We start from the raw sequence: 72,089 nt of genomic DNA, 5'->3' as shown, positions 1-72,089 counted from the left end.
TATGTCAAAGCAGAATATCTGTTTTATTATCTATATAGATAATAAAACAAATACAAAGTGCAGATTAGTCTTTTTTAGACAATAACAACAATGTTAACCATAATCTTGAATCTTTTTACTCCGTCATCTACACGGCTATCAATAAATACACACCTTCAACTCAAATCAATCTTTTCAAATGGTTTAATAATTACACTTAGGACGGGTTGTTTAATTTTTAATTTTTATTATCAAGTTCTTTTCAACTTTTGTTATTATTTCAGTTCTGTCAAGCAACTGGCCTATAATGATATAATAACAGAACTTTAATAGGACTTTCACAGAACCCGAAAATGAACGTTGAAATTTGATGAATTATCAAATTCTTTGAAACAGACCATCTATAAAAAAAAAGTGGAAAAAATCTGGCACAAAAATTTCAAGGACAGCAACTTTATCTCAGACTACAAAATATTTCACTACTATAGAATTGACTCAAAAATGCTTGTCATCAAACACACATACTTCAGATGTCACAAAACTTTATAAACGCATAAATTCAGTAAGAAAAAGTAATTGTTATTAGGTACACACTTGTTTACTTCTTTACTGATTTCTTCAAAAATGTGTTCACGAAGAGGAAAACACAAATAATCAAATTACTTCCTCCCACCCAAAGGAATGGGTTCATATTCCTGCTTTTCATATTAATGTTTCTGATGTTATACGCAAAATAAAATCACTTGACATACAGAAAAAAGTAGGGCTATTCATTAACTGTGTATATATAGAAAACATAGAGTTGATCAACTCTGTTGAAAGGGTATTCACACTTGTCGATTAGCTATCAAGTGTCATTCAACAGAGAGTTGATCAACTCTGTTGAAAGGTTGTTCACACTTGTCGATTAGCTATCAAGTGTCATTCAACAGAGAGTTGATCAACTCTGTTGAAAGGGTGTTCACACTTGTCGATTAACTATCAAGTGTAATTCAACAGAGAGTTGATCAACTCTGTTGAAAGGGTGTTCACACTTGTCGATTAGCTATCAAGTTTCATTCAACAGAGAGTTGATTAACTCTGTTGAAAGGGTGTTCACACTTGTCGATTAGCTATCAAGTGTCATTCAACAGAGAGTTGATCAACTCTGTTGAAAGGGTGTTCACACTTGTCGATTAGCTATCAAGTGTCATTCAACAGAGAGTTGATCAACTCTGTTGAAAGGGTGTTCACACTTGTCGATTAGCTATCAAGTGTCATTCAAAAGAGAGTTGATCAACTCTGTTCAAAGGGTGTTCACACTTGTCGATAAGCTATCAAGTGTCATTCAACAGAGAGTTGATCAACTCTGTTGAAAGGGTGTTCACACTTGTCGATTAGCTATCAAGTGTCATTCAACAGAGAGTTGATCAACTCTGTTGAAAGGGTGTTCACACTTGTCGATTAGCTATCAAGTGTCATTCAACAGAGAGTTGATCAACTCTGTTGAAAGGGTGTTCACACTTGTCGATTAGCTATCAAGTGTCATTGGATCAACAGGGAGTTGATCAACTCTGTTGAAAGGGTGTTCACACTTGAGAATAAGCTATCAAGTGTCATTCAACGGAGAGTTGATCTACTCTGTTGAAAGGGTGTTCACACTTGTCGATTAGCTATCAAGTTTCATTCAACAGAGAGTTGATAAACTCTGTTGAAAGGGTGTTCACACTTGTCGATTAGCTATCAAGTGTCATTCAAAAGAGAGTTGATCAACTCTGTTGAAAGGGTGTTCACTATTGTCGATTAGCTATCAAGTGTCATTTAACAGAGAGTTGATCAACTCTGTTGAAAGGGTGTTCACACTTGTCGATTAGCTATCAAGTGTCATTGGATCAACAGGGAGTTGATCAACTCTGTTGAAAGGGTGTTCACACTTGAGAATAAGCTATCAAGTGTCAATCAACAGAGAGTTGATCAACTCTGTTGAAAGGGTGTTCACACTTGTCGATTAGCTATCAAGTGTCATTCAACAGAGAGTTGATCAACTCTGTTGAAAGGGTGTTCACACTTGTCGATTAGCTATCAAGTGTCATTCAACAGAGAGTTGATCAACTCTGTTGAAAGGGTGTTCACACTTGTCGATTAGCTATCAAGTGTCATTGGATCAACAGGGAGTTGATCAACTCTGTTGAAAGGGTGTTCACACTTGAGAATAAGCTATCAAGTGTCATTCAACAGAGAGTTGATCAACTCTGTTGAAAGGGTGTTCACACTTGTCGATAAGCTATCAAGTGTCATTCAACAGAGAGTTGATCAACTCTGTTGAAAGGGTGTTCACACTTGTCGATTAGCTATCAAGTGTCATTCAACAGAGAGTTGATCAACTCTGTTGAAAGGGTGTTTACACTTGTCGATAAGCTATCAAGTGTCATTCAACAGAGAGTTGATCAACTCTGTTGAAAGGGTGTTCACACTTGTCGATTAGCTATCAAGTTTCATTCAACATAGAGTTGATTAACTCTGTTGAAAGGGTGTTCACACTTGTCTATAGGCTATCAAGTGTCATTCAACAGAGAGTTGATCAACTCAGTTGAAAGGGTGTTCACACTTGTCGATTAGCTATCAAGTGTCATTCAACAGAGAGTTGATCAACTCAGTTGAAAGGGTGTTCACACTTGTCGATTAGCTATCAAGTGTCATTTAACAGAGAGTTGATCAACTCTGTTGAAAGGGTGTTCACACTTGTCGATTAACTATCAAGTGTCATTCAACAGAGAGTTGATCAACTCTGTTGAAAGGGTGTTCACACTTGTCGATTAGCTATCAAGTGTCATTCAACAGAGAATTTATCAACTCTGTTGAAAGGGTGTTCACACTTGTCGATTAGCTATCAAGTGCCATTCAACAGAGAGTTGATAAACTCTTTTGAAAGGGTGTTCACACTTGTCGATAAGCTATCAAGTGTCATTCAAAAGAGAGTTGATCAACTCTGTTGAAAGGGTGTTCACACTTGTCGATTAGCTATCAAGTGTCATTCAACAGAGAGTTGATCAATTCTGTTGAAAGGGTGTTCACACTTGTCGATTAGCTATCAAGTGTCATTCAACAGAGAGTTGATCAACTCTGTTGAAAGGGTGTTCACACTTGTCGATTAGCTATCAAGTGTCATTCAACAGAGAGTTGATCAACTCTGTTGAAAGGGTGTTCACACTTGTCGATTAGCTATCAAGTGTCATTCAACAGAGTGTTGATCAACTAAAATCGCCTTGTCTGAACGGAGTATACATAAATAGGTAAACTTTTAATTGCAACCGTTTTTAACGCACTTTTTTACAAACCAAACCTTACATTCAACTTAATGACAATAATATGCGATTATTTTCATTTGCGATTACGAAAAATAGTGGTATTTAATTTTATTTTCGTAAACATTTTGGAAGTTGATGGATTTGGGGTTCGATAGGTAGGTACTGCCAATCTAAAAATCAGGGGCTATAAACGCAGGGTCCCCCTAGTTCGGAATTAGGTGCAAAATGATTAATAATAATAATAATTGTAAAAATAGCAAATAAACCTCTAATCAGAATCTCAAATCATGAAAATACATTAAACATATTCCTAGAGAAAAATATTTTCCCTCAGGGCCTATGTCATATTTGGGGATGCTGTGTGGAGGGTCATTTTAACAAAAGGAAGGAGTCGAAGATCTGGGAAGGAAAAAGGTATCCTTCTCTCCCACTGTGGTGCAAGGCGATGGGTCGAGAGAGTCCTGCTGCAAAAAGGTATCCCTCAACCAGTCTCTCCAGAAGGGCAGAAGCATCCGATGACAAGACCTAGACAATCCTCACCCCATGAACCCGGGCACCAGGCTAAGTCACCAAACGTAGCCAACAACTTGTGGTGGTGTATATAAATACATTATAATATGTATTGCGCTCTTTGAAAAACACATGGAATTTATTCATTTTAAAAGTCAGGGGTAATTCATTATAACAATATGTATAACTAATTTATATCTCCTGGTTTTTATTTATTTACATAATTTGAGTGATTTTGATTAGAGGTTTGTTTGCTATTATTACAATCCATTTTTATTCTTTATTAATTTACATTTTTGTACCTAATTTCTAAAGAGGAAGATCCTGCGTTGTAACCTCTGGTTAAGTTATTTTCTAGATTGGCAGTACCTGCCTATCGAATTTCACATCGATCAGGTTCCGCAAACATATGTCAAATATAAAAGATTTTACGTGTGCATTAATTAACAGTAATCATATTAAATAGCATTATTTTCCATAATCGTTAATGCAAAAAATCGTTTGAAATTGTCATTAAATGTAAGCGTAAGTTTGTTTTTTAAATATGTACTGCTATTATCTGCACTTTGGTTATTATTATTATGTTTGAATGTTTCTCGAATTACGTTTGTTGTTATTTGATAAGATATTTAATATTGTTGACGTACTGTTGTTACTAAGAACTATTTTCTGTTATGTTTATAATACTGTACCCACAACCACAAGCTATTTGACCTCAATTTACGGAGAGATAAATAATAATGAAAAAACATAATATTTTAAATTTCATCATCCTTTATTAATATGAATTAAATTCAGACAATTTCTGCAATAAATATATTATCATGTAAATACGTAATAATATTTTATGTCTCAAATGGATTTTAAATTGAAGCAGCTAAATTCTACAGGGTGTCCGGGGGTAAAGTGCACTAAATTCGGGAAGTGATTCTACCTACATGTGGTAAAAGTATAAAAGATAAATACTTAACTTTTTTCGAGATTCCATTGTTCCTTTTTATCGAAGAATATTTATTTTTCCATAAAAAAAGTCATCATATTCACCTGAAAACTACCTTAAAACGTTGGAATTTCGAAAAAAATTAGTTATCTTTTTTACTTTCACTTTGAGCTAGAATCACCTCCTGAAGCTGGCGCACTTTACCCCCGTACACCCTGTATAACAAGTTACATTAGAATTACCTGCCGAAGCTGGTGCACTTTACCCCCGTACACCTTGTAAAACAAGTTGCACTAGAATCACCTCCCGAAGCTGGTGCACTTTACCCCCGTACTCCCTGTATAACAAGTTACACTAGAATCACCTGCCGAAGCTAGTGCACTTTACCCCCTTACACCCTGTATAACCCGTTACACAAGATAACAATACGTTTTGTTACAAAATGTTATATCCACTTTAAGGGGATTTACAAATAACGCTTCGATAGTGACAGAGCCGGTCCTGGGCAGGCGCGATAGGAGCAACCCGCTCAAGGTCAAGGCGCCAAGGAGGCAAGGAACCAAGGCGCTGATACTACCGAGCACCTAACCCAACGCTATTGAGGTTTTTACTAGCGCCAGGCGTCATTAGGCTCGGGACCGGCCCTGCATATAGCCCAGTCAATGAAGGGAAAAAAAGACCCAATGTCGGAACTAATTCCCCGGAAGCTGAATTTTTCACAGATATTAGAAAATCTTTAGACATGTATTTTTACAAAAGTCCCCGACTTTCCCCCTTGTGCTTCCTTCCCCACCCCCTCTTGAATATATTTTCCAAAGCCTTTCGGAATACGCTAATATCTCCTTAATGGTTTTATAAAATCATATTATTTATTTTTTGTTTAGTTTCTGATTAGTTATTCTAAAAAATAGTATTCCTTCATTTTTGCGAGAAAAGTTATACAATCTCTACAATTTATTAGTAAAGGAAAAATATCAGTTTTTAAAATAGTATTTCAGAATATATTTGCACATAACTTTCTGAGCCTCTTAACGAAAAAAAATAAATCAACAAAACTTGTAGACGATATTTTTAGCTATAAAATAATGTATATAATGATGGGTTTTAATTTATAATAAGGCACGTAGGCTGTTAATAAGGAGCACGGTGCGCGGCGGCTCGAATACGCAGCGGTTCGCGGCGCAGCGAGAAATTACAAAAACCTAAGGAAAGTAATGACTAATTCATGGGTTTGCTTTTTTTATAACAAATTCATTTAACGTTGAAGAGTTTTATTGTTATTTACCAGTTTTAGTTCGGAGGGGAGGGGGGTAATATAAATATTTCCCCCTGCCCAATGAAGGGCTTTCATTATCCACCAACCGCCGTGCCCCGGTCTGGCTAAACAGTCATATTATGTTGTATGATTGTTTGTTACTTATTATTTAAATAAAGTTATGTGAAATAAGCCAAAAATACCTACAACAGCGTGGGACTACCCTTTAACAACATTAAAATATTGCAGACCTTATGTTATGGCGAAGTTCTAAAAAATCTTTTGTGGAAATTCTCACTTGTTTTATTATGTTTTTTTTTTTTTTTTTTACAGTATTACCGCACAAGAGTCCCAACTGCTCCCGTCTGGAGCCAGTGAGACTATGGCATCCCCAATTGGGGTATGTTGTGAGGCTGAGGGTATTGGGGAGGGGAGGGAGATGGGGAAGAGGAAGGTGGGGAAGTACCTGGCTATTCAGATCTGGTCACCAAACACGGCTAAAGCCATTTCAAGCAACGTTTCAATTCTGAATGGTGGTCTTACACCAGGGCGATACTGAGAGTATCTTCCACTCTGGAACGTGCCGCAAATATACTATATATTATTTTTAAATTAATTAATTGTGAAATAACACAAATTAATCAAACAAAATTTATTTGCGCACGCCGGGTTCGAACCCGCGACCTTCGGATCTGTAGTCAAAAGCGTATACCACTAGACCACGCCGGCCGTCAAACATGTGTGCACCTATCAACAATAAAATACCGACACAACAAATCACTTAAAATAGTGCATAGATCTAAAATGGTTTACTTTCAAAAAAGCTTCTTAAAATACACCTAAAAAAATTATAATGACAAAACGGTTTGTAAATTATATTATATACTTATCAATATTATCTATGACAAAATTAGGCAAATATTCAAATAATTTTCTAGTCAAGAGAGTCTTCCATTTATTCATCATACTGGGGTGTGTTCAGACATGATAATCCGTTACGGTTGTAGCACATGGCAGAGCAGGTAAATCCAGATTTTCTGCAGCCACAGTAAGGTCATCAGGAGCAAATGATTTTAAAAATTTCTTCTTTCCACCATTTTCATACCTCCATCCCCAGTTTATAGGGTTTAGTTTGTTTCCTAACCAAAACTGTACTTGCAAATAAACTCTCAACAAATGTTGATGACACGATTCTGAAGTCGGTGGTAGTTTTGCTAAGTCAAATTTAGATTTAAAAGCTGATTTTGTCGTTAGTCTGGTAAACTTATAGTATCGAGCTTCGTTTCAATTAGAGCAGCTACCAGTCTTACTACATTAGTAAGACCATACATGGCGAGAGCGAATTTTTCTCCATTTTGCAACAAGTTCTCTTCAGTTGCATCTTTTTCCAGAAATGCCTCAGCTGCGCGTTTTGCTTCGGGATTGTTTTTCATCATGTCAACAGCTTTTATCTTTCCTAACCCATATAAAGATGGGGTCGTATCACAGCCCGTAATGGCATGGGTAAATAGCACGTGTTTTCGAATATCTTTATGTAACATTATAGGTTTCTCTATGATGTAGAAAGTTCTTGAATAGGCCTTTCCACCAACATCTATACAGAAAAAATAGATTTTCCTTCAGGAGCAAGACTTACAAGTAATACCAAAAGATTACTATCCGTGCCAACAACAATCACTTTTGAGAAGATGTTGAGTTGTTCGATGCCGGTTAGTACAATGTCAATATCGGCATCACCTGCGGCCGTGACTGTTTTCAAACCAGACTCACTAAATTCATGACACAGTGCTTCAATCATTATTTTTGTTGTTTTTCTTATTAGATAAGAAAGCTTCCTTCTTAGTCAAACAACGTGTAGTGAAGTTTAAATGAATATCGCACGATGAGTTGTTAGCCGACCTTCGTTTTTGCTCTTCATATTTTACAGTTGGTTCTTCAGGGTATCCATCGAAAACGACAATAGAATGTTTGCCAAATTTTGTATGGACGAAACGTGAGTATGATTTAATGATGTCTCCGTAAGCAGTTTCAGTTTGCCAAACAACAGAGTGTAGTAGGTATCCCCCATCGATGACTATTGCAGCATTTTCCAAATCAACTTCGTCATGAATACTTTCGCTAAATACTTTCGCCATACATGATTTTGTTCCTTTACAAAGGGAGACTTCATCAAAAATAGAAGGGGTCATGAAGCCAATTCATATCCTAAGTAGGTCTAAAGCTTGCTAGGACTATCACTAATGCACAGTATTCTGTTAAATAGCTGCTGGGGGTTTACTGCAGATTGTCTCGTCCTAACAGTTGCGGATTTGAATCTTGCTGGGTAGTCACCATGTCTTTCCTTTTCAGTCGTATATCTCCAAAATTACATCCTTTCATTTTTTGCATAGCTGCCAGGCTCACCTCATAAGCGTTATCACAATTGACACTATTATCTGAAATAAACCCTGAAGATAAAGACACCAGCTCCCCCGAGAGCTTGGTGAACGGGCTGTGCTGTCTTAGCCATGATGTATATTTTTCTATATCTAGCTCATCCCTTTTCTTCCGTGATTCGCGCAGCTCAACATGCTGTTCAGTAAAATTAAATTCTATACCGATGAATTCTTCAATGCTCTCTTGCACTTTCACGCAGTAAGTGGTTCCAAGTTTCCACTTTGACAAAGCGCTGTCAGTGATTCCGCGCCAAAGTGTCAAACCTCCTACTGATTTCATTGGTCGCATGAGACACTGCTCGATGATCATGTCCGTCCACGTACCGTACCAATATCTGTCGCTTCTTCTTATTGTAAAGTACCCATTTTCAGTGAATAGTAAATATTCTTCTTTAGTTATTCTTGATTCGAGTTGCAACATACTTTGAACGTACATATGTGCTGATTTTCCGTATGGTAAATGTCCTGCCGGGTGGAAAAATGGAAGCATATCAACAATAGTATTTAGGTGCATTTTCCGATTCCCGGACTTCTCTGCAAATATAAATCTAAGCATGAGGTCGATGCAATGTCGAAGGTAAAGCCATAACTTGGCAGTCCTACTCGATGATTCCTTAATCCTGTCTTCACTTGCTTCAGTATATGAAATCGTCTCTTTTAGATTGTCATCATTATTAACCTCCTCCATATCTTTTTTCCACGTAACTAAATCTTGATACATTTTTTCTATTTGTCTTAATTTACCATCAATATCTTGGTATTCTTCTCTCATTACGTGGACAAGAGACGCTGCTGTTAAAGTGTAGGCTCTGTTTGCCCGAGAATATTCATGTCCCTGGAGCATGTGGGTTACTGTTGAGGACGCGTAAACTGATTCCCATAAATTTCCCACATACCTTTATTTAAATAATAAGTAACAAACAATCATACAAAATAATATGACTGTTTAGCCAGACCGGGGCACGGCGTTTGGTGGATAATGAAAGCGCTTCATTGGGCAGGGGAAAATATTTATATTACCCCCCTCCCCTCCGAACTAAAACTGGTAAATAACAATAAAACTCTTCAACGTTAAATGAATTTGTTATAAAAAAAGCAAACCCATGAATTAGTCATTACTTTCCTTAGGTTTTTGTAATTTTTCGCTGCGCCGCGAACCGCTGCGTATTCGAGCCGCCGCGCACCGTGCTTCTTATTAACAGCCTACGTGCCTTATTATAAATTAAAACCCATCATTATATACATTATTTTATAGTTAAAAATATTGTCTACAAGTTTTGTGGATTTATTTTTTTTCGTTAACGGGCTCAGAAAAAAGTTATGTGCAAATATATTCTGAAATACTATTTTAAAAACTGATATTTTTCCTTTACTAATAAATTGTAGAGATTGTATAACTTTTCTCGCAAAAATGAAGGAATACTATTTTTTAGAATAACTAATCAGAAACTAAACAAAAAATAAATAATATGATTTTATAAAACCATTAAGGAGATATTAGCGTATTCCGAAAGGCTTTGAAAAATATATTCAAGAGGGGGTGGGGAAGGAAGCACAAGGGGGAAAGTCGGGGACTTTTGTAAAAATACATGTCTAAAGGTCTTCTAACATCTGTGAAAAATTCAGCTTCCGGGGAATTAGTTCCGACACAAAACCTTTATTGACTGGGCTAATAGTGAAATAGACCCTAAAGCTTTGAAAATTATAATGGTATTAATTCTATTGTTTTCATTATATTGCAAACACATTATCATCAGCAGCTCGAGTCCGCTCGAGAGTGACAGATAACCCCATCGATAGGTCATTTAAAAATATCATCGATATCACATGCAAAATGGTAAGTCTATTTGCCGATGAGACATTCATATTTATTATTGGAGAATTAAACAATATTATAAATAATGAACTTGAAACGCATTAAAATCACTTACTGATAATTGGCCATAAGAAGTCATACGATGAGAGGAATTTAAAATTGGTGGTGACATCACTGAAAATGTTACTGACATGAAATACTTAGATAACGGAATTATATTCGTTTCCAAATGCGAAATAACTTTTAAGGCGAAGCTTAGTGCTAAATCACTATTTTGATTAATCTTTATAACGAATTGGTGTACATTATAAATACCAAAAAATATGTTTTAGATAAATTGAAAGTTTTCCTATCGTTTCGCTTGAGTAGAATACAAATAAAAAACAAACTGCTGAATAAAAAATATAAATGTAAACTACTAAATTTTTTTTTTGCAATAGAACTGTACGAACGCGTAAAGGAAATAACATTTTAAAAATACAGTATTATAGCTTAGATTATTTGTGACAGTCTCGCTTGACTAACTTTTTTGCTTTCTTATGAAATTATTTACAAATTACATAAAAACTAGTTTTGTGCTTGAAATCGAATGTTTCTAGACCATGTTTGTCAAGCGATTTAATACCTATTACCCACAACATATGGTATACCAAGAATTCATACATTTGGCTTGTAGCTTCCTCTTAACAAGCAAACTGAGAACACACAACAGGTAATTGGGAAGAAGATTTCTTTTTTGGAAAGAATTCGTCAAAATAATTCGAGATCAACTACAATTATTATACTACTCCATTCTTGCTCCACATTGTAACTACTGCTCCACGACTCGTTTCTTGTGTTATGACGGAGAACAAAATAACTTACAAATTCTTCAAAATAGATTTAAAAAAATAACTTAAGGTAACATAAAACTCTAATAATGGGGGTTGATTATTTCTGATGAACGCATTACTTAAATCTCAATTGTTTCAAGAGAGATCCCTATGGATGCAAATTATTTATATTAAATATTATTAAAAACAGGTACTTACCATTAAAATATTTACCGTAAAACTGATTGAAAATTTTATAAAACGTTTTTCTATCGATGAAATAGTAACGTCCCGAGGGATCCCTCCAGAAAAAAATGATATTTTAGTAAAACGTTAATCAGAAATAATTAAAATAAATCCCACGAAAAGATCGATTTCCTAGATCTGGTATGGCAAAGTCGATCGTACGAATCCAATATATTATTTCTACAGCAGCACGTACAATACGTAATTCAAACTCTCCAAATGTACCTTTATATTTATATCCTTTTCTATGTATTTGTACCAGTCATCTAGTATCTTATAACTTAGTGATAGTTTTTAGAAAATAACTCTGTTAACACAAGATAAACATATAAGAACGTATAATTTATACATTTATCCTGACGAACAAAGCATTGGTTTTGAAACATGTCAGTCCTTATTAACAAAGTTATTTATGGTTTATTAATTTATTAATGGCGGCTTCTGACTTTTCAGTGTGATAGAGTGGAAAAGTTTCAAAAATTCTACATTACTGATGTTGCTGTAGCTGAAAATGATTATTACTTTTTATAGAAAATTCTTTTTTTTTTATGAAGATTTTCAGGAAATTTCAATTTGGCCGTGCGCCGAACGGATTTCCTGAAAATCTTCATACAAATAATGAAGATTTTCGAAAAATTAAAAAGAAAGAATTTTCTAAAAAAAATAACAAATCTTTTCCAGTTACAACAAAATCAGTAATGCTATTTTTAGTAATATTAGCACTCTAGTACACCCAAAAGTCACGAGCCGCCACTGTTTCTTAGTGGTAGGCGATTCATCGGTTATCATTATGTCAGGAGTACATTTTCAGGATGAGTGAAGTAAGAATTTTTCTTTTTCACAGAATTAATTATTATTTTGAATTCGTCCAGACGATAGCGATAATAGTTTATCATATTAAAAATATGCCTCGTGTAGTTTTATATCAAACCACACAGAAACGTACGCTCTTATGATAAATGTCGTTAATATGACCAAAAATTATGGAAATTTTTAAATTGTACCAAACGATACCAAAGTCTAATCCTTTCGACCATCACAAATAATTCACTTACTTTATTCCAAGTCTTTGTTTCATGAACTTAGATCTGGTATGTAGATGTGCACCATTCAGTTTATTATTTATCTATTTCATTATTCCTATTATTCTTCTAATATAGAAAAAAAACCGTCCACCCTACTATAAGTAGGAAAAAAATCGGCCCACCCTATTGTAGATAGTGGCATTGTCACTGAACTAATAATATTATCACGAGAGAGTTCATGTTGTTGTAGTTTTACATAATTTTGTTAAACTTAGTTAATATTATATTACTCTAAATATTATTAAATAATATTTCATACAGATGTGTGTGCGCTTAGTTCTTCTAAACTACGCAATGGATTTTGATAGGAAAATTTTTCCCGGAATGTTTATATGTATAATAGAAAAGTCGATGTTTTGTAATCATGTCGAAACAAATATGTTTGGGAGCTTACATTACTAACACTGGATTAACATTATGGGATACATACAATAAGTATGTGGAATAGTATATGTTAAAAAGGCCTACAGAAAAGTCCTTGACGCTATATGTCTATCTCATAAGGATAACGATAAGGACAACGTAAAGTCTATTTAAGAGAATAAACCTCTTGAAGTCTACAAGTGTCGAAATGTGATGCGTCTCGAATTAATTAAAGACTATAACAAAAGTGGCATAACTTCATTTACACAATCGCATTTCAATATAAAATAAAGGTGACCCTGACACGAATCCCTGACAATGTAGAAACGTGCAGTCACTAGATAAAATACTGCATTCACTTCACACACAAAACTATGACATCTTTGGGGATGCCGTATGGAGAGGAAACACAAGAGTTGTGTTATGAGACGATGTGTTCTCTGCCTACCCCCGCGGGAAACAGCGTGATGGTTTCATACATTTGTTTTATATCCACAGAAAGAAAGGCTCGTAAATATAATTATTTTATTTACATGCAGTCACGCATTACATAAGTCATAAGATAGTAGGCTCTTTGGTAAGTAAGATACTTTCAGAATCTCCCTGGTGAAAAATCAGATGCTATTAGTAATAATAATAATGATCGGATTATTTTTATAGTGCCGTTTTCGCAAGAAAATCATTTCAAGGGCGCTAAAAAACTCAATATATTCCTATTACTTTATCAAAACACACAAAAACCTTTTGTTATCAACAAAAATACAACACTCATATTGAAACAACACTAATTTACTGATGTGTACCCGGCGTTGGTCGGACACTCTTCACTACTTTCTATAAATGTGTTAACCTGTAGGAAGAAATTCTCTAAATGATAGTGAAAACCCCTTTCAAAATACAACACTTATATTGAAACAACACTAATTTACTGATGTGTACCCGGCGTTGGTCGGACACTCTTCACTACTTTCTATAAATGTGTTAACCTGTAGGAAGAAATTCTCTAAATGATAGTGAAAACCCCTTTCAAAATACAACACTTATATTGAAACAACACTAATTTACTGATGTGTACCCGGCGTTGGTCGGACACTCTTCACTACTTTCTATAAATGTGTTAACCTGTAGGAAGAAATTCTCTAAATGATAGTGAAAACCCCTTTCAAAATACAACACTTATATTGAAACAACACTAATTTACTGATGTGTACCCGGCGTTGGTCGGACTCTTCACTACTTTCTATAAATGTGTTAACCTGTAGGAAGAAATTCTCTAAATGATAGTGAAAACCCCTTTCAAAATACAACACTAATTTACTGATGTGTACCCGGCGTTGGTCGGACTCTTCACTACTTTCTATAAATGTGTTAACCTGTAGGAAGAAATTCTCTAAATGATAGTGAAAACCCCTTTCAAAATACAACACTTATATTGAAACAACACTAATTTACTGATGTGTACCCGGCGTTGGTCGGTCACTCTTCACTACTTTCTATAAATGTGTTAACCTGTAGGAAGAAATTCTCTAAATGATAGTGAAAACCCCTTTCAAAATACAACACTTATATTGAAACAACACTAATTTACTGATGTGTACCCGGCGTTGGTCGGACACTCTTCACTACTTTCTATAAATGTGTTAACCTGTAGGAAGAAATTCTCTAAATGATAGTGAAAACCCCTTTCAAAATACAACACTTATATTGAAACAACACTAATTTACTGATGTGTACCCGGCGTTGGTCGGACACTCTTCACTACTTTCGATAAATGTGTTAACCTGTAGGAAGAAATTCTCTAAATGATAGTGATAACCCCTTTCAAAATCCGTTGAGTAGTTGAGAAGAACTAAGCGCACAAACAGACTGATTTTATATTATCGATTCCCTAACGCAAAGAGAGAATGATTCAATAAGATATACACCACCACCATTTGGTGACTACATCTGAATATCCAGGTACTTCCCGATTTTGTCTTTATTTTAACATTAGCTAACACCAACACTCCTGCCTTTTGTGACTTAGCAGTAACCCCTGCTGCGTGGCCTCTCCAGCCGGACTCCCTCGACCAATCGCCTTGCACCGCAGTGGGAGGGATTTATTGATGACATTAATATTATATTATCAATTATTGTTTCCGCGTTTTTTTAAACAACGTTTTATTTACTATTAAACATCTATTTTTATTAATTGGATGAATTTAAAAATATCCAATAATAATGTAATTTCCTCCACAGGGACTGGACTCAACCGCGCTAACAACTGAGCCAAATCCCGATTGGGTATGACCGACATTTATTTCGAATATTAACTGCTGTTATTTCATTCAAATTCAAAGTAAAGCGTATATTTCCGCGGGTGTATGTGCGATTGCAACCAAAGTTAATAATATGCATTGTCATCGACAACGAGTATATCTGCCGAGTTTCAGCTCGGTCGGATGTCGGGAAGTGGGTTAAAATCCACTTGCAAGATTTTCATTCATTCGTAGACGTATTTAAAATAGATTGATGACTTGTTGACGGCATCTCACAATTTATTCATTTAAAGTAATACATAGTTACTTGCGGCACGTTCCAGAGTGGAAATCAGAATTGAAACGTTGCTTGAAATGGCTTTAGCCGTGTTTGGTGACCAAATCTGAACAGCCAGGTACTATCCAACCTCCCTCTCCCCCATCTCCTTTACCTCGCCACTACCTTCGGCCTCACAACATATCCCAATGCGGATACTATTGTCTCACTTGCTTCAAATAATTATATATAGTTTTAGTCGTGTTCTATGACCAGATGTGAATAGCCATCTCTTTCACCTCCTTAATCCTTTCACTCGCACAGCATACCTCAATTAGTGATGCCAGAGTTCCACTAGGTCCGGTAAAACAATGAGCAATTGGGACTCTTACAACAATCTGCAGTTTTATTCTGAAATTGATGAAATTTTGCACACTTAACGTTTAAAACAGGAGGAAGTTCACCAAACTGCTCCCAACCGTCAGCAACCGAAGCCAGTGATACTATGGCATTCTGAAGGTAGTGGAGAGGGGAAGATGAAGGTCACCAAACTGCTCCCAACCGTCAGCAACCGAAGCCAGTGATACTATGGCATTCTGAAGGTAGTGGAGAGGGGAAGATGAAGGTCACCAAACTGCTCCCAACCGTCAGCAACCGAAGCCAGTGATACTATGGCATTCTGAAGGTAGTGGAGATGGGAAGATGAAGGTGGGCAATTACCTGGCTATTCAGATCTGGTCAACAAACACGGCTAAAGCCATTTTAAGCAACGTGTCATTTCTAAATGGTGGTCTTGCACCAGGGCGATGCTGAGAGTAAACCTGCCGCAAATATACATTGCATCTGCATGAGATTTCGGAAAACCACGCCACCCCATTTATAACTGAGAATTCAATAGTATGATATGGTAGAATGCACATACGCCTCAGGGATCTCATTTCCCCACAACATACCCCAATTGGGGATTCAGTTGGGCAGTTGGAACACTTGCTCGGTAATCACAAAACTGTTTTTTTTAAAACCACATATTGAAAAAAAAATTTAAGTATCTTAAATAAATTACGTTGGTACCTATTTTATCTCCATATTTATTTTACTTATTATCAGTTCCAAGTTTGAAAATTAAAAGTCCAATGAACTTAAATAATGTAAAGCATTACGCAGGAATATATCACATTACCCATGCACCGGAAACGGGATGTTTAATTATTCACAAATTAGCGTTAAAAGAAAGGATTGGTTCGTTTTTCTTTGGGCAGCTCGTCACTGTATACCACTAAAGCAGGGGTAGGGAACCTTTTTACCGTCGGGGGCATTTGAACGTTTGTAGGATCACCCGCGGGCTGCACCTAGTTACTTGCACTAGAGGGGTGGGGGGGGGGGAATCCTAAACATATTATTATGACTCATTTTACTATCATATCTGAAAAATGGTTAAATGGTGACCAGATGTCATGTTCATAAACTCCGCATCTAGCAATTTATAATTGCACTCGGAAAGAGAGAGTTGTTTCCCTTGAATTGCGACCAGAGAACCAGAGAAGTTTGATTCCAGTATGTTTATATGCGTTTAGTATACAATACTGGTTTTAACTTAAAAGTAATTCTGCATAAGAGTCCACAAGCTTAAGTAAAAGTCATACGGAATATAACAACGGTTTCCTTCGAAAAGAAACCGAAACGAGAATTTGAACTGTGCATTCGGAATTCAACATTGGATTAAACTTGTTTGAATCTTTATGCTAGTCACCAGCTTTAACTATAAATGCACCCATTTACATTCTCAACACAGAACTGGTTTTAACTGACTGTTTAGTTTTGTGTAAAATACAATATACCTACAATAAACATATGATTCCGCAATTGGATATTTTTGATGCATTTTGAACCCAAGACTGGTTTTAAATAATAAATATGCGTTGGAGTCCTTCAGCTTAAATTATAATTGTACTTTCATTTTATAATGAACACGAATTTAATTAATTAACGTATCTGACATACTGCGAAAGAAGTAGATTGAAAGAAGGGTAAATGCAGGTAATTCCGTTAATGGAGGACTGAACGCGCTAAGAAGCGAAGTTAGCAGTCCACATCGGAGTGCTGGTACCTACCCTGATGTATGGAAGTGAGGCATGGAACTGCCAAAGAAAGGATGAAAGTAGACTGAATGCTGTTGAAATGAGATCCCTGAGGCGTGTGTGTGGTAGAACCATGTTTGATCGTGTGAGGAATCTGGAGATCCCAAAGAGTCGGGGACGCCCGAGGAAGACATGGCACGATCAAGTGAATCAGATACTCGAGTCGGGCCATGTCAAGAGTCAGAATAATAGAAGATTATGTATGAATGTGAATAAGGCAAGAAGTGTGTATCAAGACCGAGTTGTTTGGCAGTCCGTCCTCTCTGCCTACCCCTGCGGGGAAACGGCATGATGGTTAGTTAGTTAGTATACTGCGAAAGAAAACCGTTCTGAATGTTTTTTTTGTTTTTACTTTGCGGTTTGTTTCAGCACGACCCGAAGAACGCACCAAAAGTGTTCGCGGGCCGCACCAAAAAAGGCCACGAGGGCCGCAGTTTCCCCACCCCTGCACTAAAGAGTGCGAACACATCATCAGCAATTCATTTATTTATGGATCTTTCCATGTATTTTAATTTATCTCGTTTACTGATATCGTAACCATCAAAGCGTTGGTTTTCCCGCAACTCGCTCTGTACAAACACATTACTGATAAAGGAAGCGGTTACAGAACACAAATATTATTTTTCGTATTTCTCTCCTTTTTTGGAATATTAGTGTTTGATTTTATGTTATTTAAATGTGACTCCTTATCTCGGGCCCAGAGGTCAGAGAGGTCGCTGATATAAAACTGTACACTGTAAAACTGTAATATTTGTTAATAAATTATAATCGAAATTTCCCCTGAAACGTTTCGTAAGTAAGTACTTAAATATATATTTTAAATTTCAAATAAGGAATTATACAATTGGTCCATAGAAACAACATCTCTCAGACAGGTAGGTATCATAATAATTTAAAAAAGTGCGAATAAGAAAGTCATAATGAAACGAAACGTCACATTAAAAAAATATATTTACCGTTCAAACCGCTACCATCTCGATACGGAAACGGAACGTACAAAAAAATTTACAGAAAGACTGTCCAGTTAAAACAGGACTGTAGTATTTGATATAATATATAGATTTGTCGGTAAGCACTTACAGTCCATTAACCATGTACATCAGACAGATCCGGAGCTGTTTATGATGTTGGTTCAATGAATAATCCAAGATTCCGACTTCGAGCGTCGAACGCAACATTATCAAAAATCCAACAAACTTCGACACTTTCTACCTTTCTTCATTTTAGGCAATTTTCACCCTAAAGGACTAGTTTTCTACTATAACTATGTTGAAAATTAGTCCTTCGACATAGTTATAACCGAAAACGTATATCCTGCTTTGTGCATGACAAGCAATAAAATAATCTTTCAGCGTTGCCATATTCGCCCATTTATCCTGTCCTAATTGTTGGAATTTTCTGTATTAACACATGAACATGGCAACGTTGGAATGTTTTTCTTGCTTGTCATGCACAAAGAGCACGCTCACTATTTGGGGACATTTCGCTATACGAAATTAATATCGACAACAGTTCTAAACAAAACAAAAATTTCCAAAAGAAGTTATTCATCAAGGAATCAATACTGACACAGAAAAAAACCCAAAACTTTGGGGTGAAATCTTTAACAATTATTTTGTTAATGTCGGCACTAATCTTGCTAGTAATATTATCCTAGACAAAAAACACACTCAACAACCAGAGCTAAACCCAACTTTTGAAGAAGGTTTCCACACATTTGCTTCAGTAACTGAAAAAGAAGTAGAAAACGCTATAATAAGTTTACGAGGATCAGCAAGCCCTGGCTACGACAACATAACTGTAAAAACATTAAAAACTGTACGTGAGATAATCAGCAAACCAATTGGTTATATAATAAATGTTAGTCTGAAGAAGGGCATATTCCCGAACAACTATAAGAAGACTATTGTGACCCCTGTTTTTAAATCTGGTGACGAAAAAAATACTTTTAACTATCGTCCGATAGCACTCACATCAAATATAGCAAAAATCTATGAAAAAATTGTTAAAAAACAACTCGACAACTACTTAAAAGATAAGAAGTTAATGATCCCAAACCAGTTTGGATTAGGGACAATCTCAGCACACAGGATGCGATTGATAAATTGACATCAACAATAATGCAAAAATTAGATAATAGAGAAAAGTGTCTTGGAATCTTCATTGATCTCCGCAAAGCATTTGATAGCATATCACACTCAAAACTCACTGAGAAAATAAAACAAATTGGATTGGACGGAATAGTGCCATCATGGTTCCAAAGTTACCTATAAGAGAGATTTCAATATATCAAAATCAATAATACCCTTTGTGAACCCAAAACCTCATCTTTTGGCATACCGCAAGGAACTGTCATCGGTCCAATCCTTTTTATTATATATGTAAATCAAATGTTCACTCTTTCCTTTGTTGGAGATATCATATCTTACGCAGACGACACTGTAGTTATCACAAAAGTAAAATCATGGGAGGAAACAATGAGGATAGCCAATATCAATATAAACATACTCAAAACATGGTTCGACCTAAATTGTCTCTCACTAAAATACCGAGAAAACATATTTCATCCTATTCTCTTTGCAGGAAAAAAATTTCGAAAACAATATTACCATTAAAATCCATTCATCACAGTGTGAAAATAAAAAAAGAATGCGGCAATGTAAATTGTTTACCAATAACATGCAAAAATAGTATAAAGTATCTGGGTATCATAGTAGATAGACACTTAAAATGGAACGAACAAGTCCAAAATACAGCAACCAGAGTAAGAATACTTATTCATTAGATTGAGAAACATCCTATCATATAATATGATTAAAACTATTTATTTCTCTCTTGCCCAATCTATTCTCCAATATGGTATAATTGGGTGGGTGGGACTTTCAAAACTAACCTCTTACCTGTAGAAAAGGCACAGAGGTTGATTCTAAAAGTCATCCTACGTAAACCATCTATATTTCCAACAACACAGTTATTTAACTCTTTTAGGGTTCTCAGTCTAAATAATATATTCAAAAAGAACTCATTGTTACAAACTCATAAAGATCATTTCAATCCTACAATAACATTTCCAAAAATAAGTAACCGATCAAGATCACGTGGCATTCTTAGAAATCCCTAAATTTAAAATGAGCGCTTCTCGACACCATTATACTTATCAAGGTATAAAATGTTTTAATGCACTCCCATATAAAATCAAATCTGAAAAAAATTATAAAGCCTTTAAATTACAAATAAAACAACTTCTTAATCAATCAAATAATAATTATAAGTTTTAATTTGATTTTTTACATATCTTCTGATTACAGGTACATATTAGTAGTAATTGATCAAATTCAAATTTTAATGGTACATACTCAGTATATAATTAACTATTTAATTTCATAAAATTAATTAACAAAAAAAAATCTTCTTTTACAATATCCTCTTAAAATATTATATCAGCATTCGAGCCACCAATAGATTATTGTCGCAATTTATTATGTACCTCCGCTTGCAATATTATCAGCTTTGTTTACTCCAAATGAATAAAATAACTCCATGTACTTATACCACCTACTACCTACTTATTATTCGAAATGTAATAATATTATTTTTATTCTTAAATTAATGATCAATGTTAATAAATATATTCTTATATTTATTTACATTTACTATGTATCTAATTTAGTAACAGCTATTGTAGTCTATTTTCATTATCTATACTTTTGCTATCATGCTTTATACATTTTGTTTATTTCTTACTTTGTAAATAAAAAACTTTCTTTCTTTTCTTTACCCAATATAATATAATATATTGTAATGGTACTACTCCCCAAATCAAACACGAGAAACGTTTTTTTATATTTAATTAGGTAGTTACGTTAAAAAGACAACATTTTTATTGTAATTAGTTTTTTTTAGTTTAACATATTTATGTTTTTATATAAAAGAAATATATTTTTAAATAAAAAAAAATCTTTAGCTCCGTACGTTGTAATCCTTCCTTGCCGGTGCCGTTAACTGATTTAGTGAATTGACAAATACAGGGTGTCTGGGGGTAAAGTGCACTAACTTCGGGAGGTGATTCTACATGTTGATAGAACTAAAAAAGGCACAATTTTATTTTTAAATTCCGTTGTTTTTTCCCATACTAAAATATTTTCCATAGAATTTTTTTTTCCATATGAACGATTTAAATTTTATACCTACCTGAAATCTTTTTATTTTTTAATGTGAATATCGTCAAATATCCTATAATATTAATAATGCCTACAACTTCTGACGTTTCCCATAAATTCTGGTGGCAACCTGCGACACTAGCGCCTTCTAGCGGCATGAGTTGTGCGCCTTGGTTTTCACTAATACATTTTTTTATGGATTTAATGTGAAATGATATTATTTATTTTACATTAATTAACTATATTTATCTATTTTATTTAAATAGATATCTCACAAACTACCTTTTTTTATTACATTAAAAATATATCAAACTGCTATTGACTATCTTTAATGGTTTAGAAAGGTAATAAAATACTTATATAATTGTGAGAAATTATACAAAAAAATATCAATGAATTTAATAATATGAATGTATATATTTTTTTAATATCTGTATTAATATTATATATTGAATATATTCGAAAATTCAAAAATCAGACAAAATTCTGTTTTTCCTCCTTCATATAATCCGGGCATCTTCGAGACCCGCATTAATGAATCCTTTCCTACAGCCACCACCTTAACCCGCCTCACAAGGCTGCCCAACGGAGTGGTGACATACCTCCCCCACCTTTACAGTGTACAGACAGAGGCGCTCTTGTGAGGTGTCACTTAAAACAAATGTGTTTTGAACATCAACATGACGATGATTTATAACATCAACTTGAACACAGAATGCTACATGGAACTAACACAGTTTTGCTGAATTCAATCGACGTTTTACTTAATCAAGAACATTTTATGTGTTAGGATTTAATGAAATCATTTCACCAACTTTACTTATAACCTGTAGACATTTGTTGACATCTTGAAAAACGACATGGGAGTGTTTTTGCAGTTTGTTCGTAAAATGAACCACGGACCCCACTTTTTTAAACATTTTTATATTTCTTTTAATCAAAATTGTCAAAATACAAATTAGAAAGTGCAAAAAACCGCCACCAAATACTAAATAAATTTAATTTGCAGCCGCCATTGAAAGAAATGTCAAAGTCAACATGCTATACTAGCTCCCTCTTGCGGATAGAGTTGTTGATATTGCCACTATTTCTCTGGAGTTGGACGTATTATTAATATTATATGGTATTTGATATCGCACAAGAGTCCCAACTGCTCCCAACCATCTGGAGCCAGTGAGACTATGGTATTCACAATCGGCTGAAGGTAGTGGGCAGGGGATCAAGATGGGGAAGAGGTAGGTTGGGAAGTAGTTGACTATTCAGATATGGTCACCAAAGCCATTTCAAGCAACGTCTCAATTCTGAATGGTGATCTTGCATCAGGGCGATACTGAGAGTATCTTCTACTCTGGAACATGCCGCAAATATACAATATATTATTATCATCAAATCAAATTGACTTGCGCACGCCGGTTTTCAAGTCGCGACTTCCGACTTGCTACTCGAGAGCTTAACTCCTCTACAACGGAAGCCGTCGTAATTACATAATTCTGTTATAAATCAAACGTATACACAATATATACACTCTGTCTTCTTATTATGGTTTATAGTTTCATATTAAGTTAAATAGCATGCCGCGTGGTTTGTTTCATATTAAGTTAAAGAGCATGCCGCGTGGTTTGTTTCATATTACGTTAAAGAGCATGCCGCGTGGTTTGTTTCATATTACGTTAAAGAGCATGCCGCATGGTTTGTTTCATATTACGTTAAAGAGCATGCCGCGTGGTTTGTTTCATATTACGTTAAAGAGCATGCCGCGTGGTTTGTTTCATATTACGTTAAAGAGCATGCCGCATGGTTTGTTTCATATTACGTTAAAGAGCATGCCGCGTGGTTTGTTTCATATTACGTTAAAGAGCATGCCGCGTGGTTTGTTTCATATTAAGTTAAAGAGCATGCCGCGTGGTTTGTTTCATATTAAGTTAAAGAGCATGCCGCGTGGTTTATTTCACATTAAGTTAAAGAGCATGCCACGTGGTGTATTTCACATTAAGTTAAAGAGCATGCCGCGTGGTTTGTTTCATATTAAATTAAAGAGCATGCCGCGTGGTTTATTTCATATTAATATGAAACAAACCACGCGGCATGCTCTTTTTATTTTGTTGCGATTTTAAAGGTAATGGGTGTATATGCATGCATGTGTATATTACGGTGCATTAAAATCGTTTGACAAACGGAGTCTGGAAACGCTCGATTTCAAGAATTCACAAAACTCGTTTTTATTTATTTTGTCAATAATGTTATGAGAAAGCAAAAAGTTAATCAAGCGAAACTGTCGCAGATAATCTTAGCTATAACACAGTATTTTTTAGTTTATTTCCATTACCTGTTCATACATTTCTATTGAAAAAAAAATATTTTTTGTAGTTTACATTTATATTTTTTATTCAGTAATTATTTTTTTTATTTGTATAATACTGAAGCGAAACGATAGAAAAAGCTTTAATTTATCTAAATCATATTTTTTGGTAATCATAATCTACACCAATTCGTTATAAAGATTAATCGAAATAGTGATTTAGCATTAAGCTTCTCTTTAAGATGAAGCTACAATCCAAAACTGTGTATATTCTTGGTATACCTCATATTGTAGGTTGTAGGCATTAAAATCGCTTGACTAACGGAGTCTGGAAACGCTCGATTTCAGAAATTCACAAAACTCGTTTTTATTTATTTTGTCAAAAATGTTATAAGAAAGCAAAAGTTAATCAAGCGAAACAGTCGCAGATAATCTTAGCTATAAAACTTTATTTTTTAGTTTTTTTCCATTACCCGTTCATACATTTATATTGAAAAAATATATATTTTAGTAGTTTACATTTAAATTTTTTATTCAGTAATTGATTTTTTTATTTGTATTCTACTGAAGCGATACGATAGAAAAAAATTCAATTTATCTAAATCATATTTTTTGGTATTCATAACGTACACCATTTCGTTATAAAGATTAATCAAAATAGTGATTTAGCATTAAGCTTCACTTTAATATGAAGCTACAAGCCAAAACTGTGTATATTCTTGGTATACCTCATATTGTAGGTTGTAGGCATTAAAATCGCTTGACAAACGGATTCTGGAAACGCTCGATTTCAAGAATTCACAATTTGTGAGTTTTTATATAGTTTGTCAATAATGTTATAAGAAAGCAAAGAGTTAATCAAGCGAAACTGTCGCAGATAATCTTAGCTATAAAATTGTACCCGTTCATACATTTCTATTGAATAAAAACATTTTTAGTAGCTTACATTTATATTTTTATTCAGTAAATAATTTTTTTAATTGTATTCGACTGAAGCGAAACGATAGGAAAACCTTCAATTTATCTAAAGCATATTTTTGGTATTCATAATGTACATCAATTCGTAATAAAGATTAATCAAAAAAGTGATTTAGCATTATGCTTCGCTTTAAGATGAAGCTACAAGCCAAAGCTGTGTATATTCTTGGTGTACCTAAAATGCTCATATTGTAGGTTGTAGGCATTAAAATCGCTTGACTAACGGAGTCTGGAAACGCTCGATTTCAGGAATTCACAAAACTCGTTTTTATTTCTATTGTCAATAATGTTATAAGAAAGCAAAAGTTAATCAACCGAAACTGTCACAGATAAACTTAGCTATAAAACATTGTTTTTTTAGGTTTTTTTCCATTACCCGTTCATACATTTCTATTGAAAAAAAATTTTTTTTAGTAGTTAATATTTATATATTTTTTATTCAGTAATTAATTTTTTTTTGTATTCTACTGAAGCGCGACGATAGAAAAAAGCAATATGGCTATCACGGGTCTGCGCTAGTATTATATCGTTGGGAAGGAATCGAACCTATTGTCTTCCGACCCAAAGGCAAATGCTGACCGGCAGCACGATTTATTGTTGAAGTCTGGTTTTGTGGAATCTGTATGAGTGGGAAGAGTGCGCTTGTTTTGGCATACTTCTTGCACAAATACCGGCCTTACCAGCCCAATTGTTGTTGCAATTTTCAGAATACATTATAATAATAATATTGGACAATTTTTATAGCGCCCATTTTGTGAGTTATCACCTCAGGGGCGCTTTACTGTTGATGCAAGTATTACAAAAAATATAAATATTTCCAAAATAAAGTGAAGTTAAGTAAAGTAAAATGAAGAACAGGAACAGGTGACATGAAGATAGAAGATGGAGACTCTGCAGCAAGAATCCTAGGTGGTGAAGAAACTGGACCAGCTGCTGCAGCGAGAGAGTCCACCAACAGTGCCAACGCGAGGTTCCTCATCCGTCCAGGTGTGTGTCTTCTGCTAATAAAGCGCTGACACAATATCCTCACATAGATAACAGACCTTGGCAGCACCGCTGTGACGTTCGGCGAGTCCATCATATCTTGTCTCTATTAATAATAATAATAATAATATTTGGACGATTTATACAGCGCCGCTCTTGTGCAAAATCACCTCATCTCTCCTAGTCTATTTTAGTCTTTTCTAGTCACTTCTTAGCTATTCATGCCACTTAGTGCATCTTCTCGACCCTTTTAGACTCTTTCCTGGTTCTAATACCTAAATAAAAATCCTACAAAAAAATAAAAATTACAATTTCTTCTATTGTGTCGTGATCCAACGATTTCATACCTCTGTCTCAGACCTATAGGGCTCGCTTATCTCAGGCTATCATAAACTAAATCATGAACCAAAATCAAAGTGAAGTGTGAGTGTGTCATCTTAAACAAAAAACATAAACAAAAACATAAATTTTAAATAACAATAGTTATTTAAAATTTAATACGTACTTACCTCAAACATCAACATGTTGTTGAACGCCACAAATACCAAAAAACAACTTGTTCAAAAGATTTTTTTCTATATATTTAAAAATAATATTTTAAAAAAAAACTTTTTTTTATTTGACTGAGGATTGTATCTTCCTTCTCAGGGACTGGAGTCAACCACGCTAACAACCTCGCCAAATGCCAATCGGGTAGGACCGATATTTATTTCGTGTATTAACTGCTGTAATGTCATCTAATTTCAGAAAAATGCATTTGTGTGTTCGCCACCAAAAGTTGATAGAGTGCATTGTCATCGACAACGAGTCTATCTGACGAGTTTCAGCTCGATTAGATGTCAGGAAGTGGGTTTATGTGCGTTTCCAACATTTGCTTCAAATTCAATGAATTTGGTTCACTCCCGAATACAAATATTCAAATAGATGTTTTTAAAAATAAAATGTCTGTTGTTACCGCATTGACTTTCTGTTATTCTTATCGCATTGACTTTCTGGTATTCTTATCTCATTGACATCCTGTTATTGTAATTTGGCCAGTTATTATACTGTTAACATGATTTTACTAAATTTAATTATAATTATGAATAATGCAATGCTGGGCAATCAGGGCCGCCGCTAGCCGCTCGAACGCCCGTGTACATATCCGTCAATGCCGCCCCCACCCCCCATCCGTACTTTACTTACAATCAGGGCCGCCGCTAGCCGCTCGAACGCCCGTGTACATATCCGTCAATGCCGCCCCCACCCCCCATCCGTACTTTACTTACAATCAGGGCCGCCGCTAGCCGCTCGAACGCCCGTGTACATATCCGTCAATGCCGCCCCCACCCCCCATCCGTACTTTACTTACAATCAGGGCCGCCGCTAGCCGCTCGAACGCCCGTGTACATATCCGTCAATGCCGCCCCCACCCCCCATCCGTACTTTACTTACAATCAGGGCCGCCGCTAGCCGCTCGAACGCCCGTGTACATATCCGTCAATGCCGCCCCCACCCCCCATCCGTACTTTACTTACAATCAGGGCCGCCGCTAGCCGCTCGAACGCCCGTGAACATATCCGTCAATGCCGCCCCCACCCCCCATCCGTACTTTACTTACCAACTTTAAGAGTTTTCACCAAAAATAATTAATCTAATAATCACTGATTACATTTATGATTCAGAGGAAATAGTTGCAATAATTACTTGAATAAATCGCATATTATAACCGTGAACCATCAACGTAAGTTAAATTAGATGCCGTATAAACCGATTCAGTAAAGCATTCGACAAAGTTAGTCATTATCACTCTTTGGAAAAAAAAAACTGGTTAGTTAGTCAAAAGTTATATAGGGTGTACCACAAGGATCGTACCTTGGTTACTTACTTTTTATAATTTTTATTAACGACCTTACTTATGTAGAATTTTTCTCTATATATTGCTGACATTCTCAAATTTTATATTGCAATTCAATCTATAGAAGTTGATGAACTCTAACGATAAGACTTATCACCTTATCTGCCTAGTGTATTCATAACGAAATGGAATTGTATGTAGCTAAGTGTAAAGTTATAATTCTCTCTAAGAACACCAAAAAAACTCTATTTTCATACAGGATACGTTGAAAAAAAAAAAGGAATAATATTCAACAATAAATAACGTTGTAAAAAAATCAAATAAATTATTCGGTTTGATTGTGAGATCAACTAAACCATTTAAGAATTCTAATAGCTCTATATATCTTTTCAATTTACGGAAATCGCAGTAGGTATATTGTTTGTAATAGTCTGGAATCCGCATTGTATTATGTTAATATATATCTAGAGTAATCTAGAGAATCTGTTTAAATAAATATTTCGCAGATTTAATCTTATAGGTCAAGTGTCCACCACCTACTTGTCAGTTACCAACATAGACTGACATAATGTTTCAAATAAGAGAGAGAGAGAGAAAGAGAAAAACGAAGGGATATAATAAATGTTCTCTGTTTTATAAAAGTGTGTATAATCATGAAGATAGTAATTTAATCAGTCAAATCAAGTAACATATCAGGCCCAAATCCACAAGAAACCCGAACAAGTTATATACCAGGCCCATATCCACGAGAAGCTTGAAGGGGTTATAAACCAGGTCCATATCTACGAGAAGCCCTAACAAGTTAAATACCAGGCGCATATCCACGAGAAGCCTTAAGGGGTTATATATCAGGCCCATATCTACGATAAGCCATTAGCCATTTTGTTAATAACACTGCATATTTTAATGCAATACCTAGATTGTCTAGGTAATACAAGTTCTTGCCAAATCAAACACATTTTAAAATAATGTATGGCTTGTTTCAAAAGATATCTCCATATTTCTGTGCCACTTGAAGAGTGTTTATTTGGGATAGTTTTCTCAGGGAAAGCATGTCAGAAGTTAGGATGGGTGTAGTGAAGTGGGGGGAGGGCTAATGAGGGTTGACCCAAAACTAAAATTTGGTACGTTGATATGGCTACATTTCGGTAAAAAATTCGGGATCTACCGAAAAGAAAACTTATTTATTGCCAATTTCAACGATAACTATGGAAAAATTGTTTGCTAAACAATGCATGCATTAAATCCAACGACAATTGTAATGCTGGAATGATGAATGATAACGATTTAGAACATTCCGAGTTCTCTGTATTTGCCGCCCCCTGAAAGTGCCGCCCGTGTGCAGTGCATGCCCTGTTCGCAAGCTTACGGCGGACCTGTGGGCAACCAGAAAAACTTTAAATCGTAATAACTAGGTTAGGTACATCATTAATTCATGAATATTGAATCAATGTATAAACTAAATTATAAAATCGCATTACCACTTTCAGTGTATAATATTTGGGTTAGTTTGTGTGCCTTTGGGTACCGACTGATAATTTACCGAACTAAAATCTAGTATTTTCCATTAGTGCTAATGGCTAAAAAACACCAGATCCATAAAGTGTAAAGTAAGCAGAACCTTTGTTTTCTAACATGAATGACAGCAATTCTTTAAAGTTTGACATCTTAAAAGATTTTCCATTCCGGCTTAAGATTAGATAATTAGATAAATATATTATAATAAGTTTCTATTTATTTCTTGTGGCAGTACATTTAAGTTGGTATATTAAGTTAGTTGCATGACTATTTTTCAATAATAATTAACTATCTATTATTTTACAGTAAAGCTTAACACAGTCGGGTGGTTGAAACAAATTCCCACCTAACAGAAGCCCGCCTCTAGAATATAAATATTATCTATTTGGTTGTGTATGGACGCCACTTTCAAATGTATACCTGTAATAGGTGCTTTATTGCATATGTCCCTATTTTCCTTTACATTCTGTTTTAGCCATAATGCTCTTTTTTACAAGTCTTATTTATATACATTTCTTCCCATTGGTTCCGATAACGTCTTTACAAATGTCGTATTCCCATAACTCTTCAAGTCATTAATTATTAATCAAATATTATTGAACACCATTTACATTTTCCATGTGTTTTTTAAACTTTCCACTGCGTATAAATGAATTGTTTATGTACACCTATTATTATTTCGATTATGTCCTTAAACTGGAATTGAGTAATCAAAACTGTAAGGGTTTTCCAAATGGCATTCTTTTGCTTTGGTGAACTATTTCATTTGATTTAATAAGCTTTATTCGGCTTCATTAAGTTTAACATTTGTAACGTTGTTGCCTTCCGTCCGTATTCGAATACTAATATTATTAATTCCGTTATGCTGTTATAAAATATATGTGGAATCAATTTATTATATTGTCGCGTTCTTGTTTTAAAAATTCTGTTTTGAATTCATTACTTTTCCTTCCGTTTATATTTTCCAACAAGAACGATCATCGTTGACAGATCTCGCATATACCACAAACATTTTTTTATCGTTAAAAAGTCCCTCTAGACAGCATACCTAAAGAAGACAGGGAAATTAATTCCTTAAATAATTTCAAGTTGCTTTCTGTTTGCGAAAAAATGACTGGCGTTACGATAAGAATAATTCGTTGTCTCTTTCATACTCTGAGTGTACAGATAAAAAACTTTATAAATATGACTGCTTGGCTGTTTCCATCCATTGTAGATGTAACATCGTAGAGTGCGGTACATTATAGAGTACGGTTTTAAAAATAACTTCACTTCAAAGTATTTTTCAAAATGAGTTTCTTATCAGAAATCGCGTTCACTGTGTTAGTAATTACATCTTTAGTTTCGGGACAGCGGCAAGGTAAGAATTATAATAATATTTTCATACTTTATAAACAGACCAACTTTAAATTTTCAATTTGAATTCTGAATAATTGTTTTTTTCTAGTTTTTCTTTTATATATTCAAACTGATTGATAATGCCTTTGAAAGGCGAAACATCTGTCGCGCTGATTAATAATTACACAGAACATTTATAAATAAGCATTTTTTTAAATGAATTTAATAATACTATTGTTTATTGAGTAGATTAAAGAAAAACTTCAAATTAAAATAGAGTTCTGAAAATTAAACTTGATAACAATAAATAGAATATAATGTGTTTACTATTTATGGGTACCTAGTACCAACATTTTTTTTTTTTTTTTTTTTTTACTTTTTTTTTTTTCATTTCTTTACACATATTATACATATTAATAGATAGTATAAAATAACATAATATATAATACCAAATAGTTTACAAAAGAAATGAAAACCCACTAAGGCACTAACTGCCTGAGTGTGGGTAATATAAAACGATTACTATATTTCAAGTACCTAAAGTATAATATACATTAGTAGAAAAAGTTTTTTTTTGTTTATAGTTATTATAAAAAGTAAAGAGAAAAACATTGTGTACAATAATTTATGAAGTTTCAGCAAGTGAGTTGTAGAAAGGATAAATAAATTTAAAGTAAAAGCGTTTCAATATCTGCGTCAATCAGCCATAATTTTACCTCTTTAATATATTCTATCTTTTTATTTATCATTTGAGTTTGTAGTGGTAGAAGGTTAAATGTACGAGGACCAATGAAACTGCTATGCGTCTGCATTAATTTAGTATTGGTTTGGGGGGTGTAAAATATATTATTTGTTCTTTTGCTCATTCTGTTTTCATTTATTTTGAAATTGTTTTTGTTTTTAAATAGATATTTCATAGTTTGTAATATAAATAATTTACGAATGTTAAATAATTTAGATTCCTTGTATAATAGGTCGGTCGAAAATGTTTTATTTTTGTTATATATGACTTTAATTATGTGTTTCTGAATTATTTGTAGAGGCTTAATAAATGTATCAGGTGCACCACCCCATCCTATTATGCCATAAGTGATTGCAGATTGCACCAGGGAGAAGTAGATCATTCAAATGCAGTTTAATAAATTAGACTGATTAATTGTATTTCAAGTCAATAGTTTTTAAAAAGAGGTTTATTAATACATTTTTTACAAAAAAATCTGACTGATTAATTGTATTTCAAGTCAATAGTTTTTAAAAAGAGGTTTATTAATACATTTTTTACAAAAAAATCAATTCGACACAAATACTTACAACACTAAACAATAGATTTACTGACATTTATTGAATGCTAATTTTTCTTACTAAAATCTGTCATTTCGACAAATTTAATGCTGTTTGTTAAATAAAAAGTCTTTAGTATTTTTTTTAATCAATACGTTTTAAATTAAAAATAGTTTTTTCGTGTATGTTTTTAACTCAATTTACTTTTTTACTTCACAAATATTGTTACGTAAATCCAATCTGGTAGGATTTATAATATTATGTAAGAAGTATTGGATGATAGGTGACTGGAACTTTGTTATTTTGTGGAGTTGTCTGCAATGGTCACTTCCTAATTCAACAGTCAATTGAAAAATGTAAATCAATTTTTGTGTTCATTTTCCTACAATCACGCACACAGGATTTTATCTTGTTGCGGCCAAGTTTACAGAATTGAAATATGCGATGCATAATTATTGTTTAAAAATTTTAAATTCTCTGTAGGTATGAGAGAAAACCAATTTCAAAAAAATTGGTTACTTAATTAGTGACCTAAATATTTCGTTATTTTTTGAATACCGCACAATAGTCCCAACTGATAACATATTATTGTAATCATCGTTTTTCAGTTTTCTCGAAAAATGTCGACATTTTGATTTTAGTTTATTAGGGAAAAAACGAACACATATTTTATCAAAATAAAGACATAATACATGGTTGCATGAACCAATGAAATTTCCGCATAAAATACAAAAAAACATAAATAGTTATACAGTAGAACCTCGTTAATTCGAAATCCACGCGACATCAAAAATAAAATTTCGAATTAACGAATTCCCACGTAATTCGAAATTTTATGAAAATAAAAATTCGCCAAAAATCGATTTTCTCGGCCGCCTCTTCAAATCCGGGTGGTATTTTAGGAGTAAATTCGTATTAATACCAATTATTTCTTTATTTTCGCGGCCAATTGCCGTAGCGGCCGGCCCTTTAAATTCAGATATTCGCAATAAATTCGTAAAAATGCTATACATTTCCGCATAAATCGAGAATTCGCGGCGGATTTCCGTCGCAGCCGACTCTTAAAATCCAGATATTTGATGTAAATTCGTAAAAATATGATATATTTCCGCGTAAATCTAATTTTATCGGCAGTTTTTCGTCGCGGCCGGCCTTTTAAGTTCAGATATTTGAAGTAAATTCGTAAAAATATGTCATATTTCGGCGTGAATCAAAATTTTTCGGCAGTTTTCCGTCGCGCCGTATTTTTTAACTCTGATATTCGAAGCAAAGTTAGTAAAAATACGATACGTTTCCGCGTAAATTGAGATTTCGCGGCCGATTTCCGTCGCGGCGGGCCATTTGAAATTCAAATATTCGAAATAAATTCGTAAATATACGATACATTTACGCGTAAATCGAAATTACGCGGCCGAGTTTCGTCGCGAAAATTCAGATATTTGGTGTAAACTCGTAAAACTACGACATAAAACGTATTTTCTGGCCCTTCAAACTCGACATTCCAGTGTAAATCGATTCAGATTTACAAAATAATAATACTAATTAGGAAGATGTAAAAATACAATTTTCGGCGTTTTACCGCCACGGCTGACTTATTCAGATTTACGAAATATTATGATTTATTTTCGCAAAAATCAAATTTTTTTCGAATTACACCAACAAATATCCGTGCGCGGACAAAAATAAATTTCGAATTACGAATTATCGAATTTCGAAATAAAAAACCATTTTGTACGAAAAAAAATTTGTGCCGAAATTTTTTTGGCGAAAATTTCGAATTACGCGTTTTTTAGAATTATCGGGGTTCGAATTCACGGGGTTCTACTGTACCACTTTGCGCAAAGTTTTTCATAAATAATTTGATTTTGAATAAGCATCTCAATTTTTTCATTTAAAACGACCGTTGAAAAATATTAGCACGGATGAATTATTTTAATCCTATCAAGAAGCTGTCCGTTTCCTATTGTTTTTTCTTTGTGAGGTGCAATCTAATGACTTGTGATACACTTAAATATTTAACACACTTCTGTGATCCTCGCGAGGCGTAGTCCGTTTCTGTACTGTTCCTGCCGCGAGGTGCAGTCCTTAATATTTGTGAGAGGAAGGTTTGTCATGATTTACTCATTAACTCTTATAATGTAAGTGAGTGCTTGAGGCAGTACTAGTAGAGTCACCAGTTGAAGTAATTACATACCATTACACAATTCTTCTCTTTGTCTTCTTGGAAACTCTTCTATAAATGTATATTTTTGTGGTGCGCCACTGGTCTGTATACAAAATTCATGCATTGATATCTGCTAAATCCTAAAAGCCCAGCTACACTACTCGCGAAGTTGAACGAAGTTGACCGAATACGATAGTGTGGGCACGAACTTCGCTTCGCTTCGGGCAACTTCGCTTCGCTTCGCCCGACTTCCGATTGTTGTCGGTAAATGCGCCCGAGTCAAAGGACTCGATGCGTCACGGCATAAATAAACCAATCACTGACTGGTTGGACTGAGTTACTCGCGAAGTTGCACGAGTGTGTGGGCACGCACTTCGAACTTCGGCTAACTTCGTCGAGGACTTCGTTGAAGCGTCGAAGCGAGTAGTGTAGCTGACACACTAAATGTTACAAACTGTTGCCAGCGAGATTCTGCTTTCCCGACATATGTTTTCTCCCTCTGACCAACCAAATAAGATTACCTCTAATATGAACAACCAGATCTCCTTTTTCTGTCACAAATTGACATATTAAATGACCGTCATCTTTTCTCAATTTTAATACCTACATACAAATGTATTACCAAAAAAACCTCATATTCGTGTGAGAATAATCTGTTAATATAATTCAACAAAAAAATAAGAAATAAAATATATTTATAAAATAAATAAGATAATGAGATTAATAAAATAGAAAATATATCTGATGTATTATGACGCTAATGCCTGTACAGTTTCGGATTGTTGTAAACGGAATTGGCGCCCTCTGTTATTAGTATTATGACGCTAATGCCCGTACAGTTTCGGATTGTTGTAAACGGAATTGGCGCCCTCTATTATTTACAAAAGGAACCATTGAAGTTTTCAAACAGAATTCCTGATTAGAAAATGTCAAAAAGAAAATTAACAAATTCTCAGTTCAAAATTTTTTCACATATTTCCCGACCCTTTTTTAGATCAAATTTCCGAGCAAAATATTTCTGTTTTTTCTAAATTCTCAACATGGAAAATTCCCAAACACCACATAATATCAAAAAGATAAGTGATTTTGGGTTATTTCCCCGAATGTGTTATATTTACTATATTATTAGATAAAGTGGCTTTAAGTTGTGGCATTACTAAATAATTAACTGACTTTCAATTTTCATTTGAAAACCTTAAACTTTTTCCTAAATAATACATATGTTGTGGTCCGCTGGACTCATTTTTGTAATATGTGATTTTTTAACAAAAAAATAGTGATTATTTCGGAAATTTGAACTTAGTTACTTATTTAGTGATGCCACAACTTAAATCTTCTTGTGAAATTTAGCGTGAAAATCACTTTTTGACGCAGGTCGGGGGAATGATTTTTTATGAAAAAATTTCACTATTTTCCCGAAAGAATGTTTTTCACAAAGAATAAAAAATTTGCAACACGTAAAATTTCCAAAAATCACAAAATATGCTTATATACAGAATTCCCTACCAATTTTCGATTAAACAATTTCCTGGATATTTTTTTTTCCGAAAATAGCAACTTCCCAACATGGAAAATTGTTACACATTTTACAAAATTTACCGAAACATTTTCCGAACTTAAATGTTCCTATTTTCTTGAAAGAATTTTATTTTATTTCCCAAACTTCAGGTTCTATCAAAAATATAAATTATTATAATTCTTTTTTAAAAGTTCCCGGCCCCTTTTTTGACTAATTTGTCCCGAGGCAATTTTTCCAGAAAAATAAAGAATCCTGGGTAGAAAATTTCCCAACAGAAAAAACAGTATTTCAAGATGAAAAAGTTATATTCTTCGCTAGAGGTTACGTTTGTTGTAAGGACTGGTTTTTTCATAGAATTTGAACAAGTCATCAAATTTCAATGTTAATTTTCAAATTCTGTGAAAGTTCTATTAAAGTTCTCTTATTAAATCATTATTGACCAGTTGTTTAAAAAAACTGAAATAATAACAGAACTTGAATAAAACATTCAAAAAGCTTGGAATACAACTTTGACATTTGATGAATTGTTTAAATTCTATGAAACAACCCGTCCTAAGACTTATACCATAAACTTCAATGCACTGACTTTAGTTGACAAGTCTGTCAATAATGGCTATGGCATTTTATTTCAAAATACACAATTTCGGCAAATTCTTTAATTGAGTTTATTGGTAGATACTCTGAGTATCTCTCTGGTGGGAGACTAAATGACCTTATCCGTGATTGGTAACTTGATCTCCATTTCCCCCCTCCACCCATCAGCACATTTACTTCTGTCAAGTTGCGCCCCTGTAGGAATCCTGGCAAGTGATACCATTACAAAACATACATCGAGTTGATTGTAATATACCCATTTTTACTGAAACCCGTTCTTGTTATGGCTACATTCAAATGCAGTTTGATTAATTAAACTGATTTATTTTATTTCAAGTTGCTTCATCAGAAGTTTAATATAACATTTTACAAAAAACCCATTCCGCACAAATATGTACTTAAATCATTATACAATACATTTACTGGCACTTATTAAAAGATATATTTTTTACTAAATTCCGTCATTTGGATAGGTAATTAACGCATCCAAGATTTTGTCTTGTAGGAGCTCAGTTAAAGTAATATTTAAGTTCACTCTAGGTATGTGAGAAAAATTCCATTTAAAAATAAATCTAATGCGTAATTAGTGACCTGAATATTTTTTTAATACCGCACAAGAGTCCCAACCGCTAACATTATTTGAATCATCTTTTTTCTCGAAACACGAAACTCTATACACGTAACATGGTTGCATGAACCAATGAAGTTTCCGCATAAAATACCAATAAACGTAAATGATATAACACTTTGTGTTTTTCAAAAAATAATTTGGTTTTGAAAAACGAACTCGACTTTTTCATATGCAAAAACAATGGAACAAAATATATTTTTTTTAATCCTAGCAAGACGCTGTCCGTTTCCTTCGTGAGGTGCAATCTAATGACTGTTGATACACATTAATATTTAACTAAATTCTTTGATCCTCGCAAGGCGTAGTCGGTTTCTGTAATTTTCTTCCCGCGAGGTGCAGTCCGTAATAATAGTGAGAGGCAGTTTGCCCATGTAATGACTCAATAACTCCCATAATGCAGAGTGCTTGGGGCAGTACCAGTTCCGAGCCTACTTCAGAATAACTAGTATAAAATACTACCTCTTCTAATACTAGTCCCCGGCGTTGCCCGGGCTTAATGCATATTTGACACGAGCCTACTTAAGAATAACTAGTATAATATACTACCTCTTCTAATACTAGTCCCCGGCGTTGCCTGGGCTTAATGCATATTTGACACGAGCCTACTTAAGAATAACTAGTATAAAATACTACCTCTTCTAATACTAGTCCCCGGCGTTGCCTGGGCTTAATGCATATTTGACACGAGCCTACTTAAGAATAACTAGTATAAAATACTACCTCTTCTAATACTAGTCCCCGGCGTTGCCCGAGCTTAATGCATATTTGACACAAGCCTACTTAAGAATAACTAGTATAAACTACTACCTTCTCTAATACTAGTCCCCGGCGTTGCACGGGCTTAATGCATATTTGACACGAGCCTACTTCAGAATAACTAGTATAGACTACTACCTTCTCTAATACTAGTCCCCGGCGTTGCACGGGCTTAATGCATATTTGACACGAGCCTACTTCAGAATAACTAGTATAAACTACTACCTTCTCTAATACTAGTCCCCGGCGTTGCACGGGCTTAATGCATATTTGACACGAGCCTACTTCAGAATAACTAGTATAAACTACTACCTTCTCTAATACTAGTCCCCGGCGTTGCCTGGGCTTAATGCATATTCGACACGAGCCTACTTCAGAATAACTAGTATAAACTACTACCTTCTCTAATACTAGTCCCCGGCGTTGCACGGGCTTAATGCATATTTGACACGAGCCTACTTCAGAATAACTAGTATAAACTACTACCTTCTCTAATACTAGTCCCCGGCGTTGCACGGGCTTAATGCATATTTGACACGAGCCTACTTCAGAATAACTAGTATAAACTACTACCTTCTCTAATACTAGTCCCCGGCGTTGCACGGGCTTAATGCATATTTGACACGAGCCTACTTCAGAATAACTAGTATAAACTACTACCTTCTCTAATACTAGTCCCCGGCGTTGCCTGGGCTTAATGCATATTCGACACGAGCCTACTTCAGAATAACTAGTATAAACTACTACCTTCTCTAATACTAGTCCCCGGCGTTGCCTGGGCTTAATGCATATTTGACACGAGCCTACTTCAGAATAACTAGTATAAACTACTACCTTTTCTAATACTAGTCCCCGGCGTTGCCCGGCTTAACGTATTTTTTCTAAATCAGATGTAGATAGTAATTTTCCTCTTATTTAACCTACCCGCATGCTGCGTAACTTTGATTCAACCAACTCAAATTTGCTTTGAATTTAAATGTTTTATTTTTAAATTTCACCGATTGTGTGATGAATTCACATAAGCGAATAGGTACCCACCTATTTCGGATATCTGTGCTGTGCGTTAGTCCTGCGTGAAATCTGGAATTTAAATGTCGTTTTCAAAATATGAACTGATTGTATCAAGCATTCAAACAAACGATAAAGTAGATAAGTAGTTCATTTTCTTAGGACAATGCTTTGTCAGGCGAACTTTGCCCTCAGGAAACATTTTGTTTTGTTTTTGCTTCAAGGACATCTTTATTTTTCAAATAGTTTTTTGGGCTAAAGAATTGTATTGTCTATGGTCGCACATTAATGACCTTGAGTTTCTCTACCTTGTCTATCATCATCGCTCCATCGGCTATATCCGTGGTTAAGTAGTGCACAAACTGTTTCCATACAAGAAGATATCGATCTAGTGAATGGTTTATTTATGGTCACCTGTTTCCTCAGTGAGCCCATATATAGTGGTTGCTGCTATAAATACGTGTCATACAACTTATAGACTAATTGTGTTATTACAATTGTGCATTTATTTAATAATCCCGTTACAATTGACAGTATCTTCAGATTAGGTACAAGTGATTCCACCACAGTTCGTAAAACTAGAATAGTTGCTTTCTAATGAAGAAGAATTATTCAACAAAGATTTAACATTACATTTCATAGAATATTTATCTGAAGTTACAGCGCATTGCTACGCAACTTGCGAAATTCAATATAATCATAAATGTTCTCGTTTTTTTAATTTATAATGAGCAATCTTTTTTTTAAACTTAGATAACAAGATCATTACCGAACCATTTAGAAAAAGTTGATATATTTTGTGACGTAACGTAACGTCCATGACTTATAATAGCTAGTTTTATATTGTCATTTATTTTGTCATCATTCAGATATAACCAATCAACCTAAAGTAGGAAGTATTCTGGACGAATTTCTGTGGCTTTATCGAAGTTATGAGACTATCATTTAATTTTATGATTTTCACTTAAAGTGTTGTTTATGGTTACATTTAAAGATTGATGATAATTGTCCAAAGGAAAATTCTAATTCTCTTCTGCGGATTTAATAATGACTTAATACAGAGGTTGCGGGTTCTTCTCCTTTCTCTCACTTCGTTCTGGTTGTATGTTGCAGGAGACCTGTGTGTGATGGCTGTAACTATTCAGCCTGGCGTTTGCAGACACATCTTCAAGTGCCCCGCCGCCATGGAAGCGGCATTTCAAGGAATACCACCTCAGGTAAAGTCACATAGATACAAGGGCGGATCCAGCTTTGGCGCCAGGGGGGGGTCACGTAGTCGTGGTCAAGTTTTTTTTTTTTAAAGAAAGACAAACATTCCCGGGTTACGAATAACCCAACAATAACTCCTACCACCACCACAGAAAGCCGAAAATGCTTGCTTGTGTTGTGATGGAGGACTTAGGTCCGGTCAGTTACAGTTACAAGAAGTTATAATTTAATTTTGATAATAATATATACAAGTAAAAAGTAGGTATTGTTGGATATGGTAACACTAGGTATATCATTAAGATTGTCTTTTGCTCCGCAAGCCCGGGCGGCGTAGGCTCGTGTAATGTCAATTGTCAACCAATACAGTACAGATTACAATTATTAATCGTGTTCTTATTTCACCACAATATAACATGGTGTCAGGTGTGTCTTCAACATAGTAGGAATCTTGCAACTTTTTGAATTTCCTTTTCCTCGTTGTAGTTATTCGCCATCATATATAAAAGAGTAAATATTTACCTACGACTACCGTTTTTACTACTACAAAAAATTGCCCCTTTAATAACGCCTGCTCGCGTCCCCTTTAGAGTTATATCCCAGTTTTCAAGTAGTTTGTGGGCTACGCTAGGTTTGTATAGACTGGTTTGTGATTTAATTCTACCTAATCCAACCTAACCTAACATGTACGGAATATTTTCTCAAACGGTAGTCGTAGGTAAATAATTACCAAAGAAATGATTGCTTAAAACGTTTCCACTCGCCAACCATATCCGTAGCATTCTGCATTTGCAGAATTTGACTCGACATTATTATTGTAACACTTTGCTTGTCACGACAAAATAGACAAATAATAACAGCTTGTTGACCGTTATTTCTTTGTTAAGAAAGACAAAAAGGCCCAAATAAAGTGTTGAAATAGATTTTGGCTTTAATTAAACAATTATCTATGCGCTTTTGTTCCGTCAAAGGCGACAATTAATTTCGTTTTATCCGAATGACAGCTACCTACCTGACATCTGCTGACGGCAACCGGCTTCGTATTCAAAATTTCAAATACGTAAATGTTAAAAACAGAAACATTAGGATTAGAAAGGATTGGACCGATAATAGGCCACATGCATCACATTTAAAAAAAAATCCGGTTTAGGCAAATATTCTAAGACGTTCCGTTTTTTTTTTATCGTATTTTTGAAACCCTGGTGATTTTTTTAAAATTTCAACTCGAAAAATCAGACCATTTTTTATAAACCGGAAAGACGGGACATAATTTTATATGTGCAAAAAAACGGTAATTAACTAGCCGAAAGTCATTTAAAAAAGAACGTTTTCCACACGAATGTCACAAAAATGGCATGAAATTGTACGGAGTTCTGTTCATAACATCTGTCAAAACACCGCCATCTTTAGCAAAAAGCATAAATATACCAAACCACCTACTCATGCAAAAAGTCAAATCAAAGGTTAAGTGGTTAAGTTCGCAGAGAACAAACAATAAATCTAGTGAACGCTAAACGTCAAATTCAAAAATTCGCCGGATATCAAAGTGTTGCCGTATAAAAAAAATAATCAGTGTGGAATTTTACAAAATTAAGGGAACATAATCGGAGACGGAACATTTTCATGTAAATCATTCAAAATCCATCATTAAAAATAATACTATACATTTCTAAAAAAATTACTAACGTTTTCGTAATCTTAGTAAAAAAATCTATCCACACTTTTAGCCTTCATTTTAATTGATTCTGAAAAATTTGTTACAAATATTAAAAATGTGTCCACTTCCGGAGTTATTAATTCATCATCTAGAAAAATAAAATCTGGTACTTACCGCTAAGTCCGCTAACTTTATAGTTATACACGGGTTATAAAGTTTTAAAATCGTTGAACGTAAAATATATTAATTGTAAGGTATTGTTTTATTAATCTAAAATATAAATAACTTGCATCCCTCGTGCGGCATAATTTTCTTTTTTTTAAATTTAATTATAATTTCGCCGAAATAAATGAAAATGTTAGCCTTGGGCAAAACCTCGATGAACGAGGTTGTGTCTCGCCTTAAGAATTGCTTTAGGAAGTATAGGAAGGCTGGTAATTCGCGCGGGCGCGTTAGACCTGTCCAGACCTGTCAAAAAACTTCCGAAAGAATAAGTTCTGTAACTTACTAAAATTACGTTAAGTGACTTTTGGTGTCGTTTACATTGGGAATTTGGCCAAACTCGCCTTCAAGAGCGATTTACAGGAAAAAAAAACTTACGAGTCTAACCCCAGCCTTAGAACATTAACAAATAACATTTGAGTTTAAACACACATACACTGACATAATAAAGAAACTGATTAGATTACTTACCATTTCTTGTAATGAATTGAATTTGCAGCAACAATTTTTAAGAACACTATTACTTATATTGGAACTTATTTTTTTTAACTTAGTAAACAAATAAAAGTAAACACTTTATTAATAAAGTTTAGTCTTTCCGATTGAGGTTAGGTTTTGCTAGACGCTAGACGTTAGTCGAAACAAAGCGCGCGTAAGCGTCACACGTGGTTACACGAAATGTGTCATAATAATATGAAAGGTGGCGGCGGAAGCGCGCGCCGGTGGCGGTGCACGGTGACGCGGTAACATTCGAATTTTCGATGCGTTAGTTCCCGAATAATGCGTTTGCCGTCAAACAAAGTATTATATTAAATTAATTAAATATTGAAAGTACTTAAATAAAATTTATATTGTGACAAAAAATATATAAAAACATTATGTTTAACAATTTTAATTAGTGGTCCACCTAGGTCCTGGATGGGCCCAGGACCTAGGTAGTCATGACCCCCCCTGGGCTGGGGCCCAGGGGGGGGGTCATGACCACCGTGACCCCCCCCCCTGGATCCGCCACTGCATAGATAATAATTAGTCACCAATGCAGACGTTCTTTTTAAAGATCTAAAGATCGACAATGTAGATAGGTATTGTTTATTTTGTACTTTACATAATTTATACAAAAATCGTTATGTTATTATTCCTATTATTTTATGTATCTATAGTTCACATTTCTTGCAAAAGGTTGGGTACTTTGAATTTTTATATTAAACTGCCACAGTGATTTTAAAACGGAGTTTTCACCACCGCGCCTGGCGTTATCTGACAAAACAACTAAATTTAGGCTTTAGAAAATTGGTTCACGGTTACAACAATTTTCTTATAAAGTGATAATGATTGGTAAATGATCACTACCCATCGTATCTGAATCTACCCTCCAGTTACAAGTCAGTAGGAGCTCTGAAGATACCAGTGTAATATCCGGGCTCGAACTCCTTTGTCCGGGATGTCCTAATCTTGTTATATCTCCGTTATTGACAGTAACAAAGTTTGAATCTTGGCAGGCTTCTGCAATGAGATCTCCCTTCGTATCTCGTATAGCTCTATCCCATAGTGGATTGTGGGCATTGAAATCACCGCCTACTAGGGCACCTGATCCCATCTGATCAAAAACTTTCCTCCATGTTTGAATTGTAACATTTATATTACTAGGACAATATATCACGTTGACGGATTTCAGATTTCAAGCATTGAGTAAGTTAACACTGCATAATTCTAATTCACAGGATCCGATGATATCTAGGGTTCGTTCAATCGACTGTAAACTTTTATGGATTAAGATTGCAACTCCTCCATAGCCATCGGCTCTGTCTCGTCTATATGTTGTATAGTCTTTAAATGTCAAAATGTAAGGAAATTGTAACCAAGTTTCTGATATAAGGGCAATTTTAATATGTTGCCTCTGTAAATATATTTCTAAATCAGGTTTCTTAAAATGTAAGCTTCGAGCATTCCATTGTAATATGTTAAGGTTATTCTTATCCATTATTCGCCGTGACAAGTGATTTCAATATATCATTTAAGCCTCCATCCTTAATAATACCCATTATGGTGTCTATGAATCTATTAATTGCTATTTTTACGAGATTTTCCCAGTTTTCCCCATTTATAATTGCTGTCAATATTTCACGAGCAATGTTGACATTACTGTTGTTTTTTGAATTTATATGCATTTCAGCTGTGTTTGTCTTATTTCGTTTAAGTTTCTCAGCATAAGTAGTTTTTCTGCTTGATTTGTACACATTTTCTTTATTAAACATGTTATTTGGAATATTTAATTTTTCTTTTGAGTTAGATATCTTCTTTTCTATGAGTTTTTTCGCCTGTTTATGCGTAACATTTTTTTTGCCATTTTTTGTGTAATCTCTTTCTCGTTCTTCCACTTTGGACAGTTAATGTCATTTGCCGGATGGTCTCCTCCGCAGTTAATACATTTTGCTACCTGGTCACAGGTCTCGTGCTCTCCATTACATTTCGGGCACAGCTTAATATCTTTCTTGCTACAGTTATTTGCAATATGTCCATACCTCCAACAACAGTAGCATTGCATTACCCTGAACACATAAGGTTCTACTCCGAATTTGACCCCGTACATATAGATGTGTGATGAGATCTATTTCCCCACGAATTTCAGGCTCACAGTTGTCGTCAGTTGACCCTCTTTCCCCTTTTTAGAGAAACGCGCTTGAAACACTATGTCCAGCAACATGCAAGCTAGTTAACTCGTGACCATGTCGTCTAGAGATCACCCATCAAATTCTTATAAGAATACCGCTTCCGTAGGTTTTCCGCTGAGCACTCACTCGCTCGTTCTCCGCCGGTGGCGCTATTCCGCAGTCAAACAAACGAGTGGCTATACACCTGACAGGGCTAGGTGCTTGTATCAAGTCAACATCAGTTCCCAGTTACTGATCGAGTCAACATTCGATTCCTGGGGTAGCAATTATAACTGTTACAACTTGACTCGTTTCATGTCAAGAGTCAGAATAATAGAAGAGTATGTGTGCAACGAGAAATGAATGTGATTGAGGCAAAGAGTGTGTGCCAAGACCGAGTTGTTTGGCGGTCCGTCCTCTCTGTTTGCCCCTGCGGGGAAATGGCGTGATGGTTAGTTAGTTAGTTTATCTTAATAAAAAACTGTGTCTCCCAGAACCCCCACACTAATTATGTATCTCCCAATAGTCAGTCAGTATGTCCTATCCTGCCGACCTCGCTACTTCTTGTATATTTACCAATTGTTGATATTTTTAGAAAATTTGGTATGTTTCAAAGGTTAAAAAACAATGCATTGTGGAGAGTAAATTTTAAAAGTAGGTATGCCCCCCATGCAGATGTACAAATGCGTAGGTAATTCAATGTGGTGCGTTTTCAGGTGTGCGCCTCCCCGGAGAACAGGTTGATAGTGTGCTGCCCCTGGGTGCCAGGGCAAAACACAGGACTGGAAACCAGACGCCAGGAAAAAACAGCTACCCCTAGAGAAGGTACATCACTTTCATTTCATAAAGTTTTTCAGTTACCATCACCTGTTGTGTTGTATAACCCTGATGTATCTGTTTGTTTGAAGGTGCCAACTGCACGATGGACACGGGGAAAGCCGGAGTATACAGACCATTTGCCAACTGCCAGACAGCAAAGGAGGCCGCCAGTAAAGGCATTTTACCACAGGTACTGTTCCCCTCATTATGTATAATCTGACAATAATACCAATTTTATACACTCGCTAAAATTTAATATACTATTAACGATTTGTACACTTGCAATTTTAATTATACTAGCATCGGTTTGAATATTTAAAATCAATCTTCTTAAAATAGGAGTGTCAGGTGAAAATAAGTAAAACATTGCAAAATTTTTAATTTCATAAAAAAATTATGTTTCATAAACAATACTATATAAATAGGAAAAAACCTCCCAACCTTGACATTGACAACTTAATCCCTTGGCCGGGAGATGAAACAGTCCATCAAGAAGAAGGTAACATTGAAATGAACGCAACAATAAACGCAACTTGACGCTCGTAATATTAGCCACTGCAGCAAAACTAAAATCGTTTATGCCTTGTCCACACGATGCCAGTATTCTTGTCCGTCGCACGAGGCTAGTATTTAAAACCAGGATAGAAAGATATTGCTAGTGCCTAAGCTAGTAACACTAGCTACGTGTAGACAGAAATAGCTTTGCTTTTAATCTAGTAAGTTAGAGGAAGCCAGTAAGCTATCGTCTCAAGACAGAATAGTTTAATAGGATGTGATTTTATTATTTGAGCTAGAAACGTCCCCCACCACCAAAGTTTATATCCTAGCTTTCTAGTTAGCTTCGTGTGGCCGCTCAAATCTATAACACGATCGGCTAGTGCTCGTTGCTCATGCGCTGATGTTTTTTTTTGACAGGATACGAATTCAAAACTGCCAAAACCAAGTAACGAGATTAATTTAAAGTTTTTACAGTTGTAAAATAATAAATAACAATCTGCATAATAATGACCACTAAAGACATTTATTTTTCATTATTCTTTATAAGCACCCGCTAAAATGCCAAAGCAGTTTGTTAGCAGGCCATATTCTCAATATTAATTATGACACTAAAGCACACATATTATAATGAGTAGCCGCAATATAGAAAATACATAAGAAAGAACAAAATTTCAAGTGACTACAATACAAAGACCTAGAATACATAGACAGATAGATATAACACAGTCAACATACTCATAGACATACAGACACTCGTTGGCTAAAGAAGGAGTTAGCGCAACACGGCATAACACCCCAAAAACAAATAACAAAAAAAACAGTGAAGATGTTTGGAAAAAGGCGAAGATTGATCTATGGAAAGGTTGGAAACAACGGCCGTTAAACACTCAAAGGCATATTTATACAATTACACGCATTAAATCAATGGATACTAATGTATTTATACACCATAACAATATTGAAAATCTTGATCCATTAACCACTTTTTTAGTTCAGTCCTGCAGGTTGATTCGCTTTTTAACTCCATTGGCATTTTATGAATTTATTTGTTCAACATCCACGGTATAAATATACCATACACAATAATTGCATGTTACACAATACAAGCATAATCAAACACTTAATAATTGAAACAAAAATAACAATTAACTGTGGCATTTGATCATAAAATGACGACAGAAAGTATAAAATTAATACAAGTACATAGAAAATATGATAAATAAGTGTGAGAATACTAAGGTTTAATTAATAATGATTTAAGAGATATGATAGTATAAACAGTATTTTTGTACTTAGCTTCTGTGCAGTTAAACAGATCTCCTAAATAGTTGTGAATTCTAGTGTTCCTGTCAACTGGGTGTATTTTAAAAGCGGAAGGATTATCATAAGTATTGGTTTCACTCGATCGTGCCATATCTTCCTCGGGTGTCCCCGACTTCTAAAGACATTCACTTCCTAGTCGTATTGTCCCCACGCCTATTTCTTCTTTCATCACATTCGCCTCATTTTACCACAAATAATTATTTGATTCGTATCTTTCTCGGGCACTCCCTACTTTTTCTACTATTAAATTCACATCGTAACCCTTAAAAACCTACCTTCTGTAAACATTAATTCGACTCCGTGTCTCATTCCAGTGCAGAGATAATTAGTTAAGTGTTTCTCGGGCGTCCCCGACTCAAACAACTTTTTAAACCATCCTGGTACTTATATGAATAAACTTTGAAATTTTCAGCATAATGGGTCGCATATTTTTTCGATCTATAGGAGACAAACAAACAAACAAGCATTCATTTTGTATATATAAATATAAATTTTTGGAATGGACATTCTTGTGTTGTGTGTGTGATCTACTTTATATTTATATATGGAATCCGACAAGGGGTTTTGCCATACAATTTTTAATCATAATACCCATAGAACAAGTAATATATTAATAGACTTATATAATAATTTGATATATCTTCTTTTTACATACTTTTAATACTTTTGCTTACCGAAAGCTTAGTCATAGAGTTTAGGATTGTTTGAATTTAACTTATATTTGTCTTGCAAGAGTTTCCCCAAAACGTCATTCCGTATCTGATAGATTCTACTAGCGATAAATGTATTATTTTAATTTCAAAGCAATATATTGTCCAGAGTTGTGAAAAATGGAAAATCAACCAGGTCCGGAGCAGGTGCTAAAGAGGAGTAAGCTGTTCATTTTCCCCTAAAAACGTGAGATGTAGACGTGAGGTTACCGGAGTCACTGCAATGATACTGGCTTAAAATTTCCTAGCAGCGTGTGCACCGCTCTGGTTGTCGCCAAACCAGGATAGTAAGCCAGGATCGCCTCATGTGCACCGGGGTTCCATACTAACTCAACACGGTGACTATTCAACACACTTTTAAAAAGTGATATAAAGTCATTAAAAACAATGAAATATATTTTTTTAAACCTAACCTAACCTACTTAACCCAGTAAATAAAGTTTTTGTTTCATCACTTTCCATGACTTTAAATAACTTTTTAAATATGTGATGACTAGACATCGGATTATATGCATTTGCATATTTGCATATGCAAATGCATATAACTCTCTAATTACGACGTTAATGCATATTTCAGCCTTTTTTCCTAAATCGTGCATATTTCGTTTAATAGCGGGAGGTATCATCTACGTATAGGGAGCTAGGTGACGATGACACGTAGGGCACGAGCGCGGTGGCTGACTGACTGAAACGGATTGTTATGCATAAATCGCCTTGCAGAAGAGATACGGCAAGAGTATGGGAATGTTAATAAATTGATTTCCTCTACAAAAAAAGTGTTTTTAAAAGCACCGTCGCGTGTGCAGTCTTATAAAGAGCAATTGCCAAATCTAGCATTGCCGCCAGAACCCATAATTACTCGATGGGGTACTTGATGGGTACTTGGCTAAAGGCAGTATTATTCTATGCTGAAAATTTTGAGGCCGTAAAACAAGTAGTTGGGCAATTTGACAGTTTTAAGGCCATTGAAATTCATTCAAGCAAGCTAGCATTTGAAGACGCATCCATTAAACAGAATATCGCCCTCATCTCAACACATGTCCACAAGTTACCAGATACCATAAAAAAATTGGAAACAAAAAACCTAATTAAGGTAATAGAAATACTGGAAACAATGATCGAACTCGCCAACGCACTTCCTAATTCAATATCAGAAAAGATTCGTAAAAAGTTAGACTCTATTTTGCTTAAAAACCCGAGTCTTGAAGATTTGAAGAACATTAATGCCTACATCAACGGCTCCCTGCCTAAACAGATATCTCCAGAAATGGCGCCAAATTTTAAATTTTGTCCAATGACGTCAGTTGACGTAGAGAGGTCGTTTTCGGCATACAAATTAATACTGGGTGACAAACGTCACAAATTTGAGCTCGAAAATTTGGAAAAATACTTAGTTGTATATTGTCACAAAAACTATGCATAATTTTAAGAATATTTCGCTGTTTTTGTACGGTCTTTAATTAAAATAAATACAAATATAAATGGTTTTTTGATTTTGCATTGTGCATATTTTGGGCAAATCAAGAGTTTTTAGTGCATATTTCGGCCTTTTTAATGCATATTTGCATGCATATTTTGGCACTTTGTTAGTGCATATAATCCGATGTCTAGTGATGACTTATCATTTTGATGATTTATCCGGTCACCGTGCACCGGATAGTGGAATTGGTGGGGGCATAAACTTACTAAATTCACGTTTGGACAGCACTGGCATTACGAGTAAATCTCTGGCACCGTGTAAAAAAAGCATTAAATAGTAGATTAGAAATCTGTACAACTGTACACGACAGTGTCTGCACTAACGTTAAATCTGAGACTTTTTCAAGAAAAAATAATATTGCTACAATAATAATACATTAAAAAACTCTTGGCAAGGATAACCTTAAATAGATATTAATATTAAACGGTTTAGTTAGAGGGAAGATCAGAGGACCAAAAGGTTCGACGGCTAAAATAAGGTTTTTCAGTAGCACAGTGGTTGATGTATCCCTCCCGGAGCGAGTAGCGAACCCGGATTCGATTCTCGGTTGAGATCTAATCTCTTATCTTCTGTGTCTTTTATCTTTTCTGTTCTTTAAGTCTTAGTAACATTGTTTCATTCATTATTAAAATCACAATGAACACTAAACAAATTCTTTTTCAGATTTTTGCTTTAGAGGGAACGGTTTATATTGTTTGCTGCCCTCTGGTGACAGTAGTTGAAGGTAAAGTACCCAATAATTAATTTATTAAATTAATCATCATTCTCTCAAGAAAATGTACCTATTCTTGCATAAACGGTATTGTTTGCTTTTGCAGGTGATCAATGCTCGGTAGTTGAAACAGGGCGGGCCGGCAAATGCCTTCGTATATCAAAGTGCCCCGTTGCCGTAGAGGCTGTCCTGAAGGGAATCACTCCTCAGGTGAACTTTTACAGTCTCTAATCTTATTTATATTTATTGAATTTTATTTAATCTTTGTTTACAGCACTATTTTTAATCGCGAACTTAATTAAAAAATAATGGCTTGTTCATCAGGATGCAAGTTTAGTGAAAGTTATTTTTTACCGTTTATTTTTTTACTTTCAGATTTGCGATTCAGATGGCTCTGTTCCAATTGTCTGCTGCGAAGGGGTTGTTGCAGGTATAGTACCCAGAACTTCATCATTAATCATCATTTCATAGGCTGTCTCGTCACCACGACACGGTCATTGCAAAAGGCAGCTAGTCGTTGAGGAAGAATGTAAACATCTCTGAGTGTTTGCAACTTTGTCACTAGGAATTCTTGATAACACATCTTACAGTAGGACGGATAACATCAATCCACTGACGCACATTACTTCTGGGTTGTGGGTAGAATATTCATCGTCATGTTGTATTGTATTGTTTAAACCTGGTTTATCTGTTTGTTTGAAGGGATGAACTGCACGATGAAGAACACGGGGACTGCGGGAGTGTGTGGACCATTCGCCAACTGCCAGATGGCGAAGGAGGCCGCCAGTAAAGGCATTTTTCCGCAGGTACTGTTCCTCCTTTTATGTGTCTCTGACAATAACAACATATTTGACTATGCACCCCTAACATGACCTTCCTTTGCTTACAGAAATGTGACTTAACTAATAACGAGTCGGAGTTGGTGTGCTGCGCGGAGGCTGCCTGTCCGCCGCTGCCGAAGGGACTTGTCACTCAGCAACCGATTGGCTCCAAGGCCGCAGACTGTGAGTATTGCTAAACCTGACCACAAATATTCTAAAATTATGTTGCATGGCTGAAAATCTGTTTCAGTTTTTTTTACAGTTTATTTGTAAATACACCTAATACGTAGTTCGAAATTAAATAATTATTATTGTTCAAATTAAATTTATGGAATAGAAGGTTATACGAAAGAAAACGATAAACACTTACTCAAAGCAATTAAAGAGAAAGTTCAATGTAAAAATACCAAAATGATGAAACTGTTGTGAATTAATTATAAATTTTAATATTCATAATTAAAAATACTAAATATTCTTAATCTTGATGCTCACCACTCTTCTAGAAACAAGCGCCAGCTTCTATAGAAGAGGAACATTAAAAAATCAAAAGCAGTGAAAACTAATTGTATGAATTATTTTAGTTAACATTGATTATACTCTCTAATACATTGTACTGTAAATTGATTAATTATTTAATATATAAAAATAAAACTATGCAATAGTAGGTTATACGATAAATCTGTTACTTTTTTTTCAAAGTTCTCTTATTAGACATAATAATAGAGTTATTCTAACTGTAAGTAGGGCACGTCAATTTATTCTTTCGAGACCTCCTACTAAACAACACATCCGCAAAAATAATTTTTATGTTTTTCATTAAGCGTTAGTGTAAAAATTAACGTTTTAATTTTATTAATTCATACGTTCAATTTTACTTGACCGAGGTAATGAAACAAGAGGCATTATATTAATATACAAATCCGATAATTTTTTTTTCCTCTACAGACTGCATAAAGCTGCCGGAAAAAATTTTCCCGTGTCAAGAAACAAGGTTCGGTTGGACTCGGGGAAACCTGTGTCCTCTGCACACACCAGACTCCAACATAGAATATCACCTGACTCCCATGATGACTGCCGCCGAGGCCCCGTACTTAGTAAGTTTCAGACATTAGGTAGCTTTATTTATAATATATTAATTAATTTCTTGAAATGACTAACTAGCCTTCACGCCGTTTCCTGGAAGGGGTAGGCAGAGAGAATAGACCGTTACAATACTCTCGCATACACTACTTGCTTTATTCACATTCATAATTCATCTCACATACTCTTGCGTTATTCTGACTTTTGACCCGACCCGACTCAAGTAACTTCCACGTCGTATGTTCTCTTTACACTACTTTCTTCGTTTATCCGCTCTACATGCCCAAACCATCTAAGCGTCAAGATGCCGAGTTGATAAAGAAATAATATGAAATTCCCTTGATGGAAAAAAATACTCCAGTTCTATTATTTAACGTCCTGTAGGTATAAACAAAATGCTGATTAACTAACTTAATTATACTGGTAAAAAAATACAATTTTTAATAAAATATCTGAATTTTGCTGTATTTTAAATAGTCCTAAGCCTCTCCTAAACACACTTCCCAATTAAACAAACTCATCCACCTGTTCCAAGTACTCATCACTCACAACCTTAGAGTTGGGCTGGCTGCGCACCAGGCAGCCGCCCTATAAAGTAGCAGCCAGTTGTATCTTGTAGCAGCCAATATCACCAGTTCTACTGGCTGCCACGACAAGTGCGTGAGGACTGAGGACTGAGGCATCCACACACATGTACCCTAGTCACATTTGAGGCTGGCTTCCACAGCCGACGATATTTGGCTTCCATAGAGCCCTAATACACATTGCAGATCGTGTTGGCTGCCTAGTGCGTGGCCAGTCAAGTATATACAAACTGCATTCATCCTAGACACGAGAGACCGTCGCGTCGTTCTTGAAATAAGCAACATTAAAATAGACGCGTACTTCCATACTATTTGCTTATTCATTGCAATACATTTATGTATTCTGGGGATGTTAAATTTCTACGTGTCATTATTTTGTACTTTAGTTATCTCTAAACTTGGTTGGTCTTTACCAAGTGGTTATCAATTTGTAACGCACGTTTCTCTCCAAATCAATTTTTGTTTTATCATGTTTAAGAAACGAATTTTCTTGCTTATTTTATGACATGTTTAGAACACATTATTTAATTTCTTTCGAAGATTTTTAAAAATGTAATTATTTATTAATTAAGTATATTGGAGATAAACTAAACTTTTTAAACAAAAATGAAAGACCATTAATAGAAAGGAACTAAAAACATCGGCGGGCGGGTAAAATCCTTGGCTCTGGATTCAGTGGTCACGGGATCAAATAATAATATACTAATCATGTGTATTTAAAATATTTATATTCAATTTAATTTTTTTTTAAAATTAATTTTTTACACCCAAAATAACATGTCAATTACTTCTTTTAATTACGGTGATTTATTTTTGGGGTATTATGCCATGTTGCGCTACCTCCTTCTCTATCCAAGTTTCCTCTCCAAATCAAGTCAAATCTCCTCCTTCAGTTTCCATCATCAGGGAGATGTTATTATGAGGCTGAAGGTAGTGAAGCGGGGAACAGGTGGGCACTAAACACGGCTAAAGCCATTTCAAACAAAGTTTCCATTCTGATGGCCTTTCACCGGGGCAATACTGAGATGTTTTACGATATTTTACTTCAAGTGATATATCCCTACCATCTCCGGCCAGTCGATGGCACCCGACTAGCAATCCGGAGGTCGCGGGTTCAAATCCCGGTATGTGCTGGTCAAGTTGTGTTATTATGTATTCATTTAAAATAGTATATAATATACAAGTACAGTTTAATCATAACTGTAACGCTGCTTGAAATGGCTTTAGTCGTGTTTGGTGACAATTTCCTTATTTTTAACCCGGTCATACGTGATTATATCTGGATAGGCAGGTACTTTTCTCTTCCGCATCTCGTTCCCCTTCCCACTACCTTCAGCTTCACAACACACCGCAATTTGGGATGCCATAGTGTTACTGGTTCCAGATGGTTGGTTGGAATGCCATAGTGTCACTGGTTCCAGATGGTTGGTTGGGATGCCATAGTGTCACTGGTTCCAGATGGTTGGTTGGAATGCCATAGTGTCACTGGTTCCAGATGGTTGGTTGGGATGCCATAGTGTCACTGGTTCCAGATGGTTGGTTGGGATGCCATAGTGTCACTGGTTCCAGATGGTTGGTTGGGATGCCATAGTGTCACTGGTTCCAGATGGTTGGTTGGGATGCCATAGTGTCACTGGTTCCAGATGGTTGGTTGGGATGCCATAGTGTCACTGGTTCCAGATGGTTGGCAGTAAAAAATGAACAAATCAAATGAAAAAACGAAAATCAGCAAATATATTGCGAGCAATTTAAAACAACACTTGCTTAGAGATTAATATGAAATTGTGTTGTGTTCCCAGGGACGTATTGGATCAGGTCGGAGAGAAGAGATCTCCTGGCAGGTGTATGCAGTGACATTACTGAGTGACAGGTGGGTGCTGTGCTCTGCAACCGCCATTACAGCGCTTGGGTGAGTTTATTATTTCTTCATTTAAAAATTCAACTCCTTGTAATAATGACGCAACGATGATTTGATATTTGAACAATCTCACTTTAAAGAATTAAACGATATTTCACAAACTTGTGGTATACATGGTGTCTGGAAACTCGTGGTAAACGCGGCGAACTAAAGAATTTACCTCACATAATTGAATGAATTGAGCGTTGCCAAGTCCTGTTTTAACTCGACCATTTTGCATTTCATCTGTCTGTATGTTTAGTTTTGGGTTCAGAATGGTGGCCGTTTTAATTGTTCAGTAAAGATGACTTTTTATGTAAAATTGTCGTGTTTACTTCCTTATTTGCATTTTTACAATATTATAGCACCTACCTGCCTGAAGAATATTTGAAAACAGAAATGTCATTGAGACCTTTTTGTATAAGTCCTTATTTGAAATTTAAAAAACGGTACAAAAACCATATATTTGTTTTATAAGTAAACACGTATTAAATATCTACTAATAAATCTTATGACTTCAGAAGAAATTATGCTTACTTTTAGCTTCACACCCGGAGAAAAATAGTTTCCCTCTTTGGGGATGCTGTGTGGGGCGTCTTTTGAGGAAAGGAAGGATGGGAAGTTCTGGGAAGGAAAAAGGTACAAGGGGTTAATAGGTATCTGGGGGTTAGTTATGAATCCATCCCTCCCACTGCGGTGCGAGGCAATGTTCCGAGAGAGTCCTGCTGGAGAGGTCAAAGGTCTCCGTCAACCAGTCTCTCCCGATCCGGCCTGCCATGAAGTTGGTAGGCAGACACATCTGCCGCCAAGACACCGATAAACCTGATGAACCGGGCACCCCTGCTAAGTCACCAAACGTTGCGAACCACATGGGGTGACCTATGACAGAGGTGTTGGTTATGTAATAAATAGTTCTCGGGGCGGCGGTACCCATACCCGCCTCAATTCAAGAATTACTTGCTTTCCTCAAAATGACCCACTACACAGCTACCCCAAAGATGGCATCGGCCCTAAGTGAAATTATTTTCCCGAGGCCTAGTTTAATAATGTCGTTTTTTTAATATTTCTGATTTTAAATTAATTTTTTAAATATCGTTTTTGTCAATCCTTAGCCATTTGCCAACCAGTCTAGCTAGTTAACTGAAAAGGCACGGACCGCCACTGGTATACACTCATATAACTGTAATATACATTCAAATGATGTAAGCCTGACTGCTCTGTGCTTACCGTTAAACCTAATGTTAAATACATTGGTATTATATGAAGTGGAAATTATAAACAGTACAAAGGATAACAAAACGATTGTATAGTTTTTAAAAGAATAAGCTCGTCGTCCCACGGATCAGTAACCAAACGACACAGGGTTTTATAGCACTCGGTTTATTTTGATTCCTTACCGACCCGTGGCACAACGGGCTAAGAAACATATTTAATTTTAGAGTAGAATTACCCCCCACTATCAGACTAATTCAAGACTTTAAAGTCCCTTCCCTGCAAATCTATTTATATAAATAAAAACGAAAATGTTAGTTTGTTCAAAATCTTAAATCTCCGAAAGTTCTTCTGATTGCTTTGTTATTTTGACACAACGTTGCAATCGAATACACATTCGTTTTTATATACCTATAGCATATAGATGTCACCTGTGACAGGTAAAACATGTTTATACGTAAAAGCAACATGCGCCATTGTTTCTCTATCTACACAGACAGACTGAACCACAGCAACGCGTGGCGGGGTACTGCTAGTTATTTATAAAAAATAGCTCTTTTACAAATTCACTTGTTTTGATGATAAAAACATAAAACCACTTTCGAACAGAAATAAACTAAATATTCTTGGCTGAATAACTATCATAACACAACCACAGACCAACCATTTTATAAAAATATACTCGCTGATGTACCATAGGCTTTCCATAGAGTTTATCTAAATCTTATGTAGACTGTAGCCTTCCTCTTGTTTTGAAGGTAAAGTGTGCAAAATTTCACCGATTTCGGAATAAAACTGTAGATTTATATATGTATGAAAGTTCCGCCGGTTTCCTCCCCGCGGCCGCCCGTGACTCCTTCTTATTATTCTGTTTATATTATATGTCTGATCATAGTAGAAAAGGAAATGAGAAATTAGTTTCATGAGGATTTGTCATTTGGTGACAGATATAGCACCACATGACCCGACTGGTTTTAAGCCACGCATTCCGTATTTCCACCAATTTATAACACATTTCTCTTGAACACTTTAACATTTAGAGTTCCTAAAAAATATATATTGTTTTTGAAGATAATATTAATACATTTGAGTCGAAACGGTAACTATACGAAATTCCATCGATCGAAAAAAATCTCAAAGTGTGCTCCGAAAATGATAACAGAACAATTTTGTTCGGTTATTTAACATGTCGTAGGTGTTAAAAAATTCACAGTGTTTCTTTAAATGCAACTTAGGCATTTGTAGAAAGAATTCTTACTAAACGAATCGTGTTTCATTAAATATTTTAACAATTTTCGCAAAATTATTGTCGTTTCATATCTCCCTTCAAATAATCTTCTTCATCTTTTTGAACGCTTACTACGGAGCCTTAAGAACTCTCTCTCTCTGTTCGAAGAGTAAAGTTAGCGAGATGAGTCAGTAGTTGAACAGAATCAATTCCGATATCGACATATATATATTTAGTTTTTAAGAAGTTGCTTTTAAACAGCATCTTTGTTGTCGCTAGTATGGTACACAGTTATTTTATTTTTCACTCCATGTTTACAAATTATACACCATAGTGTATAGCTACACTAAATTCTGCTTTGTAATACGATTATGTATTTACCGACTTATATGAATGCAATTTATTTTAAGACGCTTTGAAATTAACGATTTTGTAATGTTTTTAAAAGAACGAAAAATTGAATTGAATTGAATCAACGGGTTTCCTTTGAAATATAAATCCATAACAAATATATTATGGTGGTGAATCTCAGATGACGTAGTGATTGTATTAGACAATTAGACCTACTTAAGATGCACATGGCAATGTTAATATAACCTGCACTTCTTTTGTTTCAGCTCAGAGCGGGTCAAGTTCGTCGGATTGGGGGGGAACTTTACACCTCAGTACAACCCTGACGCTGTATACAATGTGATAAAAACACACGCCCACCCACTATACAACCATACTAACTCACACGTGTATAACGACATCGCCCTTCTGCAGCTTGACAGACAGTAAGCTTTTCATAATTATACAAAACATTAATCACAAAACAAATAAGTTCATGGGTACTACTGGAATTTCAATTAAAGACCATTTGCTATTACAATTACCAATCTGACGGCCACCATGGTCGAGTGGTAAGGCTCTCGACTAGCAATCCGGAGGTCGGAGGTTCAAATAATAAATCTAATTTTACTAATTTATTATTTCGCACATTTGCAGTACATTCTAGAGTCGAATATACTCTCAGTATCGCCCTGGTGTAAGACTACCATTCAGAATTGAAACGTTGCTTGAGATGGCTTTAGCCGTGTTTGGTTCCACCTTCACCTTCCCACCTTCCTCTTCCCCATCTCCTAGGTTAGTTCCTTATAACTTATTAGCAGGAATAGTTCCACCTGTATAGTGCCACCTCAGTGTAGGTCGACCAACAAACACTCCTATGTCCTGTCCTATCTTCCATTCTTGCTACATGCCCTGCTAGCGGAACAGGCCCACTGTTGCTTCACATGGTCTGATGCTCTGTAGGGAACTCGCGCGCATACAAGGGTTAGTTCAAGCAACGCCGGTTCCTTATAACTTATTAGCAGGAATAGTTCCACCTGTATAGTGCCACCTCAGTGTAGGTCGACCAACAAACACTCCTATGTCCTGTCCTATCTTCCATTCTTGCTACATGCCCTGCTAGCGGAACAGGCCCACTGTTGCTTCACATGGTCTGATGCTCTGTAGGAAACTCGCGCGCATACAAGGGTTAGTTCAAGCAACGCCGGTTCCTTATAACTTATTAGCAGGAATAGTTCCACCTGTATAGTGCCACCTCAGTGTAGGTCGACCAACAAACACTCCTATGTCCTGTCCTATCTTCCATTCTTGCTACATGCCCTGCTAGCGGAACAGGCCCACTGTTGCTTCACATGGTCTGATGCTCTGTAGGAAACTCGCGCGCATACAAGGGTTAGTTCAAGCAACGCCGGTTCCTTATAACTTATTAGCAGGAATAGTTCCATCTGTATAGTGCCACCTCAGTGTAGGTCGACCAACAAACACTCCTATGTCCTGTCCTATCTTCCATTCTTGCTACATGCCCTGCTAGCGGAACAGGCCCACTGTTGCTTCACATGGTCTGATGCTCTGTAGGGAACTCGCGCGCATACAAGGGTTAGTTCAAGCAACGCCGGTTCCTTATAACTTATTAGCAGGAATAGTTCCACCTGTATAGTGCCACCTCAGTGTAGGTCGACCAACAAACACTCCTATGTCCTGTCCTATCTTCCATTCTTGCTACATGCCCTGCTAGCGGAACAGGCCCACTGTTGCTTCACATGGTCTGATGCTCTGTAGGGAACTCGCTTGCATACAAGGGTTAGTTCAAGCAACGCCGGTTCCTTATAACTTATTAGCAGGAATAGTTCCACCTGTATAGTGCCACCTCAGTGTAGGTCGACCAACAAACACTCCTATGTCCTGTCCTATCTTCCATTCTTGCTACATGCCCTGCTAGCGGAACAGGCCCACTGTTGCTTCACATGGTCTGATGCTCTGTAGGGAACTCGCGCGCATACAAGGGTTAGTTCAAGCAACGCCGGTTCCTTATAACTTATTAGCAGGAATAGTTCCACCTGTATAGTGCCACCTCAGTGTAGGTCGACCAACAAACACTCCTATGTCCTGTCCTATCTTCCATTCTTGCTACATGCCCTGCTAGCGGAACAGGCCCACTGTTGCTTCACATGGTCTGATGCTCTGTAGGGAACTCGCTTGCATACAAGGGTTAGTTCAAGCAACGCCGGTTCCTTATAACTTATTAGCAGGAATAGTTCCACCTGTATAGTGCCACCTCAGTGTAGGTCGACCAACAAACACTCCTATGTCCTGTCCTATCTTCCATTCTTGCTACATGCCCTGCTAGCGGAACAGGCCCACTGTTGCTTCACATGGTCTGATGCTCTGTAGGGAACTCGCGCGCATACAAGGGTTAGTTCAAGCAACGCCGGTTCCTTATAACTTATTAGCAGGAATAGTTCCACCTGTATAGTGCCACCTCAGTGTAGGTCGACCAACAAACACTCCTATGTCCTGTCCTATCTTCCATTCTTGCTACATGCCCTGCTAGCGGAACAGGCCCACTGTTGCTTCACATGGTCTGATGCTCTGTAGGGAACTCGCGCGCATACAAGGGTTAGTTCAAGCAACGCCGGTTCCTTATAACTTATTAGCAGGAATAGTTCCACCTGTATAGTGCCACCTCAGTGTAGGTCGACCAACAAACACTCCTATGTCCTGTCCTATCTTCCATTCTTGCTACATGCCCTGCTAGCGGAACAGGCCCACTGTTGCTTCACATGGTCTGATGCTCTGTAGGGAACTCGCGCGCATACAAGGGTTAGTTCAAGCAACGCCGGTTCCTTATAACTTATTAGCAGGAATAGTTCCACCTGTATAGTGCCACCTCAGTGTAGGTCGACCAACAAACACTCCTATGTCCTGTCCTATCTTCCATTCTTGCTACATGCCCTGCTAGCGGAACAGGCCCACTGTTGCTTCACATGGTCTGATGCTCTGTAGGGAACTCGCGCGCATACAAGGGTTAGTTCAAGCAACGCCGGTTCCTTATAACTTATTAGCAGGAATAGTTCCACCTGTATAGTGCCACCTCAGTGTAGGTCGACCAACAAACACTCCTATGTCCTGTCCTATCTTCCATTCTTGCTACATGCCCTGCTAGCGGAACAGGCCCACTGTTGCTTCACATGGTCTGATGCTCTGTAGGGAACTCGCGCGCATACAAGGGTTAGTTCAAGCAACGCCGGTTCCTTATAACTTATTAGCAGGAATAGTTCCACCTGTATAGTGCCACCTCAGTGTAGGTCGACCAACAAACACTCCTATGTCCTGTCCTATCTTCCATTCTTGCTACATGCCCTGCTAGCGGAACAGGCCCACTGTTGCTTCACATGGTCTGATGCTCTGTAGGGAACTCGCGCGCATACAAGGGTTAGTTCAAGCAACGCCGGTTCCTTATAACTTATTAGCAGGAATAGTTCCACCTGTATAGTGCCACCTCAGTGTAGGTCGACCAACAAACACTCCTATGTCCTGTCCTATCTTCCATTCTTGCTACATGCCCTGCTAGCGGAACAGGCCCACTGTTGCTTCACATGGTCTGATGCTCTGTAGGGAACTCGCTTGCATACAAGGGTTAGTTCAAGCAACGCCGGTTCCTTATAACTTATTAGCAGGAATAGTTCCACCTGTATAGTGCCACCTCAGTGTAGGTCGACCAACAAACACTCCTATGTCCTGTCCTATCTTCCATTCTTGCTACATGCCCTGCTAGCGGAACAGGCCCACTGTTGCTTCACATGGTCTGATGCTCTGTAGGGAACTCGCGCGCATACAAGGGTTAGTTCAAGCAACGCCGGTTCCTTATAACTTATTAGCAGGAATAGTTCCACCTGTATAGTGCCACCTCAGTGTAGGTCGACCAACAAACACTCCTATGTCCTGTCCTATCTTCCATTCTTGCTACATGCCCTGCTAGCGGAACAGGCCCACTGTTGCTTCACATGGTCTGATGCTCTGTAGGGAACTCGCGCGCATACAAGGGTTAGTTCAAGCAACGCCGGTTCCTTATAACTTATTAGCAGGAATAGTTCCACCTGTATAGTGCCACCTCAGTGTAGGTCGACCAACAAACACTCCTATGTCCTGTCCTATCTTCCATTCTTGCTACATGCCCTGCTAGCGGAACAGGCCCACTGTTGCTTCACATGGTCTGATGCTCTGTAGGGAACTCGCGCGCATACAAGGGTTAGTTCAAGCAACGCCGGTTCCTTATAACTTATTAGCAGGAATAGTTCCACCTGTATAGTGCCACCTCAGTGTAGGTCGACCAACAAACACTCCTATGTCCTGTCCTATCTTCCATTCTTGCTACATGCCCTGCTAGCGGAACAGGCCCACTGTTGCTTCACATGGTCTGATGCTCTGTAGGGAACTCGCGCGCATACAAGGGTGGACTACAGCAAACTGTGCAACACACTAAACACTTTAATATAGATATATACCTAGCGCAGACCCTTGAAACATCGCAGATAGTCTGAATTCTCGACAAATCAGTTCCAATTTCGAAAATAATGACACTTAAATTCAAAACCAAAGTTCTGGATATGATTTGAAATTTTCATGGCAAAAATTATTAAAGTGATTAATTTTTGGGGTATTATGCCACTTTGCGCTACCTCCTTCTTTAGCCAACGTTTCGGACAGCATTGCAGTGTCCATCATCAGGGCAGATGTGTAATCGAATGTGAATTTACATGTTTATTTGTAATTACTGTAATGCTGTCTGAAGTGGGCTAAAGAAGGAAGTAGCGCAATATGGCATAACACCCCAAAAATAAATCAAAGTTCTGGAGTTCATTGAACCAGAGTTACGGACAGAGTCACAACTGACATTAGAACCTATTTGTAATTATTATTACAATGTTACAGTCAATAATCTGTTGAAAAGTAATGTCACAATATTTATTATTTTTATGAAATTTTATAATTTATTGTTACTTTATGACCATTATTTCCAATGTCAAATAACAGGTGACAGGGTCTCACGAGTGTCATGCGTCATGCCGGAATATCGGCATACCGCACCTAAAGGGTTAAGGAATATTATTGCATTGCACTACCACTACACAGTTTTACAGAAATAAATTATATAAATTTCAGGGTAACATTTACAAGCAGTATAATTCCAGCCTGTCTCCACACCGGCACAACTCTTCCTGACAGTGGCTTCCTCTTCACTGGGTGGGATGGCCCACTCACATCTCTCCACAAGGTTAGAACACATTTCTCTGCCTTCAGAATGAACAATGACCGATGATGTGATAACTATATTATGGACAGCTGTGGCTGGTACTAAATGTACATTTGTTTAAATAGATATCTAACCCCGCAGGGGTAGGCAGAGAGGAGGGACCGCCACACAACTCTGTTTTAACACACACTCCTCGCTTCATGCACATTCATACATAGCTTCTGTTAATCTGAATCTTGAGATGACCCAAGTACTTGCCATGTCTACCTTGGGAGTCCCAGACTCCTTCTTCCATCCACTCCTTTCTCCGTACATTCGATCTCCACATGTTTATGGTATTTCTACCACTCTGAAGAGGACAAATGAAATGTTGATTAAAGCACACACTTAGAAGTAGCTGCTTCAAATCCTCGCGTGTAATTTCACGATAAATTATTAATTTATTAAAAGTAATGTACATATATATTTGTGGCACGTTCCAGAGTGGAAGATACTCTCAGTATCGCCCTGGTGAAAGATCTTCATCCGGATCGAATGTATCTTGAAATGGCTTTAGTCGTGTTTGGTGACTAAATCTAATTGGTCAGGTACTTCTTCACCTTACTCTTCTTCATCTCCTTCGCCTCCCCACTTCCTCAATTGGGGATGTCATAGTCCCACTGGTTCTAGACGGTTGGGAGTAGTTGAGAGACTTGTGTAGTATTTACATTAAAAAAACACATTTTTTCAAAACGTCACTTCACATTGTAATACTATACGGATTGTTCTCATTGGATAAAACAATTAGTTGGTACGTTTTTCAACATTTCAGACGACAATGCAGAGAGTATCTCAGGAGGAGTGCTCTAGAACATTCCCCGCTGGCAGCTCTCAGCACCCTGCCGGCGTAAAACATGACCTGGAGATTTGCAGCCGCCCAGTCAACACAGCTGGAGTATGTCTGGTATGTAACACTGGAATGCATTGTACGCCAAGATCATTATAACAAGGATGTTTATATTATTTAATATTGATAATAAAACATTGATATAACAAGAATTTTATAAATAACAAAACAGTAGTCCCGCTGCCTGCCCCATGACAGCTTGTCTACAGGTCTACCATTTTTTTTTCAATTTAATTAACATAACACATAATCATTTTGCATAAAAAAATATTTTTAATTACATAATAATGTTTATATTATGTAATGTAACATTCAATCTCTAAGAACGGGTTGTTTCACAGAATTTGAACAATTCATCAAATTTCAAAGTTGATTTTCAAGTTCTGTTAGTATTTCAGCTTAGTGAAGCCCTTGGCCAATAATGATATAATAATAGAACTTGAATAGAACCTACACAGAACATGAAAATCAACTTTGAAATTGGATGAATTATTATTATTCCGCGAAACAATCCGTCCTTATTCTTCTTCTGATTGCTCTCTTCTCTCGGAATGTATCTACTATTAAGGAGAAACGACTTCCTTAATTAATTCCTCCCGTGGATTATCATTTGGGTAACTTTTTCATATTATATGATTAAGTAGGTAGGTATATAAGTACCTACTTACAAATCTTAAGTTTTCAGAGAAAATATTGATTTAATGAAAGAAAAACGAAAATATACCTTTTTTTGGTGCGAGGACTTTTATTCACAGAACTAATAGGGTTAGGTAAGGTTAGGTTAGGTTGGGTTAGCTTAACCAAACCATTTCCATTGACCATGAATGTAAACACTGACCACCTACCGATTATAAAGAAGCGATTAATGAATTTATAATCTGCCATTTGAAGTGTGTTCACCTTATCACTTTATTTGTTTTCAGTACTGGTACGACGGCAGCCCGCTGACAATAACCAACAGCCCCAGGGTGGCCTGTACTCACCTGCTGGTGGGGTTGTTATCCAGGCGTAACACTTCACCCTGCATAGTGACCAATACGCGGATATCTACCTTTGTCCCTTGGATAGAGGGTATTGTGTGGCCTGAAAGCGGTGTTGTTGTTTAGGACAGTGTTTTAAGCAATTTGTAAATTTATTTTTTTATAATTAATATTTTTTCTTTCTGCATATAATGGTATCAATAGAATTAGTTGAGAGGGACAGTTGCCCTAATCCCCCCCCCCCCCCGTGTATACATGGTGTCTGGAAACTTGAAGTAGGTACAAGCGTCAAACTGGCGCATCTAGGTCACATAGAAAACCCAAAAAATACTGTGGTTTTGTTCGATCAGAGCATTTCAATTCTTGTGTTACATTTTTCTACTAAAACCTGTTGACACATTTTAAAATACTACTTATTAAAAAATATATATATATAAATTCCAACTTCTGACTCGATTTACTCGAAAATAAATACTCACAAAATAAAAAATAAAACTTTTGTAATAGGTTCATCAGTTTCCCCTTTGTACTATGAGTTTCCGGACAACATGTATTACAAAAATCCCACACAGGCAAGGCCAGTGGGTAGGCATACTTGGGATTAGTTAAAGGTACTTAAACATGACTTATTATGGAATGTAGGTACATACTTATATTATTTCTATAAAAATGAGTGTTTTATGTTTTAATAATATCAAAATCAGTTGTAGTTTTTAAATTGTAAACACGTTTTACAGAAGAAAAACATATTGGTGTACTTAAATTTTTCTTACTTCTCTATCTGAGTAATAAAAAGTAAAATTAAAATGTTATCGACCTTATTCTGCTACTTAAAAAAAACCAGTTTACTGAAGTTAAATAACAAATCTGAGGTCAATCGGCCAACTGGTTATTGAGAAATCGTTGTTGCCGATTTGTATTTGTGCGTGTAAAATGGATGTACCATTGGGTGAGATTAAAATGAAGTATGATAGTTAGCAGCTAATCAGCCAACCCAGGGCCAAGAACAACTTGTTCCTCTCTCTTGGAAATTGGATTATAGTCAGTTTGGCATTCTGTCCTTCAGTTCTTGTTACTTGTTGCCTTCTCACTACTTGTCAGTACTCATACTTCCCTCTATTCTATTACTTTCTAGACAACAATACCGCATTAAGTAAGGTGGGGATGATGGGTAGATACTGCGTGCAAATGAATCATGAATATGTTTTAGTGTTTTGTGAACACCTCACTAGGAGAACAACATCAGCTGAGGTGTTCACATGTCTTAGTTATGTGAATTATTAGAATATTATTAAGCATTATGTATTTAAATGCCTGAGTTATTTATATTATGTATTGTAAATGTTTTTCACTCTTGTTTATTGTTAATAAATTTTTTTGTAAATTTTTACGTCTTTTGTTTTGATTCAGTTTTTTTTCCATCTTTAGTGTTGGTGTATTCTGTATTACCGATATTTTCGATAAAAGTCTTTACGGTCAATGATGGTTGAAGGTAGACAAATTAACGAAAGAATTAAAACTTAACTTAGAAAAGTTTAGCCAGAAAGAAAGAGAAAAATGCGCAAATACATAACAAATATTGATAAAATAAAAAGAAAAATAAAAGCACCTGAATTCGGCGGTCACCTCTGGTGTGGAGCCCTAACAAGACCCCTTGACTTTGTGCTGAAACTGACGATGCGTTTGATAGATTTTCCTTTCTTAACTAACGGAAGAACACAAGCGTCAGGTAGGAATGATCATGAGAAAACATCTGGAGATTGGCAAAGAAAGCAATAATGAGTAAGATTAAGAAAGGGATGCCTAGACGGTTAGGATTAACAAATCACTATAACAGAAGAATACCTTATTAAGGTTTGACGGTTAGTTTTTGGTTAAGTTTGGTTTTACGTGATATCTGCACCAAAGGCCCAGCTGCCCAGAGCCATATGTGCTGATTCCAACTTAGATATTCTCAATCAGATATTTTATATTGGTGACTTGTGCCAAGTTTGGGCAATTACAGGAAGAATTAGGTCTTGGAAAGGAGTGCATTATTATTTTTTTAATTGTTAGTAGGTTTGAGTAATTGAGTAGCAGAAGACAGACTAAAAGTATTAAATTTAAAGAAACATATTTTTAATAACTTGTGGAATAACTTTCCTAAGTCGGGATTCATTTGAATTCTCCAAACAAATCATAGTTACTGATTAGTACTGTGTAAGTGGAATAGAGCAAGTGGATGGGGTTCTTTGTTTTATATTTTAATCCAGCCTATCCTGGACACAGCATTAGTGCAATTTTGTATGAGTAGTATTGAAGCCAAATCTAGGATGAGAGGAAATTGCCTGGCAGCCATCTTGTATGACAAACTTTTGAACTGATTTGTGTGCAAAGTGGTGTATAATGAACTATTATAATTTTATTTTTGTATTTTAATATAGTTATAACAGCTTATGATTTTTTGGGGTATTTTATTATAAAAGGAATGATATACGTCATTAAAAAATTAAACTAGGTTTTTGCATTTTCCATACAACTTCCCCTCACCGCGACTTCAAATTGTTCTCAAATTGCTCCGTCCAGGGGTTTTTAGGTCCGTGTGAAGTTTGGTATTAGTTATTTAGCCAGGGCTTCTATAGGGAGCAACTTGATACATCTCTCATAGCGAGGACAAGGACCGACTGATATACGAGGAACATAAACTAAATATCTCTCATAGCGAGGACAAGGACCGACTGATATACGAGGAACATGAACTAAATATCTCTCATAGCGAGAATAAGGACCGACTGATATACGAGGAACATGAACTAAATATCTCTCATAGCGAGAATAAGGACCGCCTGATATACCTGGAACATGAACTAAATGAGATCATAGGAAGAATGCCACATAAAAAGTAATTTGATTAATTTGAAAATGGATCAAACTTGGCTTGACATCATTGACTAAAAGGTCACTATTCAGCTGCACATTCCCGACTATACTACTGTTGATACTGTTCTTCTAATTAATGGGAATAATTGGCCAGAAACAGAAGACACACAAAACAGGATCGAAAAATAGTTAGACTACCACTCACTTACACTTAGCTAGACTACAACTCACTTACACTTGGCTAGACTATAACTCACTAACACTTGGCAAGACTTCCACTCACTTACACTTAATGCTAATAAAACCTGTATAAAATGTGTCTATTGAAACTTTCAGACAGAAGAATAAGCACAGATTTAAAACTGTTACAAAGAATACTACATTTTAAAATTGACTGTCCCGAATCACTTTAATTTATCAATATTCATGTTCCCAAAAAATCGTGCCGACATTTCTTACCTTTTTATTTAAATAACACCAGGACACTAGCTTACCAAAATTCTCCGATTCCGAGACTTCACAATCTTTCTGATCTGGGTGATATATTTCATCTTAAAACTAATCAGTATAAATGTTGTATATTCTATCATTTCTTTTCTTCTAGACACAAATAGACCTATGTACCATTATTACGCTTCTACTATTTTGTTTTGTTGAATCTTTTAAATTCAATTATATGCGTGAGGATTCTTAGTTCCTGTTTACATTTTTAATTATGAATTTTCTTCTGTGTTTTTTCTCAAACCTTTTTGCCATTATTCTGATGTGTGTTTTATTGTTCATATGTATTTTGTTCAGTGTTTTTTTTAAACCTTTTTGTCATTATCTTTACATTTTTATTTATTGTATTAATTTTTAAGTATTTACTTTGATACAAATAGCTTGTAATTTTTTTAAAGAAAAGCTCAATAGGGCGTGTAATAAATAAAAACCAAATTCATTACTTTCAAAATAAAAATTACAAAAACTCTGAAGTAACTCTGGATTTCTAATTTCATAGCTCCCGTCACTTAAATGGGCATTGTAAAAATTGTCCCTCATTGGAAAACGTTCACCGTATAACGAATCTACGTTTTAAAATTGATAAAAATTAAACATGGGATGAGCAAATTAACTATTTAAATAAAGTTATTTTTTCAAGACCATCAGGAATGTCCTCAGTAAAAAAGACTTAAACAAGATCTACATGGCTCTTTGCCAATCACTGTTAGAATACGGTATTATCGGTTGGGGCAGGGCAAATGACAATATCCTAAAATCACTAATTAATTTATACTGAAAGTCCTGTAAGAACTAGTTCTAATGAAATCGTCAACAATCTTAACATCATGTCAATTAAACAGCTCTATTCTAAAACAATAGGTACTCCATTACGTTCATTAATTCAAAACACAACAAATAACGACTTACAAATTGTATATTACAAACTATACATCTCAAACATATCCAACAAGCAACTACAACATACAACATTCCTATACTACGGTACTAAACTTTACAACATATCCAACAAGCAACTACAACATACAACATTCCTATACTACGGTAGGTACTAAACTTTACAACATATCCAACAAGCAACTACAACATACAACATTCCTATACTACGGTACTAAACTTTACAACATATCCAACAAGCAACTACAACATACAACATTCCTATACTACGGTACTAAACTTTACAACATATCCAACAAGCAACTACAACATACAACATTCCTATACTACGGTACTAAACTTAACAATAAAATCCCACTCTCATTCAAAACTCACACCAATATTATATATTGTAACTCCATGATCAATTTGTTGCTAAAATTATTTTAGGGAATATTGTGGGGAAAAACATTTTTTTTTATAAAAAAAGATATTTTAATAAAAAAAGCAACAAAACCATATTTTAATATAACAAAATCTAATTTCCAAAAATTTGTAAACTTTCAATTTCAGCTTTATCAATATTATGTTTTATAGAGATATAATATTTTAACTCTAAGATAACGAAAATATACTGTCACCAAAAACAATAACTGCACTAAAACAGCACCAATATATTTTTAATTTTTCAGAAAAACCACCGCATAATGATTATACATATAATTGCTTCATTTTATCCTTACTACAAAATTGAAATAATATGTAAATGAAATCCTCAGCACGGGAGATCCCAGCGAGGATATCATTATGATGATTGACGCCATGTGACAACTAACCCCTAGTTTCTGTGAGTACAGATTATTACTGATAGGTACCTATTTCATTAGTTAAGATTAAGAAGTAGTCTCTTCCTAGATATTGTATGGAGATACGCAATAGGTTCTGTAATATACCTACCTAATCACTTGTAATAAAATGGAATCCCAACTGCTCCGATTGGGCCATGCAGTGGGTAGCTTTAAGTTGTTACCCCTTCATTGAAACCATGCACGTGTCCGATATTGCCACAACGACCCGAGGTGAGCAAATACCTCTATCGGCATAGGATAGTGAATATTATATCGAACCGAAGCAAGTTACATCAAATGTACACAATACTTGTTCTCCCCAGACATCCAACTGCTGACTTACTCTGGAATCAAATACCTCTACTAATATTGAAGCTTCTTGAAGCACTGCAGCGAATGCTTGCTGACTGCACAGTCAGACAATGTTAGAGTTGGTACTTATTAGTGTCAAGAGTGTTTAGAGAGTAGTTTTAATGGTAGAAGAAGTCGGGGAGGCCCGAGGAAGACTTAAAGCATGAGATACGTAGTACCAAACTATTCATAATCCCGAGCAATGCCGGGAACATGTCAGCTAGTACCAAACCATTCATAATCCCGGGCAATGCCGGGAACATGTCAGCTAGTACCAAACCATTCATAATCCCGAGCAATGCCGGGAACATGTCAGCTAGTACCAAACCATTCATAATCCCGAGCAATGCCGGGAACATGTCAGCTAGTACCAAACCATTCATAATCCCGGGCAATGCCGGGAACATGTCAGCTAGTACCAAACCATTCATAATCCCGGGCAATGCCGGGAACATGTCAGCTAGTACCAAACCATTCATAATCCCGGGCAATGCCGGGAACATGTCAGCTAGTACCAAACCATTCATAATCCCGGGCAATGCCGGGAACATGTCAGCTAGTACCAAACCATTCATAATCCCGACCAATGCCGGGAACATGTCAGCTAGTACCAAACCATTCATAATCCCGGGCAATGCCGGGAACATGTCAGCTAGTACCAAACCATTCATAATCCCGACCAATGCCGGGAACATGTCAGCTAGTACCAAACCATTCATAATCCCGAGCAATGCCGGGAACATGTCAGCTAGTACCAAACCATTCATAATCCCGGGCAATGCCGGGAACATGTCAGCTAGTACCAAACCATTCATAATCCCGGGCAATGCCGGGAACATGTCAGCTAGTACCAAACCATTCATAATCCCGGGCAATGCCGGGAACATGTCAGCTAGTACCAAACCATTCATAATCCCGGGCAATGCCGGGAACATGTCAGCTAGTACCAAACCATTCATAATCCCGACCAATGCCGGGAACATGTCAGCTAGTACCAAACCATTCATAATCCCGGGCAATGCCGGGAACATGTCAGCTAGTACCAAACCATTCATAATCCCGGGCAATGCCGGGAACATGTCAGCTAGTACCAAACCATTCATAATCCCGAGCAATGCCGGGAACATGTCAGCTAGTACCAAACCATTCATAATCCCGGGCAATGCCGGGAACATGTCAGCTAGTACCAAACCATTCATAATCCCGAGCAATGCCGGGAACATGTCAGCTAGTACCAAACCATTCATAATCCCGAGCAATGCCGGGAACATGTCAGCTAGTACCAAACCATTCATAATCCCGGGCAATGCCGGGAACATGTCAGCTAGTACCAAACCATTCATAATCCCGGGCAATGCCGGGAACATGTCAGCTAGTACCAAACCATTCATAATCCCGGGCAATGCCGGGAACATGTCAGCTAGTACCAAACCATTCATAATCCCGGGCAATGCCGGGAACATGTCAGCTAGTACCAAACCATTCATAATCCCGACCAATGCCGGGAACATGTCAGCTAGTACCAAACCATTCATAATCCCGGGCAATGCCGGGAACATGTCAGCTAGTACCAAACCATTCATAATCCCGACCAATGCCGGGAACATGTCAGCTAGTACCAAACCATTCATAATCCCGGGCAATGCCGGGAACATGTCAGCTAGTACCAAACCATTCATAATCCCGAGCAATGCCGGGAACATGTCAGCTAGTACCAAACCATTCATAATCCCGGGCAATGCCGGGAACATGTCAGCTAGTACCAAACCATTCATAATCCCGGGCAATGCCGGGAACATGTCAGCTAGTACCAAACCATTCATAATCCCGGGCAATGCCGGGAACATGTCAGCTAGTACCAAACCATTCATAATCCCGGGCAATGCCGGGAACATGTCAGCTAGTACCAAACCATTCATAATCCCGGGCAATGCCGGGAACATGTCAGCTAGTACCAAACCATTCATAATCCCGACCAATGCCGGGAACATGTCAGCTAGTACCAAACCATTCATAATCCCGGGCAATGCCGGGAACATGTCAGCTAGTACCAAACCATTCATAATCCCGACCAATGCCGGGAACATGTCAGCTAGTACCAAACCATTCATAATCCCGGGCAATGCCGGGAACATGTCAGCTAGTACCAAACCATTCATAATCCCGAGCAATGCCGGGAACATGTCAGCTAGTACCAAACCATTCATAATCCCGAGCAATGCCGGGAACATGTCAGCTAGTACCAAACCATTCATAATCCCGAGCAATGCCGGGAACATGTCAGCTAGTACCAAACCATTCATAATCCCGAGCAATGCCGGGAACATGTCAGCTAGTACCAAACCATTCATAATCCCGAGCAATGCCGGGAACATGTCAGCTAGTACCAAACCATTCATAATCCCGGGCAATGCCGGGAACATGTCAGCTAGTACCAAACCATTCATAATCCCGGGCAATGCCGGGAACATGTCAGCTAGTACCAAACCATTCATAATCCCGGGCAATGCCGGGAACCTGTCAGCTAGTACCAAACCATTCATAATCCCGGGCAATGCCGGGAACCTGTCAGCTAGTACCAAACCATTCATAATCCCGAGCAATGCCGGGAACATGTCAGCTAGTACAAAACCATTCATAATCCCGGGCAATGCCGG

General features: G+C 36.2%; 1 protein-coding gene across 1 annotated transcript; it reads left to right on the top strand.

Annotated features, from left to right (window-relative positions):
- Positions 1-30,357: 30,357 nt before the first annotated feature.
- LOC149414053 (serine protease snk-like) lies at positions 30,358-65,387 on the top strand. The gene is made up of 15 exons (XM_089643966.1): positions 30,358-30,516; positions 39,561-39,664; positions 44,900-45,008; positions 45,092-45,192; positions 49,677-49,737; positions 49,832-49,935; positions 50,101-50,155; positions 50,428-50,531; positions 50,615-50,729; positions 51,492-51,640; positions 54,010-54,119; positions 57,165-57,323; positions 62,041-62,152; positions 62,943-63,074; positions 63,941-65,387. Exons 1-15 carry the CDS (start codon positions 30,447-30,449, stop codon positions 64,121-64,123), a joined length of 1,668 nt encoding a protein of 555 aa, XP_089500092.1. The 5' UTR covers positions 30,358-30,446; the 3' UTR covers positions 64,124-65,387.
- The last annotated feature ends 6,702 nt before the right edge of the window (positions 65,388-72,089 follow it).

This window comes from Hesperophylax consimilis, chromosome 20 (assembly GCF_061612785.1).
Source record: "Hesperophylax consimilis isolate HC1 chromosome 20, BYU_Hcon_1.0, whole genome shotgun sequence".
Taxonomy (NCBI): Eukaryota; Metazoa; Arthropoda; class Insecta; order Trichoptera; family Limnephilidae; genus Hesperophylax; species Hesperophylax consimilis.
The sequence above is the reverse complement of the archived record's forward strand: the minus strand, read 5'-3'. Positions and strand labels throughout refer to the sequence as shown.

Excerpts from the sequence above, each read along its gene's own strand:
- LOC149414053 (XM_089643966.1), top strand. The coding sequence starts at position 30,447 with ATGAGTTTCTTATCAGAAATCGCGTTCACTGTGTTAGTAATTACATCT. Across the intron at positions 30,517-39,560 it reads AGTTTCGGGACAGCGGCAAG|GAGACCTGTGTGTGATGGCT; the intron begins GTAAGAATTATA and ends TGTATGTTGCAG. Across the intron at positions 39,665-44,899 it reads TTCAAGGAATACCACCTCAG|GTGTGCGCCTCCCCGGAGAA; the intron begins GTAAAGTCACAT and ends GTGCGTTTTCAG.